Source organism: Pinus tabuliformis, chromosome 8, assembly GCF_031772625.1.
Source record: "Pinus tabuliformis cultivar Carrire ecotype Pingquan chromosome 8, CPIR1, whole genome shotgun sequence".
Taxonomy (NCBI): Eukaryota; Viridiplantae; Streptophyta; class Pinopsida; order Pinales; family Pinaceae; genus Pinus; species Pinus tabuliformis.
In genome coordinates this window covers 1,303,707,557-1,303,779,645 of record NC_142294.1, presented here as the reverse complement: position 1 = coordinate 1,303,779,645, position 72,089 = coordinate 1,303,707,557, and positions in this window count along the sequence as shown.

Here is a 72,089-nt window from a genome sequence, read left to right as displayed (position 1 = left end):
AAGATGGCCAAGTTGGAAGGTAAGGCCGTGATGTACCATTCACATCTCACTTCCTCGCTGGGTTGGGAAGCAGCGGGGATTTTATTGAGGATCTTGTTGAACCGTAAGTTAAAATATTTAATGGGTTCCCTAGCCTCAGCTTTGAGATTGGATAAATCGTTGATCAGTGTCGCTGTCGATCTATCATCACCGAATTTGGTAAGAAATTGATTTTGAAAAATATCCCAGCTCGTGATAGATCCGGAGGGCAGCGAAAAATACCATGACCCGGCTGTCCCTTGCATTGTATAGGGAAAGAGTCGGACTACGGAATCTTCGTTGGTAACTCCGTTGAGATTAACAGAAAGCATGAAATTATTGATATGTTCTTCGGCTAGCATTCCTGTTTCTGGATTGAACTTCGGTAGCCATTTCTCAGGATGAGCGGGTATTGGACTTAGGGGTGGAGGCATTAAAACCGCCCCAGGATTGTTCCATGGAGATTGGGCCATCGCTGAGTTGCTAGTTAACAAAAGTGCAGAAGGTGATCTCTGATGTTGAGAAGATGGAGGTATTATGATCTTCGATGATTGCGGAGGAAGGGTTGTGGAAGATGGATGGGTGATTTGAGGTGAAGATGTGGGTGGTTGACTTCGCGGGAGGGAGTCGAAATGGACGAAGTGGACGAAAGAGTCTCTCTGTCAGACTCTGGAAGTGCTTTCCTTGCTCTTTTCCTAGTGGGGAGAGGAATTTCAGTTGGCTGGATGCCAAACCTTTCACTCTTCAATCTGGTCAGGGGATGAGCAGGATTGTACTGCGAAGTCACGCTGCCTTTAGATTTATCAGACCTCTGAGTAAAAATAGAGAATCCCTGGAGTTTATGGATCAAAGTTTGAATTTCAGGGGGATCAATGATAAGTTGGTCTGATGTATTAGGGTGTGTAGCAGCGGTAGATGCCCGAGCGACCTCTAGTTCCGAGTTTAATCGTACCGGTGAAGTCGGGGAAGTTGGTGAGGGTGATTTGCTCTCAGAATGGTATTTGGATTTTGAATTATGTGCCATTCATAGCTCGGCCCTCCTTCTAGCGCCAGAAATGTTGAGGGCCCCGAAATCGGGTCGACAACAAGGGGGATACCCACCCGGTCCGGAACCTGGTTGGCGGCTCCTTGCCCGTTTGGAGTAGCGGGTCCGACTGGGGGTAATGGGACCAGTTTCCCAATGTGAAGGGTGTGTGTGTGTGTGTGTAGAGTTTGATGGTATTGATTTAAAGGTTTTTCTAAGCTAGTCCTAATTCTAACTGCTAAACTAACTCTATGCTAATGTAATCTAATGAAGAAAAACAATACATCTAATCTACGCTAACCCGGGGTGTTTTCTTTTGTTATGCGATCTAGAAAGATTTCAAACAACAGCTGGTAATAAAGATCATTCAGCTATTATCAGAATATAAATCAATAAAGATAAACCACTCTGCATAAGAAGTTAGGCAGAACAGTTGTGAACAGCATATCGCATAATTAGTTATTCATATGTCAAGCATAAATAAATGACTCCACCGTACAGAAGTGCCAAATGGTAATACACACATTCATACAGTAACATATAAAGAACTCAGCTGCATATCACTTTAGGAATACTAGCAGAATTTAGTCAAGAGATAAAAGTACCATTTATGACTGACTTCACTAATAAACTTCAAGCAATAATGATTTATTTCTACTTGTTCTAATATCTGCTAAGAGTACAGAAGTGCAACATCAGTAACAGACATTAAAATGCAAACATAAATAAATCTCGATCCATCCATTCATCAAAAACCTCCTCCGAGGGTGCAGAAGTGCATGTTCTGAGGACAAGTTTTTTGACAGATTTCCGGACCCTTCTCTAAATGCCATGAGAAGGGTTAAATACTACTAACTAATTAATCTTATTTACACGAATTTAGGGAAACGGCTTCAAATCACCGCCCTTTACTAAAAGAAAATTTATTTCTAAAACTTAAATCTAATTTCTGACCGTTTCTGTATATTCTCCTTAGTGCTGTAAACAGTGCAACGTTTGCCTGGGAAGAGTCGGCGGGCTGCCTTCTTTTTTCGCTCGGGAGATAAAAGTGGAAATAACAAGAGCTGGCAACTCCTTCTGACAGACCAGAAGATATTTTCGAAAATCTTTCTCTAGCTGGGTGTATTCGCTGCGCATATACTTAGCACAACCCAGGTTCTTCTCGAACTGATTTTGTTGTTGCTATTTTGGTTTCTGGTCGTGCGAATGACTGAGTGAGTTAGGAGTCGTGCTGTATGGACAACTCCCTGAGTCGAGAATTTCTTCCGTTCTTTGTTCCAGGCTTTTCTGGAGCGTCCTCTTTCTCTTGCGCTTCTTTCTCTGCTTTACCAAGTCTGAGCTTCAGGATTTTTTGCAAACACACTGCTTTTGTGCGCCTTTGACTCTTCATCTTGGACAGTCTAATTTCATCAGTGCCGGTTGGTTGATAGTTTGGAATCCGCGGTCCTGCTGCATGCGGCATCCATTTGCGGAGGCATCTTCTCTCTGTTATCTGATTGGCGCTTTCCCTTTTTCCTTTGATGTTTCCTGCATATAGATTTATATCAGTTGCGTGTCTTGCAGTCTACGCAAAGAAGAAGGAAAAATGAAAAGATTGACATGAAAGCATTAAATTCTAATGAATGCATAATCCTGACATTCATCATGACTTGACTCTTCGGGAAATGCGATGCAATCATCTCTGGATACTCAAGCATGCGGTCATTAATTTCATTTAAGGTGCGCGCTTAAACTTGAATCTATCGTGTACGTGGGAGAATTCTTGCGATGAGTCTTTTCATGTCGCAGATCGCAGACATTGCAGATCGCAGATTTCATTCGATGGTTTATGCTTCTTAGTGCGAAGTTTGCGATGTGTGATGTCGCATATCGGCGATCGGCGTTTCTTGAAGATCTTCTTTTTAAGAGTTCTTGGAATGCATGCGACGCGATGAACTTCGCGTCGCTCTTTCGCAGTTTTTCTTTTTGCGCTTGGGGGATGCTTCAGCCTTTCCTTGCGATGCGATTTAAGCTTTAGGGAGGAAAATAAAAAAAAATTCTAACAAAATATTTTTTGGATTTTTTGTTCAGGGTCCCCCCTTTGCTTGATGTTATAGCTAATATTAAACAAAGAGGGGGGGTTGTTGGTGACCACAACAATGGCGATTCACTGTGAAGAACCAGTTATCTCTGCTTGTTCTATTGCACTTTCACTTCCAAAACAGAAAATTTTTCATATATCTAAATTTTGTTATGGACAGATAGAGTATTACCCCTTATCCTGTCAATGATGTTTCGTCATAACTTTTGTTTCATTCTGATTGTTTGCTCCCTCTGGGTTATTTCTTGTATTCGCACCAGACATTACTCGGTCTTTTCAAAGATAAAATAAGGTCTCCTCTGCGTACTGGCTTTGTAAAATATGCTCATTTGTTGTAGGTAGAGCCTCTGCTGCCCGCAAGCGTCCATAGCCTCGACAGGGTTACCATGTTATCCAGCAATGATCCTTTTTCCTGCTTGAGGTTATTTACAACATTCCAGAGAAAAATCCCTTCGACCTTTTTTCTTTCTTTCTTAATTTTTATTCTCTAAAGAACAATGTCTTGGTTTGGTGGCCAAATTATGACACAGTCATTCACTTGATTTACACTTTTGCTGAAAAAGCTGGCTCGTGATGATACCCCTTGTCTTTTGATTGCAACAATCTTGAGTCGTTGCCCTGTTTTGGTAGACAGTATTGGCAAAGTCAGCAAGTTATATATCTGTGATCATGATAAGCCGGCTCGTGATGAGACCTCTTATTCTTTGAGATATGGTGTTCTCTTGGATTGTTTCTCTGGATGCTGCGATTTTCCTTAGCAGGGAGGAAGTCATTGTTTTTCCTTAAGAAAGCTCTGGACGACAATAATAGAGTTTTTAAAAACAACAGTTTTGCAGAGAATACTTATTTTATTATTGATGATACCTTTCATTGCGTTGGTGTAAAACAATTTTTTTCCAAAAGTTACTTTCGTCCCAGATTTCTTTGAGGTTGAAACTAACATCATATTCAGGCTAAAGTTAACTCTATCTGTCAATAATAAAAGCCAGATTTTCGAAAAGTTTTGCTATTTATACAAGTGAAATCAAAATCTGATAGAGAAATGGTATGTTCCTTCATGAATACTATTTATGATCATTTACAACCAACCTTTATCTATAAGAAATGAAAAACTAAAATAAAACTAAAATTATCCTACAAAAATAGAAGAGTGACCTTCTATGGGAAATACATTTTGAGAATTTGTCCATTCACAGGCAGAGAATCTTTCCTGCCTGTTAAGTCCTGCAACACAAAGGTCGAGGGGCCTATGACTTCTACAATCTGAAAAGGACCAAGCCATAGCTTCTGGAATTTCGTATGTTTGCCCTTTTCTTCATGAGCCTTATCCCACTTCAAAACTAAATCTCCCATCTGAAAGTTTTTTTTGGTCATTATGTTCGAGTCAAAAGAGGATTTTATTAGCGCTTGGTGGTGAGCATGGGTTTTCCTAGCCTGTTCTCGTTGTTCTTCTAGTTTGATTATTTCCATTTGTCTTAATTGTAAGGAGGAAGTAGATACTTCATCAATGTATTGTACTAAGGACAAGGAGGGAATACCTAAGTGACTAGGAAGAACTGCTTCTCTCCCGTAAACTAGATTAAAGGGAGAAGTGCCGATAGAGGCTTTCTTTGTAATTCTGTCTGCCCATAAGGCGTTTACCAGCCCTTTGTGCCAATTCTTTTGGTTTTGGTCGACTGTCTTTTTAATAATCCTGATTAGGTTCTTGTTTTTCAATTCAGCCAACCCATTACCTTGCGGATAGTAGTTGGCAGAATACTTCAGTTTGAACCCTCTTTTGAGTGCGAACTCAGTCATGGTATTTCCAGAAAAATATGAAGCATTATCAAATATTAAGGCCGTTGGCAATCCAAACCTAGTGATAATAAACTGATCTATGAATTCAACAATGTTTTCAGAATTAGCTGTCTTGAGAGGAACCGCCTCTACCCATTTAGTAAAATAGTCAGTTGCTGTGAGGATATACCTATGCTGTTTAGAGGAGTGAGGAACGATCTCACCTATTATGTCCAGGCCCCATTGACTGAACGGCTGCTCGATGTTAACTGGCTGCAGTGGCATGGATGACTTCTTTTGTTTTCCTGCAGCAGTCTGGCAGACCTGGCATTTCCTTACGTGATTGTACGAGTCTTTGAACAGCGTGGGCCAGTAATATCCTGCACGTAAGATTTTATGTGTGGTGGCTTCTCCAGCATAGTGTCCACCTGCTGTTCCATCGTGGAGTTCTTGCAAAAACTTTTCGGCTTCAGTTTTCTCAAGACATCTAAGAAGTATAGAATCATAATTTCTTTTAAACAGGACATCATTTATGAGCTGGTATTGTTTAGCTTTCAATCTCAGGGCTCTCTTCTTGGTGTGATCCAGGTGAAATGGAGCATACCCGTTCTTAAGGAAATAAATGGTGTCAGCATATAATGATTCTGTGTCATTTAGGCTTACCTCATATGCGTGTACCTCTTTAGATGAGTTTTCAGGGATTTGCGATGCTCCAGCTAACATCTTGCAGAAGCCTTGACCTCTTATGATGTATGCCGGCTTGATCTCCAGGTTGTATTCATGTAAGGCGGTGATCCAATTCACTCTCTTCTCGCCCATGTCCTTCTGTATCAGGAGGTTTCTTACCGCTGGAAACGGTACTATGACCTTGGTATGGGCCTTTAGCAAGAAAGGTCTGAAATATTTGATCGCTTTGAAAACGGCGTATGCCTGTTTCTCTACGTTCGAATAATTGAGTTCGGCACCTTGTAAGTTTGAGCTAAAACATGCGATTGGAGCTTCTACGTTTTCTTGATTCGCTTGAGTCAAAATTGCAGCGTAAGAATTCTCTGAGGCAAACGTGTATAAGACAAAAGGTTCTGAAAAATTTGGGGTTGCTAAAGATGGAGCATTGATGATGGCTTGTTTGATTAAGTTAAACGCTTCGTGCTCATCTAGACCCCATTTAAAATTTGAATTCTTTTTTATCATTTTTTGTAAAGGAGAGATAATACGTGAAAAATCTGGGACAAACCGTTTCACAAAATTGATCTGTCCTAGGAAAGATTGCATGGTCTTTTTGTTATGGGGCATGGGTATCTCGGAAATTTCCTTGATTCTGTCAGGTTCAATGTGGATGCCCGATTTGGACACTATGAATCCTAGCAATTTCCCTTCACTCAACGCGAAAAAAGATTTCTTCGGGTTAAGCGAGATCCCATACCTCAAACATCTTTGAAAGATTTGCTTCAAATCTTTGAGATGGTCGTTTCTGTTCTTGGAGTACACAGTTATATCATCCAGGTAAATCACTACCGATTTATTGACTAAACCTTTAAATGTGATGTCCATGGCTCTCTGGAAAGTAGCGCCGGCGTTGATCAGACCGAATGGCATCTTCCGATACGCGTAGGTACCCCATTTGGTTTGGAAGGTGGTTTTTAACTGATCATCCAGGTGTACTAGCACTTGGTTATATCCTGAAAATCCGTCCAGGAAAGACATTAACTCTGAGCCTGCTACTGCCTGTAATATTTGTTCCATTGGTGGGAGGGGAAAATTGTCTTTCTGACAGGCTTTGTTGAGTTTCCGGAAGTCGATGCAGATTCTAATATCTCCGTTTTTCTTCCTAACAAGTACCATATTGGATACCCATTTGGAATGTCTGACCGGGAAGATTATTTTGGCTCTCAACAACTTATTCAGCTCAGTTTTTATCTGATTTTCCAAGTTGGGGTGGATTTTTCTGAGCTTCTGTTGGACAGGTTTCGCGTTTTCAATCATAGGAATAGTGTGTTGAATGATAGAAGTGTTGTAAGTTTTCAGCTCATCGTAATTCCAGGCGAAAGCGTTTTTGTACTGTCGTAGAAGACGGATATATGCTGATTTCTCTTCGCGGGCTAGACCTTGGCCTAGATTAACGTTTTGCGGCTTCTCATCGGTTCCTAGGTTCACTGATTCGTAGTTGAGAGTTGAACTGTAGAGCTTGGCATTAGTTGACCTTTTGAACCGACTTTTTAAGTCATATAAGTCTTCTAGTTTGACCACCTATTTAGGTATAGCGTTATCAGTGCTATTTCGTTGTATTTGGTGATCATGACAATCTTTGTCAATTATTTGGTTTGAGTAGGATCCTTCAGAGGTGAGGAAACTTACGATGTGTGGGTCGTCGTTGAATACCCTCCAGTTGGTGATGTTGTCAGGGATGGACGGTTTAAAAATTAACTCTATCGAGAATCTATTTGGACTAAAGTCTTCGGAGGGAATGAGTCTGGAGGCTACGTTAGCTAACAGGTCTGCGCTTGCATTTTGGAGTCTCGGGACTGATGAAATATTGAATGCTATGAAATGTGTAGTGTGATCTTGTACTAAAGATTGATAGTGCTTCAAATGACCTGACAGGCAGTGTATGGTGTTACGTACCTGCTTGACGATGATCTCAGAATCTCCAAAGACTTGAAGATACTTGACGTTCAATCCAATTGCTTTGTATAGGCCTTGCACCAAGGCCTCGTATTCTGCTGTGTTGTTCGTGCAATCGAACTCGAGTCTGCATGTAAGCATAGTCTTATTTCTGTTTGGGCTAATTAAAATGCATCCTGCTCCTGCTCCCTCGTTGGACTTAGATCCATCAAAATATAATTTCCAAAATAAAGATGTATTTACAGGGTTATCTAAAAAACTGACACATTTTGAATCATCAGTCTGGGAAAAGTTTTCTACTTGGGACCAAACTGAATTTTCTAAATAAGGTGATATGTGAGCATTGAAATTTCCGAGGAAAGAATCTACCGAGTAGTTGCCTATGATGCTGCTGTTGTATGCTATGGCTTCATTCTCTCCTTCCAAATCTGTCACTATGTATTTTTGGTGCAACTCTCGTTCAACCTTTATTTGATTTGGTTTCCCATTGGAGGGTAACCACATGTGCGACCAGTCGGTTGAAAAGTATCCGTGAAGTTTCTCGGACCAATCCCTGCTAAGAATCAAACCATAAAATTTAGGGATATGAGCCACTAGAATGTCGATAACCTGGCATACCTTGGGGTTAGACGACAGTCTTATGGTGACTTGCTTAAGTTAACCTATCACTTCGACTTGCGATCGATCAAGTTGAACTATGCGCACTGCGGATTTCTGCGGTTGAACACTCAGTTTGGCACATATTGACCTGGGTAAAATATTGGTTGAAGCACCAGAATCAACCAAGCAGTTGTGCACGTTTCTATTAAAGATTTCATAAGTGAGGAGGAAAGGAGGAGTATGAGATCTAGATCTTCCTCCAATCAAATCGATGTCATTCGGATCGATTTTATTGATCGTGTTGACTGGAGGTCTTCCTATATGGTGGGAAGCTACAGCTGTAGGTAAAGGGGTAGTAGGCACGGCATGTAACTCTTTCATCATGATTTTCTGTTGGTGTTTCAATTTGCTCAACTCGTACAGAGTGATATTAGCCCTAGTCTTTTTCATGTCATCGATGATGTTATACTCTATTTCATCTGACACTATCAGTGTTCTTGATGGAGGCGTTTGATCTGATTGGACTGGGTTAAATTGGGTCGCTTTAGCAGTGGTTTTCTTTGTTGCGACCTTTTCTTTTGCTGCAGGGCTTGCGCCCTTCTGTTTGGGGGTAGTTTGGGGAGGATCAAGTTGGTTTTTTCTTCGCGTGGTAACCGGAAATGCTTCTTGATCCTCTTCTTGTGGGAGGATGAAATCCCACATTCCTTGCAGTTCCACCACCTCTTCATCGTCGGTCTATGTTTCGATGGTGCTCTCTTCATCTTCTTCTTCAGATTCAACGTTTGAGACCACATTGGGTGGCTTCGTCTCCATGGGAGGATTTCTTTTAAAATTCCTAAAAGGCTTTCTTGGGGACGATTCTGCTACTTGCTTTCTTATGTCAATCATCTCATTAGACATGGCCTTTAACACCTTTTGTAATCCTTCCATATCGAAAGGATCTTTCGTTTGCTTCTTCTTGGTGTCTTCTTTGAAAGAGATTTTCTTAGATTTACGTTCTTCGATTGCAGATCTCTTTTCTAGGGCTACTACGCGCTTTTCAACTGCTAATGCCTCAGTCAAATTTTCAGCCAAGGTTGTCTTGCTTGCCCTATCTACGAAGATGGCCAAGTTGGAAGGTAAGGCCGTGATGTACCATTCACATCTCACTTCCTCGCTGGGTTGGGAAGCAGCGGGGATTTTATTGAGGATCTTGTTGAACCGTAAGTTAAAATATTTAATGGGTTCCCTAGCCTCAGCTTTGAGATTGGATAAATCGTTGATCAGTGTCGTTGTCGATCTATCATCACCGAATTTGGTAAGAAATTGATTTTGAAAAATATCCCAGCTCGTGATAGATCCGGAGGGCAGCGAAAAATACCATGACCCGGCTGTCCTTTGCATTGTATAGGGAAAGAGTCGGACTACGGCATCTTCGTTGGTAACTCCGTTGAGATTAAAAGAAAGCATGAAATTATTGATATGTTCTTCGGCTAGCATTCATGTTTCTGGATTGAACTTTGGTAGCCATTTCTCAGGATGAGCGGGTATTGGACTTAGGGGTGGAGGCATTAAAACCGCCCCAGGATTGTTCCATGGAGATTGGGCCATCGCTGAGTTGCTAGTTAACAAAAGTGCAGAAGGTGATCTCTGATGTTGAGAAGATGGAGGTATTATGATCTTCGATGATTGCGGAGGAAGGGTTGTGGAAGATGGATGCGTGATTTGAGGTGAAGATGTGGGTGGTTGACTTCGTGGGGAGGGAGTCGAAATGGACGAAGTGGATGAAAGAGTCTCTCTGTCAGACTCTGGAAGTGCTTTCCTTGCTCTTTTCCTAGTGGGGAGAGGAATTTCAGTTGGCTGGATGCCAAACCTTTCACTCTTCAATCTGGTCAGGGGATGAGCAGGATTGTACTGCGAAGTCACACTGCCTTTAGATTTATCAGACCTCTGAGTAAAAATAGAGAATCCCTGGAGTTTATGGATCAAAGTTTGAATTTCAGGGGGATCAATGATAAGTTGGTCTGACGTATTAGGGTGTGTAGCAGCGGTAGATGCCCAAGCGACCTCTAGTTCCGAGTTTAATCGTACCGGTGAAGTCGGGGAAGTTGGTGAGGGTGATTTGCTCTCAGAATGGTATTTGGATTTTGAATTATGTGCCATTCATAGCTCGGCCCTCCTTCTAGCGCCAGAAATGTTGAGGGCCCCGAAATCGGGTCGAAAACAAGGGGGATACCCACCCGGTCCGGAACCTGGTTGGCGGCTCCTTGCCTGTTTGGAGTAGCGGGTCCGCTTGGGGGTAATGGGACCAGTTTCCCAATGTGAAGGGTGTGTGTGTGTGTGTGTAGAGTTTGATGGTATTGATTTAAAGGTTTTTCTAAGCTAGTCCTAATTCTAACTGCTAAACTAACTCTATGCTAATGTAATCTAATGAAGAAAAACAATACATCTAATCTACGCTAACCCGGGGTGTTTTCTTTTGTTATGCGATCTAGAAAGATTTCAAACAACAACTGGTAATAAATATCATTCAGCTATTATCAGAATATAAATCAATAAAGATAAACCACTCTGCATAAGAAGTTAGGCAGAACAGTTGTGAACAGCATATCGCATAATTAGTTATTCATATGTCAAGCATAAATAAATGACTCCACCATACAGAAGTGCCAAATGGTAATACACACATTCATACAGTAACATATAAAGAACTCAGCTGCATATCACTTTAGGAATACTAGCAGAATTTAGTCAAGAGATAAAAGTACCATTTATGACTGACTTCACTAATAAACTTCAAGCAATAATGATTTATTTCTACTTGTTCTAATATCTGCTAAGAGTACAGAAGTGCAACATCAGTAACAGACATTAAAATGCAAACATAAATAAATCTCGATCCATCCATTCATCAAAAACCTCCTCCGAGGGTGCAGAAGTGCATGTTTTGAGGACAAGTTTTTTGACAGATTTCCGGACCCTTCTCTAAATTCCATGAGAAGGGTTAAATACTACTAACTAATTAATCTTATTTACACGAATTTAGGGAAACGGCTTCAAATCACCGCCCTTTACTAAAAGCAAATTTATTTCTAAAACTTAAATCTAATTTCTGACCATTTCTGTATATTCTCCTTAGTGCTGTAACAGTGCTACGTTTGCCTGGGAAGAGTCGGCGGGCTGCCTTCTTTTTTCGCTTGGGAGATAAAAGTGGAAATAACAAGATCTGGCAACTCCTTCTGACAGACCAGAACATATTTTCGAAAATCTTTCTCTAGCTGGGTGTATTCGCTGCGCATATACTTAGCACAACCCAGGTTCTTCTCGAACTGATTTTGCTGTTGCTATTTTGGTTTCTGGTCGTGCGAATGACTGAGTGAGTTAGGAGTCATGCTATATGGACAACTCCCTGAGTCGAGAATTTCTTTCGTTCTTTGTTCCAGGCTTTTCTGGAGCGTCCTCTTTCTCTTGTGCTTCTTTCTCTACTTTACCAAGTCTGAGCTTCAGGATTTTTTGCAAACACACTGCTTTTGTGCGCCTTTGACTCTTCATCTTGGATAGTCTAATTTCATCAGTGCCGGTTGGTTGATAGTTTGGAATCCGCGGTCCTGCTGCATGCGGCATCCATTTGCGGAGGCATCTTCTCTCTGTTATCTGATTGGCGCTTTCCCTTTTTCCTTTGATGTTTCCTGCATATAGATTTATATCAGTTGCGTGTCTTGCAGTCTACGCAAAGAAGAAGGAAAAATGAAAAGATTGACATGAAAGCATTAAATTCTAATGAATGCATAATCTTGACAGTCATCATGACTTGACTCTTCAGGAAATGCGATGCAATCATCTCTGGATACTCAAGCATGCGGTCATTAATTTCATTTAAGGTGCGCGCTTAAACTTGAATCTATCGTGTACGTGGGAGAATTCTTGCGATGAGTCTTTTCATATCGCAGATCGCAGACATCATAGATCGCAGACATCGCAGATCGCAGATCGCAGATTTCATTCGATGGTTTATGCTTCTTAGTGCGACGTTTGCGATGTGCGATGTCGCATATCGGCGATCGGCGTTTCTTGAAGATCTTCTTTTTAAGAGTTCTTGGAATGCATGCGACGCGATGAACTTCGCATCGCTCTTTCGCAGTTTTTCTTTTCGTGCTTGGGGGATGCTTCAACCTTTCCCTGCGATGCGATTTAAGCTTTAGGGAGGAAAATAAAAAAAAATTCTAACAAAATATTTTTTGGATTTTTTGTTCAGGGTCCCCCCTTTGCTTGATGTTATAGCTAATATTAAACAAAGAGGGGGGGTTGTTGGTGACCACAACAAATAGATAAGAGAGAGGCAAAGGAACCAACCTAGATCTTCTGCTTAACTTCTTGCTTGATCTCTCTCTCCCCCTTGATAGAGCTTGCAACTCCTCTCATACTTATCCCGCTTAGAGAATACCTGTAGAAACAAAGTAACAAAACACCATCAAAGCATCTTGATCTATTATATCATAAGAATCGCAGAATCAGAAATACAATGAACATACAATGGCATTCACAAATAACAACATTCACAAATATACAATTGTATGGAGGAAAACTCAAAGAACTTTATTAAATATAAAGGGAGAATTACAACCCAGTTGTCTGATCTCGCATCATCCTCCCAGCATCAAATCCCTCTTCACCTCATGAAAAGCAAAATCACCCAACAATACAATGCTCTTTCTAAAAGACAAACTATTAGCACTTCCTTGCAAATTACAAAATTCCAGCCTCTAGATCTCTCAGATGAGGGATCCATTTATAGATGTGTGCAAGGGTGTGAGTCATCTCTGGGGTTTTGATTAGTGTCATTACACTTGCTGTTTTTGGTTCCACTTGGAGATTTCTTAGATCTCTTACTCATCCCTGGGAAAATTCAGAGAGGCAAGTTTCATAAGAGAGGTTTCTAGAATATTTCATGAGTGTCCACTTAGAAAACTATCTCGGATATTTGTCCATCCTCTCTCATCGCACCCTACACAAGGCCTCATCAGTATGCATCACACCTGGCTAGTGTAGGAGTCAGTATGCATCACACCTGGCTAGTGTAGGAGTCAGTATGCATCGCACCCTGACAGTGGAGCAGTCCGTATGGTCCTGTTTTGGCCAATTCTGGATGGTTTTTCAGGTGGAACCTTTGGGGAATGATGTAATCAGTTGACCATGATCTTTTAAGGTATGAAACAACACTTTTAGGGGTTAAAAAGCCCTAGTTTATTGACATATAAGATTGGGGTTGCAGTGCCCAAAGATGTTCATAACAAGAAGGCCTTGCACTGACTTGGTGGGAGATCCACAAGGAAACACTAAAGTTAGAGGGAGAACCTCTAGTGAAAAATTGGGAGGATTTTAAAACCCTCATTAAGTCATAGTTTTATGCCATTGGGTATGTGGAACTATTGGGTTGTGTTATATTCTTTCCACAACCAGCCCACGTAGTTAATCGGGGGTTAGAGGGGGGTTCGAGCCCCCCCTTCGTTGCGTCGATTACGTAGCGGGGGTGGGGGGGAGGGGGTGGGTCACAGGGGGTTGAGGGGTGTAGGTAACCCCACTCTATGGGTTCCGAGCAGCGCCATGGAAAATTTTGGTTTTGGACATTAAGTTAGGTTGGACAGACCCACCTATGGTTTTGTGCATGATTTTCGCACATGGTTTTGGACACAATGGTTTTTGGTCCATGGTATTGGATGCTTCAGCATGTATAAATATGTATTGTAACATTGAAAGGAACATAATGAAAAATCAAGTTGGTAGTCCCAATTTTGGGATCTAAGGGAAAATCTTTGTGTATATGTGTTTTATGTGTTATGCTCTCGCATTGTTTATTTTTCGTGTTTTCGAATTCTTGTGCAGGTAATTTATGTACGAGGTTAAAACCTACATTTGGTATCAGAGTTGTTTTGGCTTCAAGGGGACGCCTTTGTTGCTGAGGGGTTTCGCTCGGGCCTGTGGTAGACCCTATTCAGTGGGAGTTCTGCAAGATCGATTCTAGTGGTGAAAGAAGATGGTGAGCAGTTGAAAGATAGAGATCTAGAAATTTAATGGTCAGAGTTTTGAGTTGTGGAAACTCAAGATGGAGGATATATTGGTGGATAGAGATCAGATGATCATGGTAGATCCAGGTACTAAACCAACGGGAGTGTCCGATGAAGAATGGAAGAAGTTAGATTGGAAGGAAAGGAGCACAACACGATTATGTGCCTGAGATTCAATATTTTTGAATATATCAGGGGGAGGATATGGCTAAGGCTTTATGGGACAAGTTAGGGACTTTGTACCAATCTAAGTCTCTGGTGAATAAATTGTTCCTCTAGAAAAAGCTGTATAACATGAGGATGAAAGATGGAGACTCGATGACAGGGAAAATGAATGCATTTAATACTGTGGTAAGTCAGTTATTATCTGTTAATATTAAACTTTCAAATGAAGATAAGTGCATCAGTTTATTGTGTTCTCTACTAGATTCGTGGGATAGTTTGGTTATGCAATAGGTAGCAATACAACTGCCTTACAGTTTAATGAAATAGTCTCATCCTTGCTGATGGAGGAGATGAGATGGAAAAATATGGAGAGCCACAATGGTGATGCCTTGTCTGTACGAGGACGGTCCCAGAACAGAAACAAAAATAATTCATTGAGTGGGAGATCTAAATCTCCAAGAAAACCTGTAAAGGTGGTGTGCTGGAAATGCGGAAAGGAAGGGCACTACAAAAGGGACTGTAAATCTAAAGCTCCTGACCAAGCAAAGGGATCTGATGATGCTCCTTTTGCAGAGGCAAAAACCACCTCAAATGAAGGTGGGGATGTGTACTTGGCTTCTTCAAGTACACATGTTGATCATGAGTCATGGTTGATTGATCTAGGTGCATCCTTTCACTTCACTCCCCATAGAGAGTGGTTTTGCTAGTATGAGAAATATGATGGTGGTGATGTCCACTTGGGGGATGACGGGAAGACTAAAATAGTTGGTAGTGGAAAAGTAAATTTAAAGTTGCAAGGTGGAAGGGTTAGAACACTTCCGGGTGTTTTGTGTATTCTTGCATTAGCTAGAAATTTGATTTCTGTAAGCAAATTGGATGATGTAGGTGTGAAAACAATGTTCGAGAGAATACCTGCAAGATGGTTTGGGAGGCACTTGTATTGATGTGGGGAGTTTGAATTGGAACTCTATACAAGCTGCAAGTTAGCACTATTGTTGATGGGTGCAACAGTTCCGTGGTTCCTGAAAGTGGAGCGAAAAATATAGTGGTCTCTGGAGAGAAGACCATGCTGTGGCATCAAAGGCTTGGACATATTGGAGAGAAGGACCTTCAAATACTTCATGGTAAAGGTATGGTAGAAGGTATGAGTAATAGCTCTATGGATTTTGATTTCTGTGAAAATTTTGTATATGGGAAGCGAAATCAGGTGAGTTTCACCTCTGGTGGTAAGAGGGCGAAACAGATATTAGAGCTTGTGCACAGTGATGTGCTTGGACCTGTGAAGGTTCCATCATTGGGTAAGTTTGTGTACTATGTATCATTTATAGATGACTTCTCAAGGAATACGTGGATACATTTCCTTAAGAATAAATCTGAATTCTTTGATAGGTTTAAAGAATTTAAGGCTCTGGTGGAAAACTAGATAGACAAGAATATAAAGGTGTTGAGAACAGATAACGGTGGAGAGTTTTGCAGTAAGGAATTTGAAGAATCCTGTAAGAAGTATGGTATAGCACAGTAGAAGAATACTCCATATACACCTCAGCAAAATGGAGTTGCATAAAGAATTAACAAGACGTTGACGAAAAGGGCAAGAAGCATGCTAAGTGGTGTCGAGTTAGGACAATAATTCTGGGCAGAGGCAGTGGACACTACATGTTACCTAGTCAACAGATCACCTTCATCAGTGTTGGAGGATAAGACTCCACAATAGGTATGGAATGGTAAGAAAGCCTCTCTTTCACATTTGAGGGTATTTGGATGTGATGCATATGTACATGTTCCAAAGTAGAAAAGAACAAAGTTGGATAGTAAATCTAAAAACTGCATCTTTATTGGGTATAAGGATGGTTTAAAGAGTTATAAGATATGGAACCCAATAACAAGGAAGGTTGTGCACAGCCGAGATGTGGTGTTCAGAGAGGTGAAAGATGTTATTAGACATGAAGTCCAACCAAAGGAGCTTGAGAAGATAGGGTTTGAGATAAAGGAGGAAGAATCAAATTCTATAGCGGAGGAGGAAACAGAATATGAAGAGCCACAAACTCCAGGTGTGAGAATATCAGTTCGAGAAAGAAGCCAACCAAAAAGGTATAGTCCATCTGCTTTCTGTTCAATTTTTTATTTATCTATTACTAATGATGATCCGAGAACTGTGAAGGAAGCAGTAGATTTAGAGGATAGAAAACTCTGGAAAGAGGCCATGGTTGATGAAATGACATCTTTGCACAAAAATGAGACTTGGGATTTGGTGGAGTTTTCGGATGGAAGGAAATCCATTGGTAGCAAATGGGTGTTCAAAAAGAACACAAATTCATAAGGAGAGGTGGAGAAATACAAAGCTCGGTTAGTAGCAAAAGGTTATTCCCAGGTGTCGGGAATTGATTTTGGTGATATTTTTTCTCCTCTTGCCAAGGTAACATCTATTAGATTATTTTTATCTGTTGTTGCTGCTTTTGATTTTTAGGTAGAACACATGGATGTGAAGACAACATTCCTTCATGGGGATGTGGAAGAGGAAATCTACATGAAGCAACCTGAAGGCTTTGCAGTGAAGGGTAAGAAAGAACTAGTATGCAAGTTAAAGAAGTCTTTGTATGGGTTAAAACAGTCACCAAGGATGTGGTATCAGAAATTTGATACATTTATACGGGGACTTGGCTTCACCAAAAGCAAAGTAGATCACTCTGTGTATTTTAAATTAATTGGGGATCGTGTTATTTATCTGGTCTTGTATGTGGATGATATGTTGTTGGTTGGAAATGACAAACAAATTATCCAGGATTTGAAGACCCAATTGTCCTCCAAATTCGACATGAAAGATCTTGGTGCTGCAAACTATATTTTTGGCATGGAAATTAAAAGAGACCAGCAAAAGAGGAAGCTCTCGTTAAACGAAAGGAAGTATGTCGAGACAATACTGCAAAGGTTTAATATGCATGATAGTAAATTGGTGAAGGTTCCTATTCCTGTAGGTGTGAAGTTATTTGCTGAATAGTGTCCCAAGACACAAGAAGAGGAAGAGGACATGTCTCGTGTTCCATATGCAAGTGCATTTAGTAGCCTGATGTATGCAATGGTCTATACTAGACCAGACATTGCACATGCAGTGGGAGTATTGAGCAGGTTTATGTCAAAACTAGGAAAGGAGCATTGGAAATTAGTGAAGTGGATTTTTAGGTATTTGTGTGGCACTAGTGATTATGGTTAGTGCTACCATGGAAGACCAGGATTGGACAGAGTGTTGGATATTCGTGGCTTTGTTTATGCAGACTGGGCTGGAGATTTGGATCAGAGAAGATCTACAAGTGGGTATGTGTTTAACCTATTTGGAGGTGGAGTCAGTTGGATGAGTAAGAAACAATCTATAGTGGCACTATCAACTATAGAGGCAGAATACATGGTAGCCACTCATGCAAGCAAGGAATCAGTTTGGTTGCAGAGATTGTGTTCAAGTATGGGGTTAATATAGGGAGCTATAAGGATAGATTGTGACAACCAAAGTGCAATTTTCTTGGAAAAGAACCCTGCATACCATTCAAAGACAAAGCACATTGATGTTCAACATCACTTTGTGAGGGATATGATAGAAGACAAAAAGGTGTTGCTAGTAAAGGTGGACACTTTGAAGAATACTGCAGATGCATTGACAAAATCTATGAGCTCTGAGAAGTTCTCTTGGTGTAGAGAAATAATGGGCATTTCAAGGCTGAATAAATGACTAAGCTCTATTGTGGCCCCCTATGGAAAGAAAACAACAAGTGGAGAATGTTGGGTTGTGTTATATTCTTTCCACAACTAGCCCACATAGTTAACCAGGGGGTTAGAGGGGGGGGCGGAGCCCCTCCTTCGTTGTGCCTATTACGTATTGGGGGGGGGGGGGGGGTGTCATAGGGGGTTTGTGGGGGAAAATTTTGGTTTTCGACCCTCTGTTATGTTGGGCGAACCCACCTATGGTTTTGTGCATGATTTTCACACATGGTTTTGGACACGATGGTTTTCGGTCCATGGTATTGGATGCTTCGGCATGTATAAATATGTGTTGTAACATTGAAAGGAACATAATCAAAAATCAAGTTGGTAATCCTTGTTTTTGGATTCTATGTTTTATGTGTTATGCTCTCGCAGTGTTTATTTTCTGTGTTTTAGAATTTGCATGCAGGTAATTTCTGTACGGGGTTAAAACCTACATTTGGTTTACATAGAGGAAATCTGAACTTCATGCACTGGCTTGGTGGGAGATCCACGAGGAAAAGCTAAGGTTGGAGGGAGAACCTCTAGTGAAAAATTGGGAGGATTTAAAACCCTCATTAAGTCACAGTTTTATGCCATTGGGTATGTGGAGGACAAGTGGATGTGATGGCATTACTTCACGCAAAAGATGGGCCAAAGCATGTAGGAGTACACCACATAATTTAGAAATATGGCTATAGTGCTGGGTATCTCTCCAAACAACCAAAATGTACTCCTAAAGTATTTTAGGGGTCTACGCCTCCATCTGTGTGAGAAAGTGATATTATTCAAGCTCAAATTGGTGGACAAGGCTTGTGTATAGACACAATACCTAGAGAACATAGGTCTGAAAAGAGTGCAATAAAGTGCATCAAAGTAGAAGGAGCAATAGGAAGCTTCTAAGGAGGGGAAGAAGAAGAAGAAAAAAGGCAGAAAAAATAAAAATACAGTAGCCACATCATACCAGTGAAAATATCCTAGTGATCACTGCAACCACTGCAACATTGATGGCCATGTAGAGGAGAATTGCTAGAAGTTTCATCCAAAGCTAAACTGAAGAACAAGAAGAAAGATAATAAGAAGAAGAATGTCAAGGCCACTGATTCGAGAAACCAAGTTGAAAGAAACTCGTATTTGGATGAGACTAACATCTATACATCAATGTAGAAGGAGGTGAATCTGAGTAGCTTTCAGCAACAGGAAGAGAAAGAACTGACCAAACTCTTCCATGTAAAGATACAGGTGAAGAAGGCAAAGATTGATGCTATATTTGGGTCAGGACTGTAGGTGAATCTCACTGCAGTAGATCTGGTCAAGAGGTTGGGGTTGGAATTTCGTGATCATCCAATCCCATATCCACTGGGATGGGTACATAAGGATACATAGCTTAAGATAACAAAATAATGCAAAATTCGATTTCCTATAAGGGTTGATTTTATTAATGAAGTAGAGCTTGATGTGGTTCCCCTTGATGTATGCGGAGTCGTGTTTGGGAGTACATATTTTTACATGCATGATGAAATATTCATGAGGAGAGATAACCAGTACTGACTCGTCAAGGATGGAAAATCTTTCATCATCAACACACACAAAGGAAAGTCAAAACTTTCACTAGTAAGTGCCAACCAAGCCAAGAAATTGATCGGTTCCAACAAGAAGTATGTTTTATTGTTTGTAAGATAAAGTCATTCTGTCGAGGTGTCAATAAGAGCAAAGGCATCCCTAGATGTGTGTACTAAGAAACACAAAAATCAATTGGAGGAGTTGTTATAGGAATATAATTATGTGTTCCAAGAGCCTAAAGGGTCAACCCCTAAGAGAGAAGTGGAGCACAAGATACATCTATTTCTAGACTTCCCATCGTCAAATATTGGGTTCTACATGCAATCCATTATAGAAGCAAGTGTGGTTAAGAAATAGTTGCAGGAGCTACTCCATTTGATTGAGTACATCACCATGTGGGTCACCCATCATCGTTGGGCCAAAGAAGGATGGGACTTGGCCAATGTGTTTAGATTACATGGTGTTTAATAAAATCACGCTAAAAAACATATACCCCCTGCTCAAGATAAATGATTTGTTAGATTAGTTGCAAAAAGGAAAGTATTTCACCAAGCTAGACTTGAAGTCTAGATATCACCATGTTCAAGTCAAAGAAGAAGATACATGGAAGACCGCCTTCAAAACTAGGCAAGGTTTGTATGAGTGGTTAGTTATGCCATCTGGCCTATGTAATGCACTAACTACATTTATGAGATTAATGAATGATGTAATGTGCCCTTTTGTAGATTCAGGGATACAAAATTTCGTAGTGCATTCAGGACTACATTGTGAGAGAAGATGGACACAAAATTGAAGAGATCTACAACATTCCATCCATAGATAGATGGGCAGAAAGAAGTAGTCAAAAAGAATTTGGTGCAGCTTCTAAGGGGATACAACAAGAAGCATCCAAATACATGGGATGAAAATATGGTATACATACAACATTCTTATAGCATATCAGTCCACACTTCTATAGGAAAGTCCCCATTTGAGACTTGTTTTGGATATTTTACACCTTCACCATTGGATATTGCATATGGGCAACAAGGAGAAGTGTGGCAAGATCTTACAAGAGATTCTTTAAGTGTTGAAAAATTGATAGAGAAGATCAGAAAGATACATCTATAGGTACAAGAAACATTGCAGAAGTCACAGGAAAATTATAAGGCTAGACATGATCAATAAAGAACAACAAAATCATTCGAGGTGGGAGATAGAGTATGGCTATAGTTGAACAAGGAAAGGCTACAGGGGCCTATTAAGAAAATGAAGGATCTAAGATATGGTCCATTTAAGATACACAAAAAGGTGGGTGATAATTTCAATCGACACATTTTACCACCATATATGTGCATTTACTCTGTTGTGAATGTAGAGAAATTGAAACTCTATGAGCCTTCCATGTTAGATCACGAAGAGGAATAGTTTGTACCTTTTGTGGAGGATTGGCACAAGATGCTTAGGAAGAGTTGATAGAAGATAAAGTTTTGCAGAATATGTCTAGAACTATAAGACAAGGGAAACATGACATTTGGCAGAATGGTTTGAAGGGACAATTTCCGGGCAAAGCTAAATGGTACACCAAAGAGAAGGTGGAGGAAAATTTTCCTTACCTCATTTAGTAAAATATTTTGGGGACCAAAAGACACCCAAAATGGGGAGGTGTGATATGAATTGGATAATTATATTGTTTTTCATCCATATTGCATTTTGAGTGGAAAAAGTGGAGGAATTAGCTAACAGGATCATTTTTACTGGTGGGACCTAGTTTGGCAAAACAGGGTCTAAAAGCTTCCGGGGGAGTTTTGAGGCATAAAACAACGTTATTTTGGGGTAATTTTTTTATTATTTAGTGAATAATCTATTCATACTATTCTTGACATAGAAACATTTCCAACAATGCAAGAAGTGCGTCAATCAGAGTCTGTGTGCAAAAGATATTCCACTCAGAGGTTTACCTTCTTGTTTTCACACCTAGAGTTTGGGAGGATACCGTGTCAACCCCCACTATTAATGGAAAATGGGATATACATGTGTTTATGATGTAAAATACTCTAGAAAAGTCTACTTTGTAACTCTAGTTAAGAGTGACGTAGTCAAACCTAACCACTAGTAGGCTATCGAGTTGTGTTATAACTAGGCCACTAGGAGGAAGAGGCATTTCACTCTCGAGAGAGAATTTTGTTACATAGTTGAGGAAGGATAGATAGGAGAGATATGAGGTAGAGAACACATACATGATCTGTGCACTGTAGTAGCCCATGGGTCACAAACATTACTTCTTTATATCTACAACCATATTTCCAGACAGAGAAAGAGATTGTAGCAACCTCACCTTCCAACTAGGTTTTCTCCTGAAAGGGTTTCCCATAGAGAATATCTTGTGTCTTATGTGTGTGCAAGATTATTTTTTATTCTCTACTTTTCAGATTGATTTAATTTTACATGCATGCACTAATCAGGGTAAAATCTATGGATCGAGACATTAAATAAAACAGTAATACTGTAGAATCTCATATTTTTTAATATAATATTATCAAATATGTTTTGAACAACTGTCCAGTGGAATATCCATGGAAATTTACAGATCATCTCCAATGCTTTTTAGGAGGAGACAAGGTGAAAAATTCCTTTTGATTAACAATGAGGGCATATATATAACAACTAGGGTGATTATTCACCTCCCTTGTGACTCTTGGACTACCCTCATGACTGTTCAACTTCTCTATGACCTTTTCAATTCCTACATGACTTTTCATATTACATGGATGACTCTTGGACTTCAAATTTACATGAATTTATCCCATATATAATTTACATAATCCACAAAATGATGTGGCACATGATGACTCATGACATGACATGACATGAAACTACCAACTTGGACTTTGTCATGACATGGCAATGTCAAGTCACCGTTTGTTGTTATTTTCTTTGTCTTCTTGAAATATGGTGCATGTTCTTCTTCTTCCTCCTACTTATGACTTGAAGATAAGGAGTCTTCAATATGATCTTGATCTTCTGTCTTCTATTTTTAATCTTATGTTCCTTTGTCTTCTTGCCTAATGATCATCTAGTTTCTTTAGCTCCATAGGTGTCTTATATCATGGTCCCCTTCCCCATCTCCTTCACCATCATCCTATCATAGCATGAAATAATACTTGCGACTACAATCCACTCATGACAAGACGAAATAAGTCCGATAAAACCCTAATATAACATGTTTCATGAAATCACTTGTTAGGGCTAGAGCTGGTGAAGGGTTGAGAGATTGACTTAGGGATTTTGCATTTCTAGACTTCAAGGTTTGGGACTGAGGATTGAGACTGCACAATGCACAGTTATGGAGGAATAGTTAGAGCGACTACACAATTGAGGGACTCAATGGCTCAAGCTGGAGGCTTGAGGATTGAGACTATGCAATGCCCAATTCTGAAGGCCTAATCTGAGTGAATGCATAGTTGAGGGACTTAGGAGGCCAAGCTTGAGGCTTGAAGTTTCCCAATGTGAAGTTTAGACAGGAGAACATGTTGGGAGATTGCGTAGTTGAGGGGTTCAAGAGCTCAAGCTTGAGGCTTGAAGCTTAAAGTTTCCCAATGTGTAGTTCTATAGGGACAAAGGCCAAGGGATTCCACAGCTCTGAAGTTCATGAGCTCAAGGCTAAGGCTTGATGCTTGAGACTACGTAGTGCATAGAGAAGTTTACCTAGAGGCAAGGATTGCACAGTTCTGGAGCTCAAGTACTAGGACTAAGCACTGAGACTGCGCAATGCATAGTTCTTGAGCTAAAATACTAGGACTTAGCAATGAGGATACGTAGTGTGCATTTCTGAGAGGTAGATACTGTGCATTGTGTAGTTCTAAGAGGTAAGGTCATTGCTTGAGGAATACGACTACAGAGTGGGTTGACGAGGATGAGTGTCCCAGTCGGGGAGTTTCCTTGGGTTTGACTAAGTGTGGGATCTGTAAGATGAATTTGAACAAGAACAAGAATTTATCATGATCACACACTTAGGTCACTTGATGGTACAACACAAGACACTTAGAAAACATGAACAACATACGTTCCTCAACGAGACAACATTGCGACAAGTCACTCCAAGTGCAACACTAAAGATACAGTTTGCGACGATAGTGATGACGCTTGTGTGAAAGTGCTTAAAACTTTTGGAATGAGTGTGATATATGTTTAAATGATAAGAAAAACTCATTAACACAAATATTACCCCTTGAAACAAACCAAAACTAGTTTTATACAATGCATGATGCCTGCCATAATAAAACACGACATTTTCTATATGAAAATAAAAGTGTGAACAAAACTTGCGATATGTGAATGACAGTGAAAGAGACATATGCCAGAGAAAATATACCATGAAAATCACACTAATTAAAGTGAAAGAGAGAAAAAGCGATGGTCGAAAAACATGAAAATGACACTAGTGAAAGCGAAGGTGCACATAAGTGATAGTTTGAAAAAATTACCGAAATAGAAGTATACACACAACCAAAAGTGAGAGATTGTCAATGGCAGTGCGCATTGACTATCGACATGGGTTGCACCTTGCACATGTATTATCTTGATGGACTGTGTTAGGCCAGTTCAAGCTTGTGTGAAAGAATGTGCTGATGAATTCATTAAAGACTGAGCATGTGTGAGATGGTGGCTTCAAAACTTACAACCCAAGAAGGGAGATCAAAGACATAATATAGTATAAACTGACCAAGAATTGACTATGGAACAAACGATTGCAAGATCCATAGTAGGCTCCAAAATTCAAGAATAGGAAAAATTTTGGATGGTGTTTGTCGCAGTGACAAAAGGTGGCCCTTAAGAGGTAAGTTCAAATGAGTGTAAATTTCTTCTTGGAGCTTGGCATAAGATGAAATCTACTTTGTCGAAAATCTCTTGATAAGAAAAAGGTGATGGTGGTGTAGAAATTGTGATTTGAGGCGATGAAGGAAAGAGGAAAATTTATAACCCCATATTCATAATAAACTATAGATTTCTGGTATAATTACTCCCCACAACCCTAATGGAACATTATACGGGTGGGTGTGTTACAAAATGAAACAACATTAAGCTAAGATTTAACCAACTAGTCCTTTAATAAGCCTTTGATAAGTCTTGCTCTAACACTATTGTTCAATAATTCTTCAACTTAATTGTATGTAGTCCCTCTTGAGTTCCCCTTATAAATTTTGAATCATCCTCCCCTCTGAAGAAAACAAATTCTTATTTAGAAAATATAGTTAAGAAAACAATTTTGATATAGTATACCACCGACACCATTGCAATCATTTTATAAGCACAATTACGCAACAAGATAACTTCATTCTTAGGAAAGGACTTATGATTAATGCTATAAATGTAGAATTAAGGTATCGTGGAATCTTACCAAATATTCATTCTTTCTTTACCAACTTTTAAATATAATCCACTATAAAAGGATGAAAGACAATTAAAAATAAATAGTTACCCATCTAGGCTAAGACTCATTTATTTTTTGAAAAATGATAAAAAAAAATCTAATTCCTCTTTAGTTACATCCTCCACCAACATGTTATATCCTCCTAAAAAACCAACCTAGAAAAGTAATTAAAACTTTGGAATCTCCACTTAATAAGCATTTCGATTTCCTTATATATTCCCTTGAAGTATGTTAGCTGCAATTATGCTATCTCTTTAAAGTTACTTAAATTTTCCCTTGCTCCATTCCTCATCTCCCATATTACATCATGTATTTCTTTTAATTTGCATCCTAATGTAAAACAATAGCATTTTCATCTTTATTTCTAATTATACCACATAAATATTCATTCTTTACTCTGCTTCCCTTTTATCGAATAATCTCCTTCTTTTCTGTCTTAGATCTATGAACTTCAATTTCTATTACTCATCAAAAATTCCTACCTCATTCCACTCAGACATCTCTACATACTCTACATCTATGTCCTTCAAGCCCTTACCAAAATCTCTCTCTTTGTTTGCTATAGGTAGATAGTGGCACCCACCTTTATTTTCTTTAATGAATTGACTCTTTGGTCCCTACTTCGAAAAATTTCCACTCTCAAAATAATTTGTTTAAACTCCTCTTCAAGCTACCTTAGGTTAAATATGAACGAATTCCCTATCTTTATACCTTTCTTTTTAATATGAAGGAGAGTTGGAGTATGATCCTATCACCCCCCAAGATCAAGCCATGAACTAGTTCTCTCCACCTATAACTAATATTCTCTTGTCCCCTAACAATTTTTAATCAAGACCTTGTCATATTGAATGATATCTAATTCTTTTTCTTCCTATTAGCCATTACATAAGCATGAGCCTTTTTGAATTCTTAGTGCGTAAGGTTTACATTAAGAATAAATTTATGTTTTGGCTCTTAACTCCCAAAGGTGGCATTCATCTGAATGAAATGGGATAAGGACTACCATTACAAATCTACCAAACTCTATCTAGAGTCACACACATATAGAGTGATGTCTTTAAGGTCAAGTTTTCCATATGGGAAGTTTTTTCATATCTTGGAGGGATACAAGATTTCAGGGAAACTCAAAAACTCTAGTTTTCAATTAATTTTCATGAATTTATGATTCATCTTAAAATTTTGTCCACATGGAAATCACAACGGTAGTGGACCCTTCCCTCCATTGATGAATCACACCTAGAAACTTTGTTCATCAACGCACTTTTGAAAATATGTTTGGGGAGCAATGTTTTATTGTTCTCTTGTTGAAGGAGAATATTAGTGTGTTTATATTAAAAGAAATAACAACCGAGTAATGTTATTTATTGTGTTGGTGTCTTCATAAGCTAATGGTGGAGGTCAGTGATAATCATCTCATGTTCCTAGATTTCAATGTGAATTGGGTCTAGATTACTTTAATGGGATCTGACCATGGGTTAATTAAGTATTAAACCATGTTCCAAAATGTTTTGGATCCCATCATCATCTACAAATAATATGATTTATGAATATATACACTTTATACTTTAAACTACAATATATTTCCAGCTCTTTGAATTTCACAAGTTCTTCCTCATCCATTTGTGTAGATTTCTCCATTTCCTCTTCATCACTATTTTCCAAGGTGAATGGTTTAAATTTTGATTTTTTTTGTCTCTTTTATCCATTTGTTGTTAAAACTATAACATAGTTTTTTTCTCTCTTTTTCCTCCATTTCCTTCGATTTGTCTTATGAACCCCAAAACAATTTGTACTTCCTACATATGCCCCAATGATATACTTGTGTCTAGCCATGTTCTTAGCTTGAATATGATGTGAAAATTTCATAGTTTCCATAATATTTTTAGGATGTTATATGCTAACTCATGTTTAATTTCTTATTTTAATTCACGCATCTAAGCTTCCAATAGATTTTCATTGCTTATGTTATACACCCTTGTGGCCAATACATAAAATTATGATTTATGGTCTTCAATATCACCTAAGTGCTTGATTCTTGTCAATTGGCTACAGTGGTCTTGTTTGCAAACTTTTCGATATATTTTTTCTAAATATATTATAAATAAACTCCAAGTATAATGATATGAATGGGGTCTCATTTTATTTTCCCATTGACAAATTTGATAAAGTTTTATCTGAAAGTACAAAGTTTCTAATGAAATCGTTTGTTTATCATCCATAACATTATGCAACTCAAATTATTACCCAATTTCATTCACCTATGTAAGGACCTCTATTCCATCAAAAATATTTAACTCAACCTTGGAAAGTTTATAGCTTTAGGAAATCATCCATAAATAACTCCATTATTGGAGTTAAATCCACCTAACTTATTCTTATTATTGGAATATTAGTTGTTCAAAATGAAGAATACCTTTACTTTCATGAGTATTTTAAATCACATTATCAATTTTATGGAACCTTCCATTTAGGGCTTCTATAATATTCTATTGCATCTACTACAACTTTCCATCTATCTTTTGTTCCAACTTTTCCTTTTCCAGTTGTCCTTATTTTCATCCATGAAATTTTTTATTTTTCGAAATTTTGATCCATATCTTCTTTAATCACTTTTTGAGCATGTGACATGTGAATATTTTTCAATACATCTATCCTCCATTTCCTTAAATATTCTCTCTAATATGGATAGTTGGTTATGATTTTCTTCATTTTATTCATGATTTGTGGATGATATTTTTGGAGGTCTAATTGGCATATTATTTTTGACAACAAACTTAGCCATGTGGTATAATATTAATAATCTTTTTAAATTCTATTTGTCATAATTTTGAAGACACTAAAAATAGATCTTCGAATCAAATTTTATACGAATTGTAAGTTGCGTACCTTGCAAATTGTAATTTGAAGATTTTTTGGATGGTATCTATGAAATTTGAGGTCTTATAAGTTTGAAATTTTCACCTATATTAATTTATTTTCTTATTAAAGTCCAATAAATTTCATAATCTAAAACTTGACCAAACAATAGTTATAGCAAAATTCTGAAATGACTTGTTTGAAAGTAATTTTAGGATGATTCAAAGGCTAATTTCCATAAGATATATCACATAAAGTATAATGACTCAAAATCTTAAAATAGTCCCACATATGGTTCTTTATGTCTTAGGATTATAAAAATTTCATAGTATCAAGCTTCATCAAAAAAAGTTGTAGGAAAAATTCCAAGATGCTTTTGAAACTCATTTCAACCTTAGTCACAAACCCTATCTTATATAGATTACAGTTGAGAGTATAATGAAATAGCATATGAAATTTTAAATATATATACCTAGACATATCTCATTAATATCTTCATATTCTAATATATGAAACCTCCTATAAACAAATTTATAGCAAAAATTCCAAGATGAACCATTTAAATTGGATTTCAAGATTAATCATAGGTTCTATCTTCCAAACAATATGTCTTTGAAATAAAATGAATCAAAACTTGAATGTTTGACCACATTTGCCCTAATATTTTCCTTAGTAACCTTAATCTTTTCTATCTCAAACTTTCTATAGAAAATGTTAGAACAAAAATGAAAAAATGACTTGATTAAAGAATCAAAACCCAAGGATCAAAGGCTTTGACGCCAAATGTTGTGAACCAAATTACTTTGATAAAATATTAATGAATAAAAATCCACTTTTATGGGTAAACCTAATTTTACAATGGATCCAATGCACAAGACAATATAAGATACATATACAGATGGATCTCCTTTATTATAAATAGGAGATTGCGTGACATGATTTAATATACCAGGAGGTTGACCTAATCATAACTAATAAAATAATAATGAATTATTATTAGGGCCTTAATATTGGGGGGGATAAGGATTTAACGATGGCTTTGAGATCCCAAAATAACTAGAGACAAGAAATGGTCAAACCATGCTTCTTATAACTACATGGACACTCATTGTTCTACCTAAGTGATGTATGCCAATTCACTCTTTTTATACTAAGTAGATCATGTTGCAAGATCAATGGTGTGAACCCAAATGGGAGGACCCTCACAATGGATTAATAGCTTTTGCTTGCTTATTAACTAGATAGAAACTTAGAATAATACATGGTTAAATTTTCTAGCCTTTCATTAGTCCTCCAATGTTTTTGTAAACCTTTTATTTTATGTAATACCAAAGCCATAATAATTATCTTTTGTTATATTAATTTTATGAATGATAAATAGTGATCGAAGTCCTTTCCCTTAAGGGTTGGTAAATGAAAATCACTTTCCACAATTAGAAATTTTAAGTGTCGGCCTCATTGCTAGTACTTGAAAAAGTCATTTAACACAAGAGAACACCTACATATTCCACACAATAAAGTGTTGTATTGAGTTTACAATTCTCGTAAATTTAATTTCTAGCACCTACTTGACTTTAAACCAATCCTGAAATCACTAGAATTTAAGGAATTTATTTTTTAACTAATTTCCAATTTTTGGTTTACATTTTTTTGTAGCTATAGTAGCTTACTAAAGGGATGGAATTGAATTTCCATGCCTCAAATTTTCCACTCAACCAATATTTAACTTACCCAAACCAGTTTTTGGAACTTTTGAGCTTTCTTTCCAAGAATTTTGAGGCACAAACCAAATTCTTTCTCTCATAACTTCTATACATATTAAATGGTATGGTTGTAAGTTTCTAAATTTATTTTGGATTTCGAATTTAGTTTTCTTTCACAAATCATTCATCACTAGTTTTTTTAGACTCTGATTAACACTAGGAATTAGTTTAAATTACCTTTCCAAGGCCATAAGGGAGTGAGAAACTTGATATTTACCTTTATTAGTTTCATGGTCTCAAAATTAGTGAGCTCATTTTTTTATATCCACTACCCACAGATACCAACCCCCATATTTTTTTTCCATTCAGTGAGTTGAGGGTGGACAATACCTAATTTGGGTGGTATTAAGAGGGCAAGCACCCAAGTCCCTCATTGCTCCTTCTGTTTTTAACTATGTTGTACATAGAACCATCTAAGTGGGAGTAGCCTCTACATTGTGCCAAACTACCAGAGGTTGTAACCAAATTGATCACTGAATATGTGGAATCTATCTTAATGAACAATGTTTATTATGAAAGTGGTTTGGACACACGTTTTAGGACTTTCATGATAACTCATTGAAGAAAACATCTAAATTTTAGGAAACTCCTTAGAAAGGTTTAGGACCCAAATGATCCTTTTCTTCTATAGGAAGGAGGCATATATGTGCAGGCATGGGTTCATTGTTAGTAGCTAAAGATGTCACAGTTAGAGGGAGATTATGGGGATCCCTTAGGAGGGTCATAATATTCCTAAGATATTATCTCAGGTTCTAGAAATAAGTCTCCCATTGGGATATGAGTTGGTAACATGTCAAACATTGTAGGTAATGTCACATAAACACGTGGAAATGATGATAGGAATGTGCATGTTCACTTGGATAAATGGAAGGAGTACAATTTCATGATAATGTTGGGTCATAGAATATGTGTGTGTCAAGTTATTAAGAAAAACTAAAAATCATCCTAGATATATTTGGCTCATAGGGAAATAAGTGTCTCATATGTTTACCAATATATGAGGAATTGTTTAAGGAAATCATTGGATAGAATATTCAGCTCCATTCCTTAAATGAACTAGCTTTTTTCCTTTTAAAAATATAAGTCTCCAAAACACCACACACACTAAACCTACCTATAGTAATACCAATTATAAGATAAACATAGCCCTTGTTTGGGAGGTGCTCTCCCTAGAAGGTAGCACTAAGAACCCTTCACTAAGTGGGGTTGAGAAATCTAATAAATATGCACAAGGGAAAAGGACAAGCTCCAAACTCAACTATCATGAAGAATGGGAATAATTTTAATAAAGAATGGGATGAATTTGACCAATTATTAGGGTGAAATTATGAGGGTATGTAATTTCTATGAGGTTGATAATGAAGATTTTAAATATAGGTGGTTTGGGTGACTAATTACTGATGTTGAGATCCAATCTTTGAAAAAATATGATAGAGTTTTGGCAAGATTCGAGAGGCCAAATAATTTTTTGTGAACCTAAGAAAAGTGTAAAAGAGGCTATTTATAAGAAAATTGAAGCATATTGTGAAAGGCATGATAAATATCTCTTAAGGAAAATTTGGAGTTCAAACTTCTTATTTATGGGTCAAATATACGAATCTGTTGATCTTTAGTAGTTCTATGATTTTATCATTTGGAAAAGGCCCTTTGATCAACTTACCCACCATATATGGGCATGTATTTAGTTGTAGGACCCACAGATCATGTGTTAGTGAGAAACAAGGAGAGGAAAAGATAACTTTTATCCTTTTCAACACTTATATGTTCCAAAAATGACAATGTGGGCATTGATAATCTCAATAAGTAATCTCTAACAAATATAAGTTGAGTAGATCAAGAAAAAAAACATGGGTTAATATATGGGAAGGAGAAAATTCCTAGACAAGAAACCTACCATGCATTAAAGAAGACCAAAGAATGACACGTGAAAGTAACAAAGGTGGCCTTCTTTAAGTACGAGACATCAAATGGGGTAAACACATTCATATGTCTAGAATTAGGGAAGAGATCAAACAATCAAAAAATACGAATTCTAATAATATTCCTTGAGATGATGGAAAGCCTCATTATCATATTGAGGATTTGTGTTCAAGGTTGTGAAATCCATGCAATACACCATTAAGTTAATAAATGGTTTTTTATGTGTTAGTTTCACATATATATATGTTAGTTATTTAATTTGTGCTAGGAATACCTATATATATATCTATATCTATATATCTATATCTATATATATATATATATATATATATATATATATATTATTTTTTTTCTCTAAAAAAACCTATGAATAAAAAGGATTCTTGTATATTTTTCTATGTTCGATAAGTGCTTTAGTACATTATTTTTTATTTCTATAACTATTTAATATATTTTTTTCAAGATTTTCAAGTAATATAATATGCATTGATTTAGTTTTTGTATACAAAGTATTAAATTTTAAAGGATATTCAATATATAAATTACTCTTATTATTTTATAGCCACATAATATCAATGGCACTTGACTATAATCATTGTGGATGGGTGATGAGTGTTTTATCTACAACCATACTCCATAGTCTATTTAGCTTAATTTGTGCACTTTTTAATAGTTTAATGTAATGAATTATAAACATTATGTTTGTGCTTTTGAAAGTTATGACATGGTAGTGATTATTTGTTTATGGTTTTTATTTACCTATTTCAACTCAAAATTCATGTAAAGGATATAGCCATTCATCAAATATGCAATATGTAAGTATCTAGCTTACAGAATATTGAATAACAATGGAGCGAACTAATTTTGTAATAATCCGTGATAAATCTAGCACTTATACAATGTTTTAAAAGAGTGAAAAAATATTAAAAGTTATGGCCCATTCATAATCATGATATATGTGCACATCACATATTATGATTTCTTGGATTTTACTTGTTTTTCTACAAGGTGTGCACATGTTTGTTAATATAACATAATATTTTTTACTACCACCATTGTCAAATCTGAAGAGATTAAGTTATATACATTCATGGGACACTAAGCACGGCTACAACTACCTAATCCAATATGTTTTGCAACACATACCCTTGGTTATTTTTTAGGATATCTATAATATGAAAGTATCCACTCATAATCCAAAAATATACTCAAAAAAATAATAATTGCAATTTACAAACATTTCATTTTTCACATTAACTCTTATAAAAAAATACTTTCTTGAACACATTTTTCAAAGCATCATACTCCAACATACAACAAGTTAAAATAATATTTTCAAAATAACTTTGATCCAGTATAAAAATGTGAGTCAAAATTATGAGATCCGTAATATTAGTTATGTTATTCATGTTAGGAAGATATATACATTTATATGATTTTAATGATTAATTTTATTCTATTTTAGTTGAAATAACATATGTTATAAGAGTTATTTAATAACATACAATATGAACACATTCCTTTTTCTTTCTAAAGGCACCTGTGAATAGAGAGGATTCCTATATATTTTATCATGCTCCATAAGTGATTTAGTACATTCTTTGTTATAGATTTTCGAATAATACATTATGTGTTGACTTCGTGTTTCTTGACACACTTTCAAATTTTAAATGACAGTGTATATACAAATTACCATTATTATGTTATAGTTACATATTATCAATGATGCGAGTAGAATAATTATGGATGGATGGTCAATGAGTGCTTTATTGAAATCTTTATTCCATAATCTATTTAGTTTAAGATGTGTGGTTTTTAATAGTTTGATGTGATGTCTATTTAGTTTTTTCGGGACAAAAAAGCATAATTGTATATGTCTATTTAGTTTAAGATGTGTGTTATTTAATAGTTTAATGTGATGAATTTTAACATTATGTTTTCAAGAGGTTGAAATAATATTATTAAGAGTATCTTTTTCTAGTATAAGAGTCATTAGAAATCATGACATTGTTTTAAATATAATTGGGGAAAATTTTGAAATCTTCTATTGAAGTAATTTAGAAACTAACAAATTATTAACACATTTATATTGAAATTTTTGTAACTAGCAACATAAACAATTTTCATGTTAAGGATAATCAATAGGTTCTTAAAATAAAATAGAGAAGATTATGTGTTCCTTTAAAAGAAAATAGAGAAGAATATGTGTTTCTTTGGGCTAATTAGAGTGGAAGAATCTATTTTATTAAATAAGATATGATCTTTATTAAATTAGAAATATGTGGAAGTTGTATGAAAATAAACATTTGAAATCAAGGCATAAACATTTAAGTGAAGTGAACCATAAAGCCATTTGATACAAGGAATTTTAAATGAGCATGAGATTTCCATCCAGATAGTCCAATTCATGCTTGACATATATATTTGTATTTCAATAGAAATTCAAATAAACTCTTTGAATTCTACTTTACATATCTTGAAAAGTTGTTTACCTACATTCAAACACTATACTATTACATAGAATAAGATGATAATACATATGCCTAAATGGCATTCAAATACAATACCAAAAAACACAATTATATACCATATGTCTTTTATGTATATAACAAAGTGTTATTGAGCTATGTAGGGAATCAATAGAGTCCATAAGATGGTCTTCCTGTGCTGTTGGGAGGAAAACCCAATATCCAACACCTTGCCCTATCCCAGACAATGAACATAGCAACAACTCCTCCAAATCCGATCCCTGCTCCAATTTCCAATGCTATCAAAGATACTTTTTCATTTACACGGCTCAACCATCCTGTTTTATCATTGCTCCCACTGTCATTAACTCTATCCATTTTTTTCTTTGACTCATCCTTTTGCTTGCATGGTGGTAGAGCGAGCCCACATAAGCACGTATTATTCTGAAATGAAGTCACAGAAAAAGTGTAGAATTGTGTCCCTCTTGGGATTTCCCCACATAGGTTATTATATGAAAGATTAAGGGAAGCCAACATTGATAATTTGCAGAGTTCTTGAGGAATTTCTCCATGCAATTTATTTTTGGCCAGGTTTAACTCCTCTAGAGTAGATATGTCACCAAGGCCTGCAGGTATTTTCCCTTCCAATTGGTTCCAAGATAAATTCAACAATCGCAAGCTATTCATACTTGCTATGCTTACAGGGATTTTTCCAGTAATATTATTCATAGACAAATCAAATATCCTGTCAGTTTGCCACACATATGGCATAATATATTCAATCCCTTTTATGTCTTCTGCCATTTCATATTCATATTGAAACCCTTGTGAAGATTTGTTTATTGCAAATCCTTGGAGTGTATCAAGATCAGATGGTATTTCTCCACTAAATTCATTGTTGGATAAATCCAACACAAACAGCTTGCTGAGACTTGTAATCCACTGAGGAATACTACCTTGAAGGTTATTATAACCAACATTTAAAACTTGCAAGTCACCAAAATTTGCAATGTATGGAGGAAGCTCGCCTGTAAACCCATTGTGTCTTAAATTTAGCACCAAAAGTTTTGTACAATTGGCCAATGATGAGGGCAAAGTCCCAGTAAAGTTGTTGGAATAAGCAGAGAAAATAGTTAAATAAGTCCATTTATAGATGCCTTCAATAGGAATGGGTCCCTCTAATTTGTTTTGTGATAGATCTAATGCTTCAAGTGAAACTAAACCATTGATATTGTTAGGAATACTCCCAAAAAAGCTATTATTATAGATGTAAAGGGTACGAAGGGCTTTTAATTTTCTAATGATTGAAGTTTTCCTATTGTAGTTGGAATTACCCCTGTCAAACCATTATTTGAAAGATCAAGTATTCGAAGTTTTCTTAAATTTCCTATGCTACTTGGAATTACACCTGTCAAACTATTGTTTGAGAGCTGAAGGTATTCAAGTTTTCCTAAATTTCCTATTGTGATTGGAATTATCCCGGTCAAACAATTGTTTGGGAGATAAAGCACTCGAAGTTTTCTTAAATGGGTAATGGCTTTAAAAATTCGACCAGTCAACTTATTATGTGCGAGAAGTAAAAAAGCCAATTGATTCAAATTTTGGGGGGTTAGAGGAATATTACCGGTTAACTTATTATGAGTGAGAATCAAATCGGTTAATTTGTTCAAACCGGCCAGGGTTACAAAAATGTTATCCGTGAGCATGTTATAAGAGAGTTCTAAACCTGTTAATTTAGTCAAATTGGCAATGCCGTGAGGTATATTAGTGATTCCCATGCCAGAAAGACTTAATCCGGTCAACGTGGTCAAATTGGCAATGGCTGTAGGTATACTCCCTGTGAGGTTAAAACTAAGATATAAAGAAGAGAGGGGTAGACGGAATATTTCCAAAGGAATAGAACCGGAAATATTAAAGCTTGTAATGAATAGGGATGTAAGGTGTGTCAAATTACCCAACGAACTTGGTATTTTGCCCGAGAAGTCGTTGTCGTGCAGAAACAAGTGCTCCAGTTGCTGGAGCGAGCCCAACTCCACTGGAATAGAACCACCCAGCGCATTCCCGCTGAGGTCCAATTCTCTTAGTGCTTTAAGTTGGCCAAACTCCACCGGAATAGAACCGCCAAGCACGTTCCCGCCGAGGTCCAATTCTCTTAGTGCTTTAAGTTGGCCAAACTCACGTGGAATTCTTCCTGTCAACTGATTGACAGAAAGATCCAAGGAACGCACTTTCTGCAGTCGGCCCAATTCGGCTGGAATAGAACCGTTCAGAGCATTGTCGCTGAGGTCAAGTGCTCGCAGGGATTTCAGGTGGCCAAACTCAGCCGGAATTCTTCCTGTGAAAGAGTTACCAGAAAGATTGAGGCTATGCAGCAATGAGAGGCTGCTGAGAGATGCTGAGAGACTACCTTCTAATGCTTCATAAAAATTAACATCATCTACATGAAGGTCAATTGCTACGACTCTGGTTGTGTGTGGCCTGCAGCGAATGCCATACCATGAGGAGCAGATATTGTGGGAGTTGTGGGCCGTCCAGTTGGAAAGCTTTCCCAAGGGATCAGACGTGATGCAGCTTTTGAATGACAAGAGGGCAGCAACGTCCCTTTGCTCGTGGGCATCCATTGACATTGGTGATTCTACCATGAATTCATCTTCCTCATAGACATTAGTGCGTTCAGAATCAGGAGGAGGATGAGGATGAGAATATGGGTTCGTCATAGACGTGGGTGCAGGCAGAGAGGCAGCGATGCAGAGAAGCATTAACGAAATAAAGAGAAGAGCCATATTCTCCGTCTACCTCTTTCAAATCGCAAAATCGGTGTATGTATGTTATGGGGTGCATACATATTTATACATCAAATCTCAAGAATGAGTGGAGATGAAACAAAGGCGTGGCAACAATTAATTCCATAGAATGCAGAGATAAGGCAACGCGTCTCGCTGATAAAGACTTGGAAGAATGAGTGGAGATGAAAGAAAGGCGTGGCAACGATTAATTCCATAGAATGCAGAGATAAGGAAAAGCGTTACCGTGGTGGTCTCCATGAGAGAAGGGGAAAATATTAAAAGGTTCTTTCTCGCTGATAAAGACCAGATTGACAGCACATATTTCTCATCTAGATATTTAATAAAAACAATAGTTAAAGATAATATGTATTTTTTTTTTTATCTAGGAGAGTATAAAACTAAATTGTCAATTAATGTAGGATTCGGTTTGATGCTATTATAAAGCACCACTGACTAGATATTTGGTCTTTCATTCGAGTCTTTAAAATTGATGTCTAAATAATATTAAAATATTTGATATTATATATAAAATTTAAGAAAATCACATGAATATAATATATAATAAGAGTCCCAAAATATTTTTTAAGATTTATGTATAATTAATATTAAAATATTTATTATTATATATATAATTAAAAAAATCACATGTAAGATATAAGATGGATAACAATAATATTTATAGATATTTGGTCTTTCATTTGGGTCTTTAAAATTTATGTCTAAATAATATTAAAATATTTGATATTATATATAAAATTAAAAAAAATCATATGAATATAATATATAATATGGATCACAATAATAAATATTTATGATTTGGGAAAAATATTTTTTAAGATTTATGTATAATTAATATTAAAATATTATATATTATATATAAATTAGAAAAAATCATATGTAAGATATAAGATGGGTAACAATAATATTTATATTTATGATTTGGCAAAAAAAATAGTTTTTAAAATTTATGTATATCGAATATTAAAATATTTGATATTATATAAAAAATTAAAAAAAGATTACATGGATATAAGATATAAGATGGGTAAAAATAATATTTATATTTATGATTTGGAAAAAAAAAAAAGTATAATAATAAAAGTTTGAATATCAAGAGATTTTTATTTTTTTGTTAAACATGGTACAACTTTCTCATTTTTCTTTTTTAATGAAAAGCTCCTTAAAGTAAGATTATAGAAGTGAATTAATACTAACCAATAAAGCCATGTTCCTAACCAATTATTGAAAAAAAAAAATACACCTAATTTTTTTTGTCTTTATTTCCCAAGTGGAATCCATATTTTTTGTAAATGTGTCACATATTTCCAACTCTATCATCATCTTTGCTTTTCTATCTTTTCAACTCAAAAAGTTAGAAAAAACTTAAAACGTCATAATATGGTAACATTCTCTTTATGAAAAAATTCCCCCTTTTTTATCCCCACTTGAGTCAAGTCAATACAAATAGAAAATAGCCCACATGCATTAAACTACATTATTAAAAAAAATCCTCTAATATTTTTTTGTCCCTATGCCGACTCAAATCAACTCAATATGTAAATATTTGATCTTTCTCCTTTGTATTTTCCTTAACCCTTCCAATTTCAACTCCATTACTATCTTTCAATTTCCAAAATTTGTTTTCTTTCCAACTTTTCAACTCCATCACTATCTTTCATTTTTGGAGATTTGTTCTGTCTTTCTAACTCATAACCTCTAAGGTACAATGAACTTAATATTCCTATAACTTTTTTTGCCTCTATACCCAACTCAACTCAAGTCCATATGTATATATATGATCTCTTTCCTTTGTATTTTCCTTAACCCTTCAATCTTTTCAACTCCATCACTATCTTTCAATTTCCAAAATTTGTTTTCTTTCCAACTTTTCAACTCCATCACCATCTTTCATTTTTTGAGATTTGTTTTGTCTTTCTAACTCATAATCTATAATGGACATTCAAATTTGATATCATACCTCTAATTCGTTTTTCCTATACCCGACTCAACTCAAGTCAATATGTACATCTTTTGTCTCTTTTATTTGTATTGGCATTAATCTCTCCTACTTTTCAACTCCATTACCATATTTCAATTTTCAAAATTTGTTGTCTTTCCAACTTTTCAACTCCAACACCATATTTCAAGTTAATATGTACATCTTTGATCTCTTTCCTTTGTATTGGCATTAACTCTTCCTACTTTTCAACCCCAACACCATCTTTCAAGTCAATATGTACATCTTTGATCTCTTTCCTTTGTATTGGCATTAACTCTTCCTACTTTTCAACTCCATTACCATCCTTCAATTTCCAAAATTTATTGTCTTTCCAACTTTTCAACTCCAGCGCCATCTTTCAATTTCCAAAATTTGTTGTCTTTCCAACTTTTCAACTCCAACACCATCTTTCAAATCAATATGTACATCTTTGATCTCTTTCCTTCGTATTGGCATTAATCCTTCCTACTTTTCAACTCCATTACCATCTTTCAATTTCTAAAATTTGTTGTCTTTCAAACTTTTCAACTCAAACACCATCTTTCAATTTCCAATTTTTTTTTCTTTTTTTCCAACTTTTTAACTTCATCTCATCTTTCATTTTCCGTCATTTATTTTCTTTAAATGATTTTTTTTTTTTTTTTAACTCATAGTTTCTAGAGACAATGACTTCCATAACACGTCGTATTTTTCTTTTGTCTATATAGATGAGCTATATACCATTAATATTTATAATTAAAAATAGTATAAATAAATAAACATGTGAAATAAAATTGAAAATAATTTTTTTAATTATATTAAAAATTAAATTAGAATATTTAATAATAAAAAAGAAATTATAACCTTATAATAGAATGAATGAGATGGAAATTGATATTAATAATTTAAATATCAATAATAGAGAAGTAGTTTTTTTGGGTTGTGGAAATTAAAATATTTATATATTTATTTTTTAAATAAAATGATAAATGTAAAAACTAATTTTTAATATAAGATGGGTAAAAATAATATTTATATTTATGATTTGGAAAAAAATAGTATAATAATAAAAGTTTAAATATAAAGAAATTTTTTTTTTTTGTTAAATATGGTAGGGCTTTCTCATTTTTTTTTTTAATGAAAAGCTCCTTAAAGTAAGATTATAGAAGTGAATTAATACTAATCAATAAAGCCATGTTCCTAACCAATTATTGAAAAAAAAATACACCTAATTTTTTTGTCTTTATTCCCCAAGAGGAATCTATATTTTTTGTAAATGTGTAACATATTTCCAACTCTATCATAATCTTTGCTTTTCTATCTTTTCAACTCAAAAAGTTAGAAAAAAACTTAAAAAGTCATAATATGGTAACTTTCTCTTTATGAAAAAATTCCCCCCTTTTTATCCCCACTTGAGTCAAGTCAATACAAATAGAAAATAGCCCACATGCATTAAACTACATTATTAAAAAAAGTCCTCTAATATTTTTTTTGTCCCTATGCCCAACTCAAATAAATTCAATATGTAAATATTTGATCTTTCTCCTTGGTATTTTCTTTAACCCTTCCAATTTCAACTCCATTACTATCTTTCAATTTCCAAAATTTGTTTTCTTTCCAACTTTTCAACTCCATCACTATCTTTCATTTTTGGAGATTTGTTCTGTCTTTCTAACTCATAACCTCTAAGATACAATGAACTTAATATTCATATAATTTTTTTTGCCTCTATACCCAACTCAACTCAATTCCATATGTACATATATGATCTCTTTCCTTTGTATTTTCCTTAACCCTTCAATCTTTTCAACTCCATCACTATCTTTCAATTTCCAAAATTTGTTTTTCTTTCCAACTTTTCAACTCCATCACCATCTTTCATTTTTTGAGATTTGTTTTGTCTTTCTAACTCATAATCTATAATGGACATTCAAATTTGATATCATACCTCTAATTTGTTTTTCCTATACCCGACTCAACTCAAGTCAATATGTACATCTTTTGTCTCTTTCATTTGTATTGGCATTAACCCCTCCTACTTTTCAACTCCATTACCATATTTCAATTTTCAAAATTTGTTGTCTTTCCAACTTTTCAACTCCAACACCATATTTCAAGTTAATATGTACATCTTTGATCTCTTTCCTTTGTATTGGCATTAACCCTTCCTACTTTTCAACTCCAACACCATCTTTCAAGTCAATATGTACATCTTTGATCTCTTTCCTTTGTATTGGCATTAACTCTTCCTACTTTTCAACTCCATTACCATCCTTCAATTTCCAAAATTTATTGTCTTTTCAACTCCAACACCATCTTTCAATTTCCAAAATTTGTTGTCTTTCCAACTTTTCAACTCCAACACCATCTTTCAAGTCAATATGTACATCTTTGATCTCTTTCCTTCGTATTGGCATTAATCCTTCCTACTTTTCAACTCCATTACCATCTTTCAATTTCTAAAATTTGTTGTCTTTCCAACTTTTCAACTCCAACACCATCTTTCAATTTCCAAAATTTGTTTCTTTTTTTCCAACTTTTTAACTTCATCTCATCTTTCATTTTCCATCATTTATTTTCTTTAAATAATTTATTTTTTTTCTTTTCTTAACTCATAGTTTCTAAGAGACAATGACTTCCATAACATGTCGTATTTTTCTTTTGTCTATATAGATGAGCTATATACCATTAATATTTATAATTAAAAATAGTATAAATAAATAAACATGTGAAATAAAATTGAAAATATTTTTTTTAATTATATTAAAAATTAAATTAGAATATTTAATAATAAAAAAGAAATGATAACCTTATAATAGAATGAATGAGATGGAAATTGATATTAATAATTTAAATATCAATAATAGAGAAGTAGTTTTTTTGGGTTGTGGAAATTAAAATATTTATATATTTATTTTTTAAATAAAATGATAAATGCAAAAACTAATTTTTAATAAAATAGGATTATCTTAACTGAAGGAAAATTATATTTATATTTATTTTGGATTGATTCCATAAAATAGAGTGATAGAATTAAATAAATATTGACTATTCAAATTCAAATTAAAATAAATTTTTAAAAAATTTCTTCACCTATTTATTTTGTTTATATTTTTCAAGTAAAATTAAACATTTCTTTTTCAAAATAATTATCTCATATTTTATAATTCTATTAACATCTTTATGTTTTCTCACTCTTTCTCTCCAATTTACAAAATTAAAAAAAAAAAAACATTAAAACTATAATAATATTTTTGAGAAGAATTTTCAGTGTAAATTACATTTGAATTCCTTTGTCGACGCATTTCGAACCAACCAGTGTGGTTCATCGTCAAGACAAGTTGAACCACATTGGTTGGTTCGGGAATTCGAATATGATTTAAGCTGAAAATTCTTCTAAAAAATATAATAATATTCTTTTTAGGAACAAAATTCTCATTTCTTTGCCCTAGTTAAAATCTAGTGAGTTCAGAAATTGTTTTTTCTTGCACCTTCAATAATGATGGCCATTTATCTTTTTCCAAGCATTACCAAGCAACTCTTAGTTAGAATGAACTTCCCATTCCATTCCATCTTGAGATTCCAAACCACTAATTTCCTTTCTCAAATTTGGCTTGAAAGAGCATATTACTTTTATCTTTATGAAACAAATTAAAATTTAAACTCAAGTATTACTTTTATGTTTTCTTTTTCCATTTTATGTTATAAAGACACTTTAGTGTAAAATAAATTATTTTAAAATTTATGTATAATTAATATTAAAATATTTGATATCATATATAAGATTCAAAAAATGGATGGCATGAATATAAGATATAAGATGGTTAACAATAATATTTATATTTATGATTTGGAAAAAATAGTATCTTTAAAATTAATGTATAACTAATTTTAAAATATTTGATATTATATATAAAATTAAAAAAAAAATCACATGAATATAAGATATAAGATGGGTAACCATAATATTTATATTTATGATTTGAAAAAAAGAGTCTTTAGAATTTATGAATAACTTATATTAAAATATTTGATATTATATATAAAATTAAGAAAAGATCACATGAATATAAAATATAAGATGGGTAACAATAATATTTATAATTATGATTTGGAAAAAACAACATAATAATAGAAGTTTAAATATCAAGAGATTTTTTTTGTTAAGTATGATAGGACTTTCTCATTTTTTATTTTACATGTCTATTATTCACCCCACAAAGAGGGAGGGTAGTACAAGATTCGAACCGAAGATCTCGGGTACGGTGAGACTTCATTCCATGGCCATCGCCACTTGAGCTACCCTAGCCGAACAATATTAAGAGATTTTTAAATATTATTATATTTATATATTCAAAAAAATTTACAATTTTTATTTCTTGGTGTGTAATAGATTAATTTCTTAATAGATATTACATCAATTTTATACACACATATCAAAAATTTTTGACACATATATTTTGATTTTGATTTTTTCTTTTTTTAATGAAAAGCTCCTTAAAGTAGGATTAGAAGTGAATTAATACTACCAAGTAAAGCCATGTTCCTAACTAATTATTGAAAAAAGTTACACCTAGTTTTTTTGTCCTTAATTTTTTTGTAACTGTGACACATATTTCCAACTCTATCATCATCTTTGTTTTTCTATCTTTTCAACTCACAAAGTTAGAAAAAACTTAAAACCTCATAATATGGTAACGTTCTCTTTATGAAAAAAATTCCCGTTTTTTATCCCCACTTGAGTCAAGTCAATACAAATAGAAAATATCCCACATGCATTAAACTACATTATATAAAAAATCCTCTAATATTTTTTGTCCCTATGCCCGACTCAAATCAACTCAATATGTAAATATTTGATCTTTTTCTCTTTGTATTTTCCTTAACCCTTCCAACTTTCAACTCCATCACTATCTTTCAATTTCCAAAATTTGTTTTCTTTCCAACTTTCCAACTCCATCACTATCTTTCATTTTTGGAGATTTGTTCTTCTTTCTAACTCATAACCTCTAAGGTAAAATGAACTTTGATAATATTCCTATAATTTGTTTGCCTCTATACCCCAGTCAACTCAAGTCCATATGTACATATATGAACTCTTTCCTTCGTATTTTCCTTAACCCTTCCAACTTTTCAACTTCATCACTATCTTTCAATCTCCAAAATTTGTTTTCTTTCCAACTTTTCAACTCCATCACTGTCTTTAATTTTTTGAGATTTGTTTTGTCTTTCTAACTCATAATCTCTAATGTACATTGAAAGTTGATAGCATACCTTTAATTTGTTTTTCCTATATTCGACTCAACTCAAGTCAATATGTACATCTTTGATCTCTTTCCTTTGTATTTTCATTAATCCTTCCTACTTTTCAAATCCATTACCATCTTTCAATTTCCAAAATTTGTTGTCTTTCCAACTTTTCAACTCCAACACCATCTTTCAATTTCCAAAATTTGTTTCTCTTTCCAACTTTTTAACTTCATCTCATCTTTCATTTTCCATGATTTATTTTCGTTTCTTAACTCATAGTCTCTAAGAGAATGAATTTGATAATATGTCATATTTTTCTTTTGTCTATATGGATGAGCTATATACCATTAGTATTTATAATTAAAATAATATAAAATAAATAAACCTATGAAATAAAATATAAAATATTACCCGGATGCGGGTGATTACCAAAGTCATTAAAACGATGAGACGGCGGGGCGGCGGAAGGGCTGGCCATATGATCCCTTGCAACTTCCCCTATGCCAATCTGAATTGCATTCAAGGCACCCTGCACGCGCCATTTAATGAATGCACAAGTCGAGACAGAACCAAATCACACATAACTATGGAGCCTGCAAACTATTTTATAATTCCTCCCCCCCTGATTCATTGTGTTTGTCCTTCGCATGCTGGAGAGCCTAATGTGTGCACTGTAACAGGTAGTCGATGCTGGTTGTTAAGCTGCATTGACCTAGGCAATGGATTCCACCAATTCCACACCCGTCTCTGCAACCTAGCTCAGGCCCATGCTTCCTCTATCAATTCCCCATGCAGTTCCTCCACCATCCTAGATGCTATTACCCCTGCTTTCAACCCCACCATGGTCCGCCACCATATGCGAAGTAGGAGAGGTGGCACTAGAGGTGGGAGCTCTCACTCACTTGCAATGTCCAGCCCCAACTCGGTTTCCCCTGCTTCCTTAGCCGACAACCCTAATCCGCCTAGTTTCACTAGGCACTACCCAAACACCCTCAGCAGAAGAGGCAGAGCCTGATTCCATGGCATAGGAAGAGGAGATGCGGCGGTTCGCATTGCTAATTTTCCCCTACCACTGCATCCTGCTCCCCATACCACGCAATTTTGATTTCATAGCTCTTTGAATCGCCCCATAATCATAGCCACCGTTATAATCACTTTCACGGAAGAAACTGAGCCGCCAGCTCCTTTGGTTGAACACACTGATGAGCCGAACAGAGCAGAACCAAGCAATAGGAGCCGGTGCAACCCTGGTGAACAACAAGCAGACAAAGATAAAGCCACCCTGCATGGTAAAGCAGTGGCTGGCAGCTAGCATGTTGAGGAAGGTAAGCTTAGTAACATGCAGGCATCAGGTAGACGTCGTGGCGACACATCAGGAACGCGTGTGGGTGCATGCAGCATTGAGGGAGACAATCCAACACATGGTCGTGGCACTTCGGATGAGGATGGCGATTCGGACATGTATGCATGTCCGATTGTGGAGGAACCAACCCAAGACAATTGACAACCAAGTGTCTTGCCAGGTGGATGTTTCGTTTTGTTGACTAGGCAGTTATGGTTAAGTCTGTGTGTTTCCTCGTTAGGACTCTGCTATGTCTAAAATGTTTATGTTGTTTTGTGATCAAACTGGTAACCCCTGCGTGGGCTATTTTCTCTTTTTGGACTGGTTCTTATGCTTTCTTGGACTGGTTTCCCCTCTGTTGGGGCAGTCAAAGGTAGACAATCTTACTGTGGGATGAATGATGCTCAGAACTTCTGAGGTCGTGCCTCACTGTAACTCCTTTTTGTATCATATTAATAGATTAAACTTACTTAGAAAAAAAAAATTAAATTTTTTTTAATTATATTATAAATTAAATTAGAATATTTAATAATAATAAAGAAATGATAACGTTATAATAAAATGAATGAGATGAATATAAAAAAATAATTGATAGTAATAATTTAAATATTAATAAGAGAAGTAGTTTTTTTGGGTTGTGGAAATTAAAAGATTTATATATTTATTTTTTTAATAAAATGATAAATAAAAAAAATCTTTAATTAAATAGGAATTTTTTAACTAATGCAAAATTTATATTTATATTTCTTTTCGATTGATTTCATGAAATAGAGAGATAGAATTAAATAAATAATGACTATTGAAATTAAAATTAAAATAAATCATTAAAAAATTTCTTCACCTATTTATTTTGCTTATATTCTTCAACTAAAATTAAACATTTCTTTTTCAAAATAATTATCCCATATTTTATAATTCTGTTAACATCTTTATGTTTTCTCACCCTTTCTCTCCAATTTATAAAATAAAATAAAAATTAAAACTATAATAATATTCTTTTTATGAACAAAATTCCCATTTCTTTGCCCCAACTAAAATCAACTTAGCATAACTAGATTGCATACTTTCGAATAATCAAACTAAAATATAGAGCTTGCATGATAAAATTTGTTGATTTCTTTTTCCTATACCCACTCAACTCAAATAGACAAACATTTTTATTATCATTTGTTTGTAATTGCAAGGGTGAACTCCATCACTCCCTTTCACTCTCCAAATTTTTCTCTCTTATAGTCTTTAGCGACCATGGATCCAACTACTACCCTGCGTATAAGAATATCCCGATTTCTTTGGATCTATGTGGATTACTGTAACATTAATATCTATTAATATCTATAATTTTGGAAAAATATTATGATATTTAAAGATAAATGAATTTTTTTAATATTAATAAAATAAAGTATATATAAAATATAGTGTAAAATAATTTATTTTTAAATATATATAATTAAATTAAAATTAAAATTACATATATATATGACTTTATTGTAATAATAGAAATTAGTTATAAATTTACATTTAAGAATCCGATTTTATGTATAAAGAAGTTAGTAATTTCACTAGTGAAAGGGGGAGGGACCTTAAATGATTCTCTTATGTTAGGAGGGTGAGGGACATTAAATGACTTGACTCAAAAAAGTTAAAGAAAAACCAAGTGAATTACACAAAAGTAGGAGGGCATGAGGAGGGTGCCTTTCCCAGAGTCAAAATATGCAAGCCAAAGGAATTATCATCTTTGGTTGAGACATGTCTCCTTTCCCAAACTTGTATAATTTAAGCCTTTGTGAGACCTTGGTTAAGGCTTTAAGGCTATCCTGGATGTATATTGTATAAAGGCTCATATGTGGTTCATTATATAATTTATAGTAGTATTTTTTCTTAGTGTTTATTGTAGTATCAGTTTTTAGTGTTTAAAATATGACACAAACATCTATAGGCATAATAAAATTTATTATTATGAGAAATTAAATAATAATATAAAAAATTTAATTTATTGTGTACTTTAATTAATATATTTTTATTTTTTCTAAGTTAAAATTCTAATGATGCTTCAAAAGAGTTATATATCTAGATAGCTTGTGCACACCCTAACTTTCCACTTAGGAAACTAGATTAGTGGTAGTGTATAGAGTTCTTGCTTCTCAAAATTTGGGTCTCAAAAATCCAAACAAGAATAACAATAGGAACATTGCAAAATTGACGAGTTCTAACCACCTTGCACACCTAGACTTATAACTAGTAGATAATATTAAAAGAAAACTAAACCAAGAAAAAAACATGAGAATTATGTTGGGTTAGATGGCTCCACCTTTATGCATTGATTTTCCTTTTGAGTGGAGTTTCTTGGGAACTCAGGAGGGAAAAAATGATATTCAATTCTTTCCATATGCCTATCTAATTCCTTCACTTGGAGATGGAGCCCATCTAGGTACAACAAGATTTCCAACAACAACTTGGTTAATAACGATTACATTTGATAGTATAAAATGACCATATACATATATTGATTCTCTTGGCCCCTTTTGTTATTTATGCTGAGTTTCTAGCAGAGGATTATTGTCGCAAGTTTTGAATCTAACAAGCAACTACATTTCCATACCACCTCCTACTTCATCTACGGGTGGTCATGTTGAATACCTAGTGGATTTTGGTCACTATACTTTTTGAGTTCCTGATATCTAGCTCTGGAACTTCCTCATTCATTGTAGTATGAAAATCACATCAATAACAAGCATATTGATATAACGTGGGTGAAACAAAGTTCTAAGACTTCTACAAAATAATATTTTTATGAATTGATATTTCAATGCAACCTAGAGATGGAAGAGAGGATCCACACCCCTTTCTCTTCTTGCATGTATAGTAAGACAACACATAATATTTTTCTATACCCTACTAGAATAGAAAAAGCAACCATTCTAGACTTTCCCACTATAAAAATCATAAAGTGTGGGGGAAACAACTAACCAATATCCAAAGAAGGTGTGCTGAAAGATTTTCTCCCAAATCATACCTCCATGAAACTCCAAAATCCATAGATATATCATCATTAATAAAACTGATTGCAATGAATTTCCTTATATCATAACCTCACATAGGACTCTACACTCACAATTATCCTCTTCAGAATATAAACAAATGAAGTGATGTGACAACTAAGTGTAATAATTTCTCATTATGTTGCATACATAAATAGCCTTCGTCCACTTTTAATAAAGGAGGGCACTATGGCACATCCCCTCCCATTATTACTCAGTGGGATGGTAACCATGCACCCTCCCATCATAAAATAAAATACCATCCCTACATGGGTGAGGTTGAGTGATATAAGAATAATATATATGTTCTTTTGAAAAATATTATTAGACTTAAAAACTAAGAGAAGAATTATAAATATTAATACAAAATTAATTAATTATTTATATAATTAATTAATTAATTAAATAAGCTAATAACAAAATTTAAACACTAATAAAATATATAACTTTTAATTATTAAAAGATTTACTTTTATTTATTTCAATACTTAATAGATTAAATTTATATATTTGAAATGCCTTAGGGATTTTATGCACAATTATTGTGAATTTAATCATGGTTTTCAGTTTGTAATTTTCTATTGAAAGAACATTTAAGGTGGGATTGTAAAAATAAATAAATACCAATGAATAAAACCAAGTCTCCAAATTTCCTTACCTATTTCATTACATCTATTTCCTAAGTGAAGTTAAGCATTTGTCCTTTCCTTTCACTATCTCACAATTTTCCAATTATATCATAATCTTTATTTTTCTTCCACTCTCTCACTCCATTTAAAAAAGTTCGAGAAGAAGTTAAAGCCTCAAAGTAAGGAAATATTCACAGCAAAGTGATGTTCTCTTTATTGAAAAAATTCCCCTTTCTTCATCCAATTGAAGTCAAGTCAATACAAAGATCTCGTCAACTTTGGTGTTCATGTAGCTCCTACAACACCCTCCAAAATTTTGGCTTACACTCAACTTCGAAGCCTTCCTTGATCTTGTACATTGTTGTTGCAAACATTAGAGCTTATTTCATGATATTTCTTGAAGTTTTTTCCCCTTTTGCATGTTGGGTTAACTGCCATCTTTCAGAATGTTTAGCTATTGCGCAATGTTTTCAAGGCTATTCTGATGGTTTTAAAGGCCTGCCTTTGTATATATGAGTTGTTCTAACTATGTAAATGTTTGTTTCACTCATGCACAAAGTCCTGAGCATTGTCGCATAGGTGTCGTTACGGTTGTCCCAAAGTTACCTTAAGTGTTGCACTTGTCGTATTTTTTCGTAAAGTTGTCACACTGAGGGAAATTATTTGTTCATGTGTTCAAGTGATCTATTTTTTCATGTCATAAAATTATTATAAGTGTGTGATCACATTCAAGGTTCATCACAGTGATCACATATCCCACACTTAGCCATTTTCGGAAGAAAAAAATTCCCTATTGAGCCACTTAGCTTCCCTAGGCCCCTTTTGAACTGTGCATTGTGCAATCTAATCCCTATAATATGGGACCTTATTTCTTGTCACTATGTAATGTGCAGTTCCTATCTCCTAGGACTGTTGCATTGTGTAATTCTTGTGCCCAAGCCTCGACCTTGACCTCCATAATTACGTAGTTATGTCCTCGAACCCAGCTTAAACTCCATAGTTCGCATCCTCAAGCCTTAAGCTCATCTCCTGAGTCCTTGAATTACATAGTTGCACAGTAGCCTAACCTACCTTGACTCCTAGAACTGCACAGTTGGCTCTACCAGTGTCCATTCCCTCAACCTGTCCCCACTGACTCTAGAAAAATGTGCATTCTTATTCTTCAAGCTTGCCTGAGCTACACACTGCATTATCTTAAAGCTCAAACTTTTCCCCCTTGCTGCTAGAACTGTGCATTGTGTAGTCACTGAGTCCCTCTTACTAGCATGTCACTTGTTCTGGGCTCAACTGCTGGATCAGAATGAATAATCTTAGACTAGGGGATTTTCGGATTAATGTTGTCTCGTCATGAGTGAATTGCAGGAACATATACCCCATCATGTCATGGAAAGATTATGGAGAAGGAGAATAAGGAGTAAATCATGCCTAAATACCCTCTTTTAGTTGAACTTACAATTTTATCGATTAAGAGAAAGCGAAGGGACACTAGTTTTTGACCACTATCCAAGAATGGAGATCATTGAAGATTCTGCATCTTCAATCCATGCAGAGGTGAAGAGAAAGAACCTTGAAGAAGACATCCAACACTTAGCAGCAACAATGAATAGACATTTCCATATCATCAAGTAGTCCATGTCAGCAGTGTCATGTCATAAGCGGTCATATGCCACATCACTATTATGGATATTGTATATTGTATTCAAAATGTATTGTAAAGTGGAAATCCAAAGGACACACATGGAATGTAAAGAGTCATGTAAGTTGAAAATTCATAGGAAGTCAAAGAGTCATGAGGGTAGTCAAAGAGTCACCCTTGTTTATATATACTCCCTCATTGTATGAGCATGGGATGTTTCACCTTGGCTCCTCTCGGAAGGCATTGGAGAGATAAGCTAGTTCTTTGAGGAGCAAGGAGGGGCTCCAATCCTCCACTACTAGAGCTAGTGATGTACATTATAAACATGTGTCTTGGAACTTTTACTTAATAACAAAAGCCTTCAAGGCCAACACATTCTTCATGGATGGACTACAAATGTTTGTAAAACTATTATGGAGATGTTTTTATTTCATGTTTTCTTTCACATGTGCTAAGATAGTTCAACTATTTCATTTATTTTAGTACTTATGTTATTGTGAATGTACTATAATGGTTGTGATTGTTGTCCCATCCTTTTGGACTATTCAATGGGATATTAGAAAAATATTTCTTCATTGGTTGGTTGTAACGGCCCTCAACTCCATTGTGGACTATTCTGCTAGATGTTAGACTAACCCTTCTAGTTCATGTGTGTCTCTTCTTGGGTGGTACTACTACCTCTCACTTAGAGGCTCACTTTTCTCCCCTCTCAAAAGTAGAAGAACCTTGAGACAATTACAACTAAACACTCACCAAGCACAACTTCATACTTTTTGAAGACACCATTGCATCCCTCTCTCTTGCTGATAGTTAGAGCCAAGGCATATCTTTAATATATATGGAAACCATGTTGGTATTCTAGATGGGGATCCTACACCAAACATTATGAGGTATAATTGGGACTTCACATCAGTGAGATCCTTTGGTTCAAATATTTCTAGCACCATCAATAGTGGTGCTAGAAGGTTGGGTAGATGACAAGTTGAGCCCGTTGAATCTAGTTTGAACCTGTTAACTAAAATGGTTCACACTCAAATCTTACTCCCGAGGTGTTTCTCTAATTTATCCCTATATCAATTTTCAATTCCCGATGATCCTCTCTATCACTTGTCCTAGTTAAAGTTTGATGGTGAGGATGGAACATCCATAACTGAGCACATTTCTAATTTTCTTAAATTTTGTGAATCTTATGAAGTCAATGATGAGAGCTTTCTTGTGTGCTTTTATTCCTCATGCTTGAAGGTCATGTTAATTGATGGTGCCATACCTTGCCACCTACTTCCATCAATTCCCTTTGTCATTTCCTCAGGGATCTTCATCAATCCTTTGAAAGGTATAATTACTCAGATGTATGTAAAAGAATCAGTCTCTTAAGAATGAATCATAATGAGTCAGTTGAGGATTTTGTCGATCAATTCCTTCACCTTTGTTGTGAAATTCATGAAAAGGACTTCTTGAAGCAGGATTTTGAGCTCTTCATTCTTATCTCTTTACACGGTGAATATGAACCCACTAATTTTACTACTCCCTCAACTCTTGTGAATCATGAGATACCTCTAATTTCAGAGGAGGAATTTATTGCTCTTTTTCCATATCCTCCTCCTTTTCTATTCCTGATGAGGGTGCCTCCTCGTGGAGGTTGTAAATTTGGGAAATCTCCAAATCAAATTACTAATCCATCTTCTCATTCTGCATCGACTTTTCGTGATTCAGATGCAATGGGGGAAATTCCATAATGTCTCATGAAGCCTACGGTGAAGACTAACTCCTCCATTCCAGAAGATGTTGTCACTGTTCATAGTTCTAGTCTCGAATATGATCCAGATTTCTGTTATCCTCTATGATATACATGCCATGACTCTTTGTACCATGACCCAATCGATTAATCTGCTCCACCATCTAGTTTTTCATACTCTCTTTATTTTCATATTGTTGGTCCAAATTGCGATTAGGTACCATGTAGTCACATTATGGAGGTAGAGGAGCAGGAAAGTTGATATGCTTTAAATATTTCCTCTCTTTTTCAAAATCCTCCATCTCAAAACAATGTGCTTCCATTCTTGTATGATTCTCAATCTTCTAATCTAGGTAGTGAATAAAATGTAATCAACTCTTTCCATCAATCTTTAGCCTCGGGCAACAACCAATCCAATGATGATCACTTTGTTGATGTATGTGATCATGATTTCCCATTTGCATCAACTGATATTTTGGTTTGTCATGAAGATTTTACTTTGGATCTAGAATCTGATTCAATTAAAAAAGATGTGCTTATCGAAACTTCCTCTTCATATCACTATCCCTTGTTTTCTACCATTTGTGATGTATCTACTTGTGATGGGGATACTCTACAAGTCCATCATCCAATGAGTTAGCCTCTCAATTGGCATAAGTTGGTGATATTATCCATCATGAAAATCAAAAGATTCAAATATTTGAATACTCTTCCCAACCTTCATCATCTCTCCACTTGCATTAAGACAACACTTAAAATCAGCTTACTCATGAAAATTCCTCGATTCATTTATCTTTGAATTTGCGATCAGATAGATCTTCCGACTTGAGTAATCTGGTTTTTGAAGTTGAAGAATCTAGTCAAATGAGTGAAAGAAGTGGTTTCCATCTGGTGAGAAGTGGTTTTAAGTAAACCAGAGGTAGCATCTATCCTCACACCATGCATGATCTAGTTCAGTCTTTAAAATGCGATTTTACAATTTTGGAAAGTTATCAGACCTTCTATGGAGTCGAGGCACTTCAACTCCCATGGATGGTTATGTCAAGATCTTGTGGCTCTGGTAATCCCCCCGAACTAAGCCAGATATGGTTTCTCCTGCACAACCCTTCTCTTTGCATGGTTTCACTCGATGCAAATTTTGTTTTGAAAAATGTTTGGTATTTTGGGTATGATCTTTCAAATTTTAAAGAATTTACTTCTGACTGGATTTAGGATTTTTTTTAGTTTAAATATCATATTCATGCAAATATATCGCATCAAAATCAGGTTCGGAATGTGTGTCTCTCATAGAGTTATGGTATTGTGAAGTTAATCATTTCAAAGACTACCTTTGGATGAATGAAACATGCCTATCAGATTCATGTCTTAATAGTCAGTGCTCGGTTTTTATTGCAAAGGTTATATTGCAAATCTCCCCCTTCATCGCAACTAAAATCCTCTTGAGTAGAAATGAATGCATGAGTTATCACAAAAATCAAGTTCTTCTTCATTCACCGTGTCCTGAATGGTCTCATGTATTTTTTGTGTTGAAATACCTTTTAAATTCTTTTCATGATTAATATGCTTGCATGGTTTGTCACTAGTTACCGGAAAATGTTGTCTCACATTTGACTTGCGAGGAACTTGGTTCGATTTTTCGGAGCATTCATAGAACTGTTCAAATTGATTTGTCTTACAAACTAGGAATCTGATGCTTTAATCATATCATCTGATCATTATTTTGTCTTTCATGATTGTCATTCATGTTATCATTTTTCCACCAGTATATCCAACGATAGTTTTTTTCACATCGTTTGATCTTCATTGTTCAACATCTTACTATTCAAATATTCGTTGAGAGATTGAGGCACTTCACTCTCCATGGATGGTTATGTTAGGTCCTCACTGTCTTGACATGATTTTTGAATATGATTAGATCCATTTTCCCTCACAACATTCTTGTTATAATCTCATGCCTCCAATTGAAAATCCTTCTTTTAAAATATTTCGGGGTTTTTAAGAGGATCATCAAGAATTTTATGATCCAATCGTTGAATGGTTGAAGCAATATTTCTCGATAAAATCTATTGCAATAAACAGGTTTTGACATTTTCTCATGCTTGCTAAGCAGGATGATAGAGAAGAAGGCGCATTCACAAGAAGTCTTCAAGGTTTGTCTGATTATGCTTTCTGTTGGAGAGGTAAGAGTGTGAATTGGATGAAACTGGTGGTTGTGACACACCTTCCTTTCCATAGGAAATACCTTTAAATTTTTGTACAAATTATTCAAGCTCTCATATTTTCACTTGCACATTGCTTTATATTTTTTTTAATTGATCACATCTTTGTGATTGGAGGTTAGGAATGATTACGGTGGCTACATTGGAAATTCCATTATACATGACCCCAACCTTCTAGTTGTTAGGTTAGGAGTATGATTAGCTGCATCCTAGTTTTTCTTATCTTTCACTCATCTTGGGTTGTTCTCTTTAGCCTCTCTTATCTTTTATTACTTTTCTCTTGCATTATGGCAGCTTTGGTTTAGCTTCCTTGTTGTGTATTGTCTTTCCTTTCGTTTTGTTTCTTTCTTTTTTCTTTCTTGGTGTTTGTCTCCTTTTGTTTTCATCATGTGAATAAGTGTTGTTCCTTGATCTATTTTGGCTTCTTAGTATGTGTGTGTCTAAAGTCTAAAGAGTCTTTTGACACTTTGACATTTGGCTAATCACAAGTCTGTATTCCTTGGGTTGGTTATATCTTTTGGCCGATGAAGTTCCAATGGAAAATATGATGTCTGTAAGGAGAGTTTTGTTCCAACCATGAATCCGTGTCTATTCCAAAAACCTCATTCCTACACTCGGTCTTTATGTTTCGGCGTCTTCATTGTATCCAACTAGAAGAAGTGGAGAAGGGGAAAAATATAAATGAGCAAACATAAACCAAAGGTCTCTATTTCTTCTATGAAGGAATAACCTCTTCCACTCTCAATAAGTTTGGATCCCTCTTCCGCTTGAAAATAAATAAGTGACAATGCATAGTTCTCTTTTAAATAAATAAATAAAGATGAAAGAAGAGAAAGGCTTCCTTCATAGAGAGGAGAAGCAAGCAACTCCATTGGGGTATTGTCCATGCTCACTGGTAGTGAAGCAATATTTGTGTTCATTCGTGACTCCGTGGGGGTACTGTCCAGGTCTGATGGTAGTAGAGCACCACCAAACATAGAAAATTATACTCTTAACATCTTAAGCTCGTGAGCTAGACTACCCTTCCCAACTCGAAACATTGTGATATTTCGGAATCTTATGTTGCGTTCAACTGAGAAGGTATAAGGGGAACCATTTCTATTCATGGGGCAAGTTGGGAGGCCAAAGTAATCTGCACAATGAATCAATACTCATTGAAGAACCGAGGACCTACATAGAAGAAGTTAACCAAGATAGAGAAGTTGGAGTTCAACCAGTGTGTCATAAAGTATTGTAGCTATTGCAACACCCTCCAAAATTTTGGCTTAGTCTTAATTTCTGAGCCTTCCTTGGTCTTGTAAATTGTTGTCACAAACATTAAGGCTTATTTAATTTGCTTTCTTGCAATTTTTTGTCCCCTTTTGCATGTTGGGTTCACTTTTGTCTTTCAGCATGTTTGGCTATCATGTACTGTTTGCAAGCTTATTATGATATTTTCAAAGGATTGTCTTTGTGTATATGAGTTTTCTAACTATGTAAATGTTTGTTTAATTCATGCACAAATTCTTGAGCACTGTCACACAAGTGTCATCACAGTCATCCCAAAGTCTGTCTTAAGTGTCACACTTATCATATTTTTCGTAAAGAAGTCACATGGAGATAAATAATTTGTTCATGTGTTTGGATGATCTATTTTTTCATGTCATCAAATTATTCTAAGTGTGTGCTCACAATCAAGGTTTATCATAGTTCATCACCTATCCCACACATAGCCATCTTTAGAAAAAAATTCCTAACTGAGCAACTTAGCTTCACTAGGCCCCTTTTGAAATACACACTATGCAGTCTCAACCCTCTAAGTTGTGACCTTTCTACTTGGCACTGCACAATGCTTAATTCCTATCTCCCAAGATTGTTGCACTATGAAGTTCCTGAGCCCATGCCCCATCCTTGACGTCCAGAATTTTATAGTTATGTCCTCCAACCCACCTTAAACTACGCACTTCACATCCTTAAGCCTCAGCCTCATCCCTTAATTCATCGAAAAAAGTAGAGCTGCAATAGAATAACCTCCCTTGACTCGCATAACTACACAATTGGCTCTCCTACTATCCATTCCCTCATCCTGTCCCCACTGACTTTAGAAACTGCGCAATATTATCCTTTAGGTTTTCTTGAGTTGTGCACTATGAAATATTAGAGGTTAATATTCCTACCTGGATACTAGAACTGCACATTGTGCAGCCACTGAGTCCCTCTTCCCATCCTGCCACTTGTTTTGGGCTCAGCTGGTGGAACATAATGCATCATCTTATACTAGGGTGTTTTTAGATTGATGTCATCTCATCATGAGTGAATTGTAGAAATAGGTACCCTATAATGTCATGGAAAGATTATGGAGAACGAGAAGGAGGGAAGCATGCCTAAAGACCCTCTTGTAGTTGAACTTACAGGTTAATCGATCAAGAGAAAGCAAAGGGACACTAGTTTGAGACCACTATCCAAGACTGGAGATCATTGAATATTCTACATCATCAAGCCATGTGGAAGTGAAGAGAAAGCATCTTCAAGAAGACATCCAACACTTAGCTGTAATAGTGACTTGATATTGCCACATCATTAAGCAGTCTGTGTCAACAGTGTCATGTCATGTCAGGAGTGATCATATTCCACATCACTATTGTGGATCATGTATATTGTATTCAAAATGTATTTTAAAGTGGAAATCCAAAGGAAACACATGGAGTGTAAAGAGTCATGTAAGTTTAAACTTTATATGAAGTCAAACAGTCACGAGGGTAGTCAAAGAGTCACCCTTGGTTATATATACTCCCTCGTTGTATGAGCAATGAAATTTTCACCTTGGCTTCTTCCATAAGGCATTAGAGAGATAAGATAGTTCTTTGAGGAGCAAGGAGTGGCTCCAATGCTCCACTACTGAAGCTAGTGATGTACATTGTAAACATGTGTCTTGGAACTTTTACTTAATAACATAAGCCTTCAAGGCCAACGAATTATTCATGCATGGACTATGAATGTTTGTAAGACTATTATGTAGATGTTTTTATTTCATGTTTTCTTTCACATGTGCTAAGATAGTTCAAGTATTTCATTTATTTTAGTACTTATCTTATTGAGAATGCGTTGTAATGGTTATGATTGTTGTCCCATCCTTGTGGGTTATTCTGCGGGATATTAGACAATTATGTATTCATCGGTTGGTTGTAACGACTATCGTATCTAATATGGGCTATTCCGTTGGATGTTAGATGGACCCTTATCATTCATGTGTGTCTCTTATTGGGCAGTATTACTACCTCTCACTTAGAGGCTCACTTTTCTCCCTTCTCCATAATATAATAACCTTGACACATTTACAACTAGACACTCACCAAACACACCTTCTTTCTTTTCGAAGACAATATTGCATCCCTCTGTCTCATTGACAGTTAGATCAAAGGAATATCTTTAAGATATATGGTAACTAGGCTGATATTCTAAATGGGGTTCCTACACCAAATTTTGTGAGGTCTAATTGGGACATGACATCGGGGATACCCCTTTCTTGATGAATTTCCAGCACCATCAACAGGTGTATGTTAAGAATTTTCTTTATCAAAGAGAAATTTCATTGATTTATTCACGCTTACACCACTTAAGTGAAGTCGATATGACACCCCTAATTTCTCTCCTCTATAATTCCCTTAAATTTTTCTAACTCTTCACTCCATTGACATGTTTCATTCTCCAACAATTGTTTTATGAGTCAATTCATAGTGTCTTCTATTATTAAAAAGTATTTCCACTGGCTTGTTTACCATTACGACCCACTAAATTCAAGTCAATATGGACATCTATAATCTCTCTCCTCTATAATTCCCTTAAAATTTTCCAAATGTCCACCTATTCAACATGTTTCATTCTGTAATAATCGTTTTCTTTTCAACTTAGAGTGGTTTTGTTTATTAGAGAAAATTTCCATTGATTTATTGACTTCTACTTAACTCAAGTCAATATGGACATATCTAATCTCTCTCCTCTATAATTCCTTCCAACTTTTCCAATTCTCCACTCCATGAACATGTTTCATTCTCCAATAGTTATTTTCTTTTCAACTTATAGTGTTTTTCTATTTTATTTTATTAAAGAATTTCCATTGAGTTATTCACTCCTATGCCCTATTTAAGTCAAGTCCATATAGACATCTCTAATGTCTCTCCTCTATAATTCCATTAAAATTTTCCAACCCTCCTCCATTGACATGTTTCATTCCCCAACAACTACTTTTTTATCAACTCATAGTGTTTTTCTTTATTAAAGGAATTTTTCATTCCTTTATTTATTCATATGCCCCAATTAAATCAAGTCAAAATGGACATCTCTAGTCTCTCTCTCTAATTCCTTTAAACTTTTCCAAGTCTCCAATTCCATTAAAATTGTTTTATTCTCCAATAATGGATTTCTTTCCAAGTCAATATTTGTTAGAAAATAGGACAATATTGAGAGAGGGGCGTGAATTAATGTTGTAGGAATTTCCACTATTTACAAAATCTCTTTCACTTATGCTATGATATTAGGACACAATAAAGAGTTTCAACAATTAGTTTATATGAGCATGACATGAAATAATTTCAGTAACACGAGGAACACACATATGGTTCAAACTTTGCTTCAATTATTTCATGAGGAAACCTACAGATTTCTATTACAAATTCTCTGGCTACAACCAACAAGAAGCTACAACTCCCTAATGTATCAACTACAGTTGAATGAAGATACAACCCCAATTATTTACCAATGCCAACTAGAAGGAACACCAACCCCTAATCTACAAGCTACAACTTCCTTGACATCAATGATTCATTTTTCATCCATTTTCACACTAGAAGCATGAATGCCACATCTGCATACAAATAAAACAATATCTTCCTTAATCACCATTACCTTCAAATTACTAAATACACTAGCACCTCACACACAATTATTGTCACAAAAAAACTCTCATACGTCTTGTTTGATCAAACCTACTGATAAATATTTTTTCTTTTTTATTTTATGCCTCTTTTATTTTCATGTATTATTGCATGAATTCTTTATTTTTGGCTTTATCTTCTTCAAAATACGTCTTCTGAATGTGTTTTTCAAGTTAGCACCCTCTGTCCTACTATTCTAGGCTCAATCTCTAAGTTGAACTATGAATTTTTGCCATTCTGGTGGTTTAGAGGGTTTAGTAGGAATTTACTATAATTATTAGGCTTTTAACTTTATCTTAACTACCAATTCTTCCACTTAAATTGTTTTTTTTACAAATAATAGCCCTACCCTCTTACGTGTTAGGCCCTTGTCTCTTTTCTGGCATAAAACCGTATGCCATGACCCCCGCCTTGGTCTCTTATTTGCTTATCTACTTTTAAGCCTCCATGGGCTAATTTTCTTTATAATCTGCTTCCATGCCATTTCTCGCATTACTGTATGGACCAAGTGTTGGTGCTTGATTCAGGCCACCTATATCCAATTCTTTTGCTTTATACCACTTTATAAAACTTTGGGATTTACCTTGTAGGCTAAGTTGTTAAGTCAAGTATTCCCACACTATTTTCATTGGTTGTCACTCTATCGTACCACCACTATCAACCTAGTGCTAGTATCTCTGTCTTTCCTTCTCCACACCTTCAAACATCATCGGGGTTTTCCTTGTGGGCCTAGTTTTCTTGTGGGGATTTCCCACTGTAGCTTCTCACTAATCACTGCCTCTTCCAAGCTGAGTCATCTTTGAGAACAACCATATTAGCCCAATCTCCAGTTAGCCTGATGCTTCCAATGTGTGATGCTATAAAAAAAATTGGTTTTTTCCAATGGGATTAACTCATGGTAACATCTCATATCCCACATGTCACTATTTGAGTGGTGAAACATGTCACCCAAAAATGGCCCATTCGGTCACCCAAAATGGCTAAAAACACCTGCCATGTGTTGACCTATTATTGGGCCATGTCATTGCTAACATCATCATCCACCTGTGCACCTGTTAGGTTCCTATACCAATAGGTTTCATTTCTCATGATTGACTATGGAAGTGCCAAATATGATCATCCTTTTTATGCTGCAAAGGTTCCATATTTCCACAAAAGAATTAGAGATCTAAAAGATATAAATAGGGTATGCCCTAAAAGCAAAAATTAAAGGGCAAGAAGAATGAATTGGTCAACAAAAGAAAAGGAAGATGAACCCCAAAGAAAGACTAGCAAAGTGGCTAGTCAAAATGCCACTATTGTCCTATTTGTGCAAGGCAAGTTCACATTGTGCAAACACTGGTTTTTATCACATCTAATGGATGGCCCAACAGTTCAATCTGGACCAGTCCATATTTAAATTTCCTGTTGTAGAATAGAGAATGAAGATCTGTCCAAACAGTTCAAGCTTGGCAGATCACTAGCTAGCTAGAGAAGCAAAGGGTCTCAAATGCTTAATCTAAGCCCTTGGAAGAAATAAGGGTAGATCTAGATAGGAAGGCAGCCAAAAGAAAAGAGGAAAATCAGGGTCTGCTAGTTCAAGTGCACCCAAGCAAAATCAAGAAAAAATGTTAGGAATTGTAGAATGGGTAGGTAGATTGAGGTTGCAGAAACAGGTCTATCACCAGTGCAATCTTCTTCAACATGATCTATTTTCATGGGTATCTCAAAGTGTCAAGGTAAAGGTGTGATGACAGATCAGATGTTGCATGCCTAACTTCCCCTCTTCCCCCCTTACAAACAATCATTCACTAACATCCCTTAAAGAGATTGATATATGCTCAAAAACTCTTAACTTCACTCCATTTCCATGAAAACTTAAGTGAAATTGCAGGTTTGCTTAAGAGCTAAAAGCCACATTTCTTGTCTAAATTTTTATTTCTCCCCACACCCCCAAGCCTAGGTGATTCAATTTCATGCACCTAGCACTTCCCCTCATATTCATATTGACTTTTTAACTTTATTATATAAATCCCGCTTATATTTCCCCTCCCCTATAATGTATAAAAATACACAAAAGACCCAAAAAGTATTGTAAATATCCCGCCCCGGCCTAATATGGCTATGCTTTAAAATTTCTCTCGGGAGTCATTGGTCCACTTGGGACCAATAACAGCCCGCCACTTGTTCCGCTGGGATTTGTTTGACCTCCGGTTAAACGAATAGCCATAGTCTGCCGCGCAAAAATAATGGGATTTAATTAATATCTAATTAATTAAATAACCGCATTCATTAAACTCCTAACCTAAGGTTCAAAATCCCGTCAAACAATGATTAGTGGCCAAACATTAGCGCAGGTCCCGTAGCTTAAACCGTCGTCACCTACGCCTCCCGTCAACCATTGGATCGTGCCCTCCAAATCCAATGGCTCTCATCAATATCGGAGCCGCCCCCACGTCCGACCGTTAGCTTCTGATAGAAAGTGGTTTTCTCACCGTACTCTGGGATGCGTGTCCCCTTCCTATTGCATCGGGCCCGCTCTGACATAAACCGCCCCCGTACCAAAAGCGGTCCGATGGAAACCACATACCACCTTCTGTTCCCGCCGCACACGTCATCCACCACGTCTGCACCTGCGTCAGCGCCCCCGCTAATATTTCTTTCGCCGTGTCTGCCCTGTCACCCATCCACCTCATCGACCACGTCACCTCCCATACCCCGCTATGCAAAAAAGCTACGTCATGATGACGTCATCCCAAAAAAGTGCCAAAAAGCCCGAATTTTGTCAAAAGTCGTGAAAATCATCGTTTTTTGTTTATTTCTGTTTTATCGTGTTGCGGAGACTATGCATGGGCATTACGTTCAACTCGTCACCAACTCTCTAGCCCGCCACCCAAGCAAGTTCAACCTGCAAACCCGACCCCCTCAGCTCACTCTACAACTGCATTTTGTGCCAAGCGGTTGTAAAATAGGTATTTATTCAACAGTCACCCAAAAACCCTGTTTGTATGAAATTTCTCTGTTAAACAATCTTCAGAAGAGCTAAATGCAAGTGAAATGTGCTTTTACCTGTAGACCTATGCATTTTAAGTTACTGTTCATCATTGTAGCCAAAGAAAACCTACAAGCCTCTTCTCCTCTGTAAATTGCCCACTCCTTTGTATTTCAAGCCCATTTCTCTGGGCAAAATCTCAGAAAATGCCCAAATCCTAAGTCAAAATTGCCAAATTCACTCCTGAAAGAGCACCATTTCCCCTGCTTCTATCCACCTTCCCGACCAAACTCTACAAATTCTAGGTTCACTGTGAATTTCATCAAAAGCAACAAGTTCCAGAAACATAACTCACTCTCTGATTTTCTGAGGAAAAATAAAACCAGTGTTTTATTGTTTATTGCTCCAAAACTCCAACTGCAACTTAAAAAGTCATATAAAAAATTGAACATGGAGGCTCCAGTGGCCCTGAATATTTCACCCTTGAATGCACCTCATAAGGAGTTGGAGTGGCCACCTCTTGCTGATAGAGATTTCCAGATTAATGATATGGAGGGAAACAAGCCTCACCTTCAGGCTTTCTGTGAAATAAGGAATAGCTACAGGAATAAAGATGACATATTTGGAATATGGGAGTCTAATATGCCTATTTGATACCTACCTTCAGTGAATGTCTTCCCTGACCTCATCCATCAATGTTGTGCTAATTATGAGCCTTCTCAAAGGGCAGTGATGGACCCTTCTGTAAATGTCCCTTTTACATCACCCCTCAGTCTATAAATGAGATGTTGCAATTCAAGCCAACTCAGCCTTTGGTCCCTCTCTCCATGAAACAGTTGCTGGATCAAGCCTCAAAATTGTCCTCTGCAGAAGTTGACCGAATTGCCAAGATGTTCATGCCTCCAGAATGCTACTCCAGATACACACTTCCCTATCACCATGCCTGGTTTGATGAGCCTGGAAGATTGGTCATAGACATGATTTCTTACATCCTGGGATTCAAAACAAGTGAAATTGTGGATGAAACTGTCTTGGCTCTAATGTCCATGTTTGCTCCAGGACAACCCCCTACTGTCAAGTATGATTATGCCACCTACATAGCTAACAAAATTCATGAGCAGTTCATGAATTTGGACAGAGAAAGAGTGTTCAAATACACTTCATATATATATCATTTGCTGTTGTACTATTAATCTGATAGTTTCCCAGTTTTCCTTAAAAAATTGGATGCTAAGGGGGAGCGAAGGTCTGTGATATTTTGGACCCCAGTATTCCATCAAGTTCAAAGCTCCCCATATACATATTGTGAGTTTATTGACCTTTTCATCTATCCAGCCACTTGCTTGTTGTCAACAACTCCTCCTGCCAGGCTCTCTGCTGAAATGCAGAAAATCCTCCATCTCTCAAAGGAATATAGCATTGGTGATTGGTATTTTTACCAAAACTACACAGTAATCAGGATTTATGGCTGTGAATTAGCCCCTGTAGATTGCCAAAATATGTCCCTATGAGAATCTTTTCTTTAGAGTACTACCAGCAATTCAACAGTGCAGATTTATCCCATTTCTATGGTGCTAGGAAAAAAGCACAGCTTAAGATAAGACATCAATTGGGCCCTTTTATCTTTAATAAAAGGGAAGAAGCATGGAAGGAAGTTGACATTATTCTGAGAGACAAACTTAAGCTGAAACTAAGTTTCCTTTGGTCACCATATGACCCTCAACATTTCATAAGCTTTAGAAGAGTCAAAAACAAGCTCACATGGTATGTGCACCACAAAATCCCTGAAATTGAACAATATGCCAATCAACAAGAATGGGTAGAGGGCACATTAGTTGAGGAGCTTACTCAAGAAGAGAAAACAGAAAAAGAAATCAAAGACCTTGAAAAGACACTTGACTTGGATTCTTTTGGACAGGTCACTTTCACATTGCCTCAACATATTGGAGCGGGCACATCATCTGCCAAAACTTCTCAGCAGCCTGCCCAAGAAAGTGCTCCACCTGCAGGGACATCCAAAGGCAAGGAGATACAACATTCCGAGTAGCAAGATACAATGGCAGACCGGCCAGTTTCAGCAGAAGAGCAAAATCAAGGACAAGGCCCCTCAATGCAAACAAAAGCACCTGAAATACCTGTGCTACAAACTCCTCTCAATGAGGAAAGGGCCAAGAAAAGAGATAGACAGGAGGAGACATCCACAGGAATATCATCTGAACAACGATGGGAAAAGAGACAAAGATTAAATCCTTATTCAGAAGAAGAATTACCAGAGGAGACAACTGGACAGCAAGATCCCTCATTTTTGGAAACTTCAGCTAGCTCCTTTCAAAAAGAGCAATAAAGGCAACATGGTGTGGAGGTTACATCCACTAGGCAACAGAGAAAACAAGGCTCTGACATCAAGAAGGCATTCATTGATATCAAGGCTAGAAATGAGCTAGTAAGGTTGCAGCTGTATAATCAATTGCTAAGGATGGACCCCACTAATCAGCAAAGGCTAATGGCATCCTATGACATCCACGAATGGAAAATGACCCTTAGTCATTTCAAGCCTACAACGCAACAACCACAATTAGCTGTTGTGTTGGGTCCCTATAATACTAGTGATTACCCCATTAATATTGTAGTTATACCCCTTATTTATATTGTTGTGCCCTATTACCCCCATATTGTTATTTTTGTGCCCCATAGAATTCCTCTATTGTTATTTTTGTGGCTTTATATTATTATTGTTAGGTCGGCTGGATTATATTGTGACTCCTTAGACTCCTATATATAGAAAGGAGGTTTTGTCATTTGAATCATCCAAGAATTGTTCATTTATGTAATGTAAAGGAGGTTTCCCCCTCGAAGAGGCTGAATTCTAAGGCATTGATCTATCTTTTCTATCTTTTCTTGAGCTGGTTTCATAACATTTGGTATCAGAGCTTTGGATTCTAGGGTTTCGCTGCTCCAAACAGGTCGTCGTGGAATTTTCGCTATAACGTTTTTCCTGTGACGTTTCAAAAGTCACAAAAAAACCCATTTGAGAAGAAATCGTGCTGAACATTGGGTCCGAATTTCAGAGCTTTTCGCGGTATATTTCCGGAGATATGATCTGAGGAATTTGGTCTTTTTGCAGACTCCTGAATTACATTCCAAACAGGTGACCTGGGGAAAATCGTCATAACTTTCTCTCTGGGGATCAGATTGAAATTTCGTAAGAAGGTATAGAAAGAGGACGAATTTTAGTTTCTTTCATGCATTTTTCAGATCCATAGGTTGAAACAGTGACTCGTGGCACATCGTACAAGTTTGCTCTACTGAACTAGTCTATAATCAAGTCACTGTGGGAGATTTCGCATAACTCTTCCTTGGAGAAACCAATTTGGGTCAGACTTGTGGCATTGGAAAGAGGACACAGAAGGCTACTACATGTCACACATTTAGAACTGGATGATCCGAAATTATAGAGATACATCAGATTCAATATCAGGCTTCTACAAATTGAAAAAAGGTGTGTATTTTTTTTTTTTTTAATTTTTGCGTAAGCTTGGTTTGAAGGAATTCAAAGGGCATAGTAAAGCATTATTATCGGTAACTGATGCCCCGAGGAAAGAAAATGCAAACACCTAGTAAGGAACCTGAAAGCTCTAGCATGACTCATGAAGAAGAGGAAGAAATGCAACATGATATATCAAAATTACAAGACCAAGTGCAACAACTGTCCCTTACAAAAAAAGGAACAGAATCTAAGATGGATGGTTTAAAGAAAGGTGTAGAAGCTAAGATGGATTGTTTAAAGAAAGGCGTAGAATCTAAGATGATTGACGTGGAAGCTAAGATGGATGATTTTAAGATGGATTTGAAGACAGACATGGACGAATTGAAGATAAATATGAATAAGTTGCTACAAGAAATGGGCACTAAGGGTGAAAGGGTACTAAAGGAAACTCATGATGAGAATAAAAGAAATGCTAATCATGATTCCATAGATGCTAATGTTGGATCGAAGACTCACCATATTCCAAAAATCGATATGAGGAAGTTTGATGGCAAGGATCCCGCCACATGGATATTACAGATGGAGCAATTCTTCGATCTCAATAATGTGCAAAACACACAAAAGGTACGTATGGCAACTGTATATTTGGAACCAAATCAGTTTGTATGGTATCAATGGCTTTGCTCTTGTAAACAATTTATCACTTGGGCAATTTTTACGGAAGAATTGATAGCACATTATGAGGATATAAAAAGCAACACTTTTTTTAGCCAATTGATAAGTCTCAAACAAAAGGGTTCAATAATGGAGCACATTGAGGAGTTCCAAAAATTGAACATAAGGGTAAAAGATATTCCAAAGGAGCATAGGATTGATGTGTTCATAGGGTCTTTAAAGGATAATATCCAACATGATGTTCGCCTTTGGGAACCTGATTCATTAGAGAAGGCATTCAGGTTAGCAAGAAAAATGGAAAGCAAAATTATGGCAACCAGGAAGCATACCACTCACAACTATAAAGATGGAAGTGTTGTTGCCCCTAGTCTTCCACAACCTATAAGGTTGACACCACAACAATTGGAAGAAAAAAGAGCAAAAGGGCTTTGTTACAGTTGTGATAGCAAATACACTAAAGGTCATAAGTGTGCTGAGAAGAAATTATTCTACATAGATTGTGAAGAGGAAGAAGAAAAGGAGCAAGAAAGGTCAAAAGAAGAGGATATACTCCAGGAACAAAGCCTAGATGAAGAACAAATAAATCCAACCATATCTTGTAATGCATTGGCGGGAATTACCACTCCTCAAACCATCAAGATAGAAGGACAAATCAAGAAGAAAAAGGTAATAGTGTTGATTGATTCAGGAAGCACCCACAATTTTATTCATTGTAGGGTAGCAAAAGAATTGAATTGCTTCCTATATCCAGCACCAGAGTGTCAAGTGATGATTGCAAATGGAGGAACAATAAATTGCTCTGGAAAGTGCCATAATATCAAGCTATCCATGGGAGAATATGTATTGACTAGCCCAATGCTTTCCATTCCAATGGGAGGTGCTGATGTTGTACTAGGAGTCCAATGGCTACAATCCTTGGGTACAATAGCTTTTAATTTTCAAGAACTTTTCATCAAATTTTCTACGGAAGGAAAGGAAGTTGAATTAAGGGGTATTGCAGGGAAACCAGGAAAGATAATCAGCTCTAATGGTATGACAAAGCTTCTAAAAAAGGAGCAAAGAGGTGTAATTGCACAATTATGTTCGCTAGATGTTTCCACATCATAATCATCTATTTCTCCAGATCTCCAAAAAGTCCTGGACAATCATTCCAAGGTATTTGAGACTCCCAAAGGTCTCCCACCTATGCGTGATCATGATCATGCTATTCATCTGATTCCAGGAAGTGTTCCTCCAAACATCAGGCCGTACAGATATCCCTATGTCCAAAAAAGTGAAATTGAACGTATGGTTGCAGAAATGCTAGAGGCTGGTATAATTCAACCAAGTCAAAGTTCTTTCTCTGCTCCAGTAGTATTGGTGCACAAGAAGGATGGATCATGGCGCATGTGTCCGGATTATAGGGAGCTCAACAAGCTCACTATTAAAGATAAGTTCCCCATTCCTGTCATTGATGAATTACTGGATGAATTGCATGGATCAATTTACTTCACCAAGTTGGATCTTCGTTCGGGATATCATCAAATCAGAATGAAGATTGAAGACATTCCGAAAACGGCATTTAGAACTCATGAGGGTCATTATGAATTTTTGGTCATGCCTTTTGGCCTTACCAATGCACCTTCAACATTTCAAGGTTTGATGAATTCAATTTTCAAACCATTCCTTAGAAAATTTGTGTTAGTATTTTTTGATGATATACTAATCTACAACAAGTCTTGGAAGGATCATGTTGAACATGTTGACAGGGTGCTACAACTATTGGAGGAGAAACAATTATATGCAAAAAGATCCAAATGTTTCTTTGGAGTCCAGGAGGTGGAATATTTGGGTCATATTGTATCTCATGAAGGAGTTAAGGTAGACCCTAGCAAAATTAAAGCCATTAAGGAATGGAAAATCCCCACATCCATAAAGCATCTGCGAGGATTTCTTGGGTTGACAGGGTATTATCGCAAGTTTGTTAAGAATTATGGGAGAATAGCAGCACCTCTAACAACATTATTGAAGAAAGATGCATTTTCATGGACTCCGGAAGCAACAAAGGCCTTTGAACATCTTAAAGAGGCAATGTGCCAAGCACCGGTCTTAGCTACACCGGACTTCACAAAAACCTTTATTGTGGAATGTGATGCTTCAGGAAATGGAATTGGTTGTTCTAATGCAAGATGAAAGACCCATTGCTTTTGAAAGTCGTCCAATCAAGGGAAAGTTTTTAAGCAAAGCTATTTATGAGAAGGAAATGTTGGCAATACTCCATGCACTTAAGAAATGGCGACCCTACCTAATGGGAAGACACTTCAAGGTAAAAACGGATCATGATAGCCTTAAATACTTTTTAGAACAAAGATTATCCTCTGAAGAGCAACAAAAGTGGGTCACAAAGATGTTGGGTTATGACTTTGAAATCATCTACAAAAAAGGGAAGCAAAATGTGGTGGCAGATGCACTCTCAAGAAAGGATGAGGATGTGGAAGCATTGTTGTGCGCCATTTCTATTATCCAACCAGATTGGATAAACGAAGCAAGGGAGGAATGGAAGAATGACGAAAAAGTGTGGGCACTTATTCGAAAGCTACAACAAGATTCCAGTACATTTGATACATTTAGCTGGCAAAATGATTCGTTATGGTACAAAGATCGCTTATACCTCTGTAAGAATTCCCAGCTAAAACAAAAGATTCTTATGGAATTGCACACTTCTCCCTTAGGAGGGCACTCAGGATTTTTAAAAACTTACCACAGGGTTAAGAAGGATTTTTTTGGGATGGCCTTAAATCAGATATTCAAAAGTTTGTGGCGGAATGTTTGGTTTGCCAACAAAATAAAGTTGAAACAATTAAGACACCGGGTCTATTACAACCTTTATCCATTCCAAGCCAACGTTGGGAGGAGGTTTCAATGGATTTTATCACAGGTTTACCCAAGTCTGAGGGAAAGAGTGTCATCATGGTGGTAGTTGACAGACTTACCAAGTATGCACACTTTTGTGCATTATCACATCCATTTAAAGCCAGTACAGTTTCTACTGCATTTATGGAAACAATTCAAAAGCTACATGGAAACCCAAAGATTATTGTAAGTGACAGAGATCCCATTTTCACTGGAAATTTTTGGACAGAATTATTTTCTTGTCTTGGTACTCAGTTAGCTCATAGCTCATCTTATCATCCTCAATCTGATGGGCAAACTGAGATAGTAAACAAATGTTTGGAAGGATATCTTCGTTGCTTTGTATCTGATAAACAGACACAATGGGTCAAATGGTTGCCTCTGGCTGAATGGTGGTATAACACTTCCTTCCATACAGCAACAAAAATGACCCCATTTATGGCACTTTATGGGTATCAACCACCATCCATCACATCATATTTAAGAGAAAATTCTAAGGTTCAGGCAGTGGAACATCACATCGAACATCAACAACAAGTCCTCCAACTCTTAAAGGATAACCTCGTGTTGGCACAAAATAGAATGAAACAACAGGCAGATCAACATCGCAGTGAAAGAAGTTTTGATGTAGGTGATTGGGTATTCCTACGGCTACAACCATATAAGCAAATGTCCCTAAAGCAAGCTAAGAAGGATAATAAATTATCACCAAAGTATTATGGTCCGTACAAGGTGTTGCAAAAGATTGGTACTATGGCATACAAATTGGAGCTTCCTGCAGCTTCTCGATTGCACCCAGTTTTCCATGTTTCATGTTTAAAGAAGGTTATAGGCGACAAGCTCCCAGTTCAAACAATATTGCCAGAACTTGACGAGGAAGGAAAAATTATATTGGAACCGGAAGCAGTCACAGAAACAAGAACTCGACAGCTACGAAATCGATCAATTTCAGAGTATCTTATCAAGTGGAAGAACTTATCCGCTGAAGATTCCACATGGAAGGATGAGAATTTTATGCAGAAGTATCCAGAACTACTCAAGCGTTGAGGACAACACTTTTTTGAAGGAGAGGGGCATGTTGGGTCCCTATAATACTAGTGATTACCCCATTACTATTGTAGTTATACCCCTTATTTATATTGTTGTGCCCTATTACCCCCCATATTGTTGTTTCTGTGCCCCATAGAATCCCTCTATTGTTATTTTTGTGGCTTTATATTATTATTGTTAGGTCGGCTGGATTATATTGTGACTCCTTAGACTCCTATATATAGAAAGGAGGTTTTGTCATTTGAATCATCCAAGAATTGTTCATTTATGTAATGTAAAGGAGGTTGCCCCCTCGAAGAGGCTGAATTCTAAGGCGTTGATCTATCTTTTCTATCTTTTCTTGAGTTGGTTTCATAACATGCTGACTATATCAAAACCAATCTAGAAGTTCTCTCCAAAGACATCCATGCAATGGACCAGATTGAGTTACATAAACAAACCAGAGAAATGGTGTACTCCACCTTGGCAGATAAAGCAATATTGGCTCACAGACTACAAAATTCACTTTATAATACTTCTGCCTAGTTGGAATTGGAGAAAGCCTCCTCATTGGGAAAGGATAACAGAATTAAATCCTTGGAGGAAATCATCATGGAATTGGGACATGATGCCAAGGATCCTAAGGGCATTCAAGCCTTGATTAAAAAGAAAGAAGAAGATATAGCAGCCCTCAGAAGGCAACTCAAGCTACCAATTACAATACACCTGCAGACCACAGAAGTTGCACAACAGAAAGAAGAATAGGACGTGGTAACTCTATTGATGAGGATGAATGAAAGGCTGCTACAAACAGAGAAAGCCCTGGAGGTGGCGCTACAACAAAAGCAAGGTGAAGTGGCATCCCTGCCACCAGAAACAACTCCAATTCATGCAACTGCTCCTCCTACAGTCACCACAACAGTCCTTCCTATTGAACATCCATCAACAGCAGGTACTTCAACTTCATCAACAACAACAACAGCAGCAGTTATAGCAGGACTGGACACCAACCGAAGTATGGAGGATATGATGAAAGAGATAAAGGCTCTAGAACTCCAAATGGCAGAGTTAAAGGAAGCCAAGGAAAAGCTGGCCAAGATAGAGGTCAGTTATGACAAATCAAAGATTACTGTGGCAGAAAAAACCAGAGAAGTTAAGGCCTTGGAGAAAAGAATAAAGGAATTGGAGAAGGACCTTACTCTCCACAAGCCTCTGGCAGAAATAAAAACCATTTTGTGGACCAAAATTGGCCAGTCTATCACTGATCAATGGCAATCAATTCAAACCATTCATGACCAGATTGAGTTAATAGGGATAGCTCAATTTGAGACTCAGAAAGCCAGAGCATTGTTGGCAAACAAGCCAGAACAGGCCAACAGATTAATTCACTTTTTGAATACTCACACTAGAGAGCAGTTGGTAGCTTTAGACATTCGGAACAGAACTGATACAATTTTGAGAGTTAA